We start from the raw sequence: 72,089 nt of genomic DNA on the forward strand, positions 1-72,089 counted from the left end.
ACCTTGCTGCTTCTGCTTCCATATCTGCTTTGCACCTTGCTGCCTCTGCTTCCATATCTGCTTTGTGCCTAGCTGCCTTTGCTTCTAGTGATGCTTTCTGCTTTATCATGTCTGCTTCTTATTCAGCATAAAAAAATTGTGCCTGGGCTGCTTGCGCTTTAGCACAGGCTCTGAGTCCTGCAGAACTGGCTGATGATCTGCTGGAGCGCATTGAATATTTAGAGCCAGAGGCATAGGATCTGGTCTCAAAAGTTTGCTGCGTCATATCAACACTCTTATCTTGGTTCATAGTGATCAGGTTAAAGTAGCACAATATTTTAAATGCAGTTCCTGTGCAAATTATTTTTACTGCCTTTCACTTTAAATTGCAGGTCTTGTATGTTTGCTTGTTATTTACTGCTTTTTACTTTAAAATGCAGCCTTTGTATCTTGCTTGTTATTGCTTCTCACTTTTCAATGCAGCTCCTATATCTTTCCCTGATATAGCATGCTTCTTACTTTACAATGCAGCTCTGTATCTTCCCCTGATATAGCCTGCCTTTTTACTTGAAAATGCAGCCCTTGTATCTTGCCTTGATATAGCCTGCCTTTTTACTGTACTGTCCTCATTAACTGATAACTAGACAGCTAGTTAACAAACCAGACAGAAATAGCTTTGTGTTTATTCCAAACTGATTTTACTTCTGAATAGTTATTTTTGTAAAACTGCAATACAATAAGAAAAGTTGAAATTACAATATGTAGTTACACGTGGTGCTTGCAATACATACAATAATACATGTTTCTAACACAGAGAGCTTACATTTAATCCTTACAGCAAATAGCAATGCAATTCAAATGTACAATGAACTCTTAGCAAACAATAACTTACAGGCATATGTATGTTTAGAGGCAAATGTTTAAGAGCTGATTTCCATGCTTCTTGAAGCTAAGATGGCTGCTGAGAAACTGAAAGTAACTTTTTATTAACAAACTTTATTAACACTTCCTGTTTTATTCTTGAGAGGAACCAAGCTGTAATTGCAAGATGAAACCACCAGATGTCATCACATGAACATAATAAGCATATAATAGACAGAACAATAGTTTTAAATATATGTATTTTACTTATATTTGCCATGAGTCAGGTCTATGTATATTTCCTTTTGCAGACTGTCAGTTTCAGTTTGGGAAGCATGTTTAGGAAGTTATTTGTCTTACCTGGGGTATAGTCCTTTTTTTTCAAATTGACTGTTTTTTCTTTCGCAGGCAAAATTAGGCTTGCGAGGGCGCAAAATTCTGTTATTTATTGCGTCATTATTGGTGCGAGAATTTTTTTGGCGTGAAGGTACGTCTTTGATGACGCAATTTCGTCATTTCTGGTGTCTTAGTTGACACCAGGTTTTCCTTGCATGAGGTTGTGTCTGTTATGACGATGTTGTTGGCGCCAAAAAAATTTAAACTTCCTTTTGCGTCATGCGTCATACTTGGCACCAAAAAAATTAATTTATTTTTCACCCCACTTCCTATGTGCCTCTTCTAAATACTCAGAGGGCCATGATGTTTGCATTTTTTCCCATTCCTGAAACTGCCATATAAGGAAATTGTAAATATTGCTTTAATGTTTTTTTCTTTTACATTTTGCAAGATGTCTCAATCTGATCCTGTCTCAGAAGTAACTGTTGGAAACCTGCTGCCTGATCACAGTTCTACCAAAGCTAAGTGTATCTGTTGTAAGTTAGCTGAGATTATATCTTTAGCTGTAGTATGCAACAGTTGCCATGATAAGCTTTTGTACGCAGAAAACATTTCCATCAGTACTAGTACAGTTTCTGTTGTTCCTTCAACATCTAATGTACATGATATCCCTGTTGATATGAAAAATGATATTGCTAATGCGATACAGAAGGCTTTGTCTGCTATTCCACCTTCTAATAAACGTAAAATATCTTTTAAAACTTCTCATAAATTTGATGAAATGTCTAATGACTGTCAACATACTGAACTATCCTCCTCTGATGAGGATCTCTCTGATTTAGAAGATCCTACCTCAGACATTGACACTGACAAATCTACTTATCGTTTTAAGATTGAGTATATTCGTTCCTTATTGAAAGAAGTGTTGGTTACTTTGGATATTGAGGAGTTTAGTTCTTTTGATATCAAAACTAGTAAACGTTTAAATTTTGTTTATAAACCGCCTGTGGTTACTCCTGAGGTTTTTCCAGTTCCTGACGTTATTTCTGATGTGATTGCTAAGGAATGGTTTAAGCCTGGTACCTCTTTCATTCCTTCTTCTAGGTTTAAAAAGTTGTACCCTTTGCCAGCGTCTAGATTAGAGTTTTAGGAAAAAATCCCCAAAGTTGATAGGGCTATTTCTCCAACATTGGTGTGTCCGGTCCACGGCGTCATCCTTACTTGTGGGAATATCTCTTCCCCAACAGGAAATGGCAAAGAGTCCCAGCAAAGCTGGCCATATAGTCCCTCCTAGGCTCCGCCCACCCCAGTCATTCTCTTTGCCGTTGCACAGGCAACATCTCCACAGAGATGGTTAAGAGTATGTGGTGTTTAGTTGTAGTTTTTTTATTCTACTATCAAGAGTTTGTTATTTTAAAATAGTGCTGGTATGTACTATTTACTCTGAAACAGAAAAAGATGAAGATTTCTGTTTGTGAGAGGAAGATGATTTTAGCTGACAGTAACTAAAATCGATTGCTGTTTCCACATAGGACTGTTGAGATGAAGTAACTTCAGTTGGGGAAAACAGTTAGCAGACTTTTCTGCTTAAGGTATGACTAAAATGATATAGAGAAATGTGGGAAGTCCTCTTCTAATATGCAATATATAAGTGCAAGTGCAAGGTGCATACAGGTGAATACTGTTGTGTCCGGGACTTACCCTTAAGGAGCCTAACCGCCCCCGGAATCTGTGTATGCCGTGCAGTACCTCAGACAGGAAATCAAGGATGCCGGGGGACCTCCGCGGTCAAACCGAAATCGATTCGGTGGGCTGTCTGCTCCAAACCAACCGGCGAAATGTGAGAATCTCCAGCAGCGCTTCAGGCTAAACACAGGTGCACTGCGATGTCTGTTTGTGACGTTGCAGGATCTCCGGTAGGGGGGGCGGTGCTCTTGCTTCACCCGGGTTTTACAACAGTATGCTTCGTATGTAAGGGCTTTGAGCTGATCCAAACTGGTGCGATAAAGGCAATCAAAGAAGTAGGATAGGATCCAGCTTTATGCAAATAAAATCCATCTTTATTGGCAAAGTTAAAACGCCAAGAGTGGCTCAGCGAACAGCATACATAGATAGTAAGCAAAAACCAGTGTGTGAGCGTGACACCACGGCTTACATGTTTCGGCGCTCAGCCGTAATCATAGCCATAGGTGTCATGCAGGTGAATGCAGGTTTAAAAAACTGTGTTACAATTGTGATTGGTTAAAAACAATAGATACAAACCACGCCCACACCAGGTAAAGAGTAATTTGATTAACCCTTAGTATCCAAGCTACGCTACAGCAAGAGTACACACACTACAGTATATATAAGATAAATCCTTAGAAATATGAACAAATTTCTAAAATAGAAAACTACTAAGACTAATATGAGAACATTGAGGAAAAATTACCCTAACTGTCACCAATTATTTCTGCGCTAAATATCATTATAGTTAGCAAGCACTAAAGCATCATGTATATATTTGCAGAATTCTCAAATGGCATAGTTGAAACTTGAGTTGAGTAATAATAATATCAGTTAACTAAAATAAGTTCTCTTACAGTATTATCTCTCTAAGGTATGTACCCCATTAAAGGATGTAGTTATGTGTTCGCATGTATAAATATAAATATAAATATACATACACTGGTACGTGCGATATACGCATATATGTTCACACAGCTTGCGGGGCAGACTGAAGTATAACCCTCAATACGTATGGAAGGATAGTTCAGAATAGATATTAAAAGTGCGAAACACATCTAAAATACATCTGAAAGTACCGAAAAAATGAGACAAAGGGATGGGATATAACAGAATAACAATACCCTTAGGTGAATAATATGCATATGGAGTAGTTTGAATATGAATGTTAATATTGATATTTTGAAGTTATTCCCAGAAATTGATCAAATCATATCTTGAGTTTAAACCCAATGGTAATCTGGTTTTTAGGGTATATATCCAATATACTTCCCTTTTGGCAAGTATGTTATCCAGATTGCCACCTCTCTTGGGCACTTTAGCTTGTTCTATTGCTGCCCATTTAAATGAGTTTAAGCTACTATGATGTTTTGTGGCAAAATGTTGCACAAGTGGTGTGCTAGATGTACCCTTTGTAATAGTCGAAAAGTGTTCTCTAATACGGGAATTTATATCCCTAGAGGTTAACCCTATGTATTGAATATTACATAGGGTACATGTAATGATATATATAACGTTAGTGCTTTGACAATTTAAGCAAGATTTAATGGGATATGTCTGTCCTGTTATTGCTGAAGTGAATTCTTTAATAACCCATGCAAAATCACATGGTTTGCATTTCTTATGGCCACACTTAAACATGCCCAGATGATGTAACCATGAGCTAGTATGACTTGGAGTCTGTTTTAGTTCTGTGGGAGACAAAATGGAAGCCAAGGTAGGGCTCTTCTTGTAAGAACACCTAACACCTTGTTTTACAGTTTCAACCAACTTCTCGTCAGCTGCTAATAGCGGGAAATGTTTCCTAACTATGTCGCAGATTTGGGAATATTGTGTGCTAAAAGTTGTTACAAAATGAACACCTGAAAAATCTCTGTGTGTATTAGCAGGTTTATCTACCAAAAGTTGGTCTCTGTCCAGTTGGTCAACAGCTAATCTAGCCTGTCTAATATGGCTACGGGTGTATTTCCTCTCTTTTAGTCTCTTCTCTAGACAAACTGCCTCCTGCACATAGTCCTCATTCTTGCTACAATTTCTTTTAAGCCGGGTAAACTGGCCTTTAGCAACAGCATATGAGGTATTTTTAGGGTGGCAACTAGAGGCGTGCAGGAGGGTGTTGCCTGAGATAGGTTTACGGTATACTTTTGATACAATGTTGCCACTTCTGTCACCTGTAAGGCACAAGTCTAGATAGTTGATGGAATGGCTGTCAGTGGTGTATGTAAAGCTCAAGTTTAAATTGTTTTTATTTATCATGTCAATGAAATTCTTAATGTCTGCAGGGGGACCTGACCATATAAGAAGTAGGTCGTCAATATAGCGTTTAAAGAAACAAATGTGGGACCTGAATGTGTTGCTGTGGTCAAAGATGTTTTCTAGCTCCCATTTGCCAAGAAATAAATTGGCATAAGAGGGGGCATATTTCGCCCCCATGGCTGTGCCACATTTTTGTACATAGTATTTGCCTTCAAAAGTAAAAAAGTTGTGAGTCAATAGGAACTCCAGAATTCTTAGAATATATTTTTGAAAATCTGATGTATATTCAGTATGTGTTGCCAAATAATATCTTACTGCTTCAATACCCTTATTGTGTGGGATCCTAGAATAAAGTGAGACTACATCAACTGAGAGCCAATGGTAGTTCATTTGCCATTTTATGTTAGTTAGAAGATTTAGTATGTGTTTTGAATCCCTCGTATATGAAGGTAGTAGGTGGACTAATGGCTGCAAAATAGCATCCAGCCACTGGGACAATCTTTCAAAGATAGAATCTATACCGCTGACTATAGGGCGGCCTTGTACGTTATGAAGGGATTTGTGAACCTTAGGGAACATATGGAAAACTGGGATTCTTGGGTATTTTACATAAAGGTAGTCAGCTGTGTTTTCATCTAAGAAACCATGTTCAATGCCATCATCTAGTATATCAAATAGGAGCTTCTTATACTCATTTGTTGGATTTCTGGGAAGAATCGAGTAGTCAGTAGGGATGTTGAGTTGTCTGTGTGCCTCTGATATGTAATCCTGCCTATCAAGTACCACAACGGTACCCCCCTTATCTGATGGGCGGATTACTAAGTCAGATCTTTGCTGTAAAGACCTGAGTGCTTCTGTCTGTTTTTTAGTAAGATTTTTAGTTGTTCGTTCAGTGGTCTCTTTTAGTTTATGCAAATCAGATTCTACTCGTGCATGGAATGTTTCAATTATAGGTCCTCTGTTTTGTATTGGATAAAAAGTAGATTTATTTCTAAATGAGTGTGCCCTATTGAGTGTTCCTGATATTGTATTGCTCTCAATTGCTAAATTTTGTAGGGATATGAGGTCACATGTTTCTGAAAAGGTATTTATGCCTGTGATAGGTGTGGTGCAGAAGCTATCTGGTTCCAAAATGAGTGTCTCTTGAGCAGTATCTGCAAAATATTTTTTTAATGTGATATTTCTGACGAATTTGTTGATATCTATGAGTGTCTGGAATATATCAAAGTTTGTAGTGGGTGCAAACCCTAAGCCTAAAGATAGTACATCTATTTGATCTTGAGTGAGTGTAGCTGAAGATAAATTAACTACACTGTTCATTTGTATTTGGTCAGTGTGCGGTTTCCCCTTACTGGATATCTCTCTTGGTTGTTGGCCTGCATCCCCCCTATACCCTCTGTCTGGGGGTCCATAGGAAAAACCTGATTCAATAATGACATTTCCTGTGTACCTGTATCTACTGCAAATGTACTAACTCGTTCATCTAGTCTATTGGTAGCAGTATATTTGGAGACAGTGTTTTTATCTTTGGGTTTCACTACTGTAGGTGCAGAATTAGTGCCTATAGTGTTAGGTACAACGGAAGTATTAGAAATATTAGAAATATTAGAAATGTTAGGGGCAATAGGAGGCTTTAGGATGCCTTGTTGTGAATTAGAGATAGTGTTGATCTGTGTCTCTATGTCCATTTCACCACCTGATGTGTATTCATCAGACGATCTGTCTGTATCACTGTCAGAAAAGCTGACCTGTTTTTGGTTACCCCTTCTATGTCTACGATTGCCCCTATGTTTGTTATGTTTGTTCTGTGGCAAGCTCCTTCTATAGTTGGAACGTTGTTTTTTGTTCCAAATATATACTGAATTTTTCTGATAATCGGTTTTATCCCGAATAAACTTGATATGTTTATTTTCCATTATGACTTGCTTGCCACGGGCCAAAGACTCTTGTAGTATTTTGTCAAATTTTGCAAAATTAGGGTCAACACTACGGTTATTTAACTCTATCTGAATAGTGTCTATCTCTTGCTTAATTAGATTAAGTTGCTGGGTTCTATATTGGATTAACAACAGCATTAATTGACATGAACATTCAGATAGTGCTGCATTCCATTTATCAACAAACTCAGTGTCCGTTGTATCAACATCAAAGGTAGGAAATTTAAAAATCCTTAGTCCTCTTGGGATCATTTGTGCTTTAAGATAGGATTGAAATGTCCAAATGTCCCATTGTGCTTTGGTCTCTTTAAATAACAAAGTCTCCACTGTATCAAATAAAGTGCTAAGTGAAAGTGTCCCCTTGTCCTCTGAAAATATTTTTTCACATTCTGTTGAAAAGTTACTTCGTGCTGTAGCGGGTCTCAGAGAAAAATATTGTGGTAGTGCTGTTTCTTCCATTGTTATAATGGTTAAATATTCGTTGCCAAAATGGATACTCAAAATAGAGATGAAAAAGCCCTTATAATAATAAATAACAGCGAAAAGTTTCCCAAGGTATCGCCAGTAATACCCAAATAATAAAATGATATAGAGAAATGTGGGAAGTCCTCTTCTAATATGCAATATATAAGTGCAAGTGCAAGGTGCATACAGGTGAATACTGTTGTGTCCGGGACTTACCCTTAAGGAGCCTAACCGCCCCCGGAATCTGTGTATGCCGTGCAGTACCTCAGACAGGAAATCAAGGATGCCGGGGGACCTCCGCGGTCAAACCGAAATCGATTCGGTGGGCTGTCTGCTCCAAACCAACCGGCGAAATGTGAGAATCTCCAGCAGCGCTTCAGGCTAAACACAGGTGCACTGCGATGTCTGTTTGTGACGTTGCAGGATCTCCGGTAGGGGGGGCGGTGCTATTGCTTCACCCGGGTTTTACAACAGTATGCTTCGTATGTAAGGGCTTTGAGCTGATCCAAACTGGTGCGATAAAGGCAATCAAAGAAGTAGGATAGGATCCAGCTTTATGCAAATAAAATCCATCTTTATTGGCAAAGTTAAAACGCCAAGAGTGGCTCAGCGAACAGCATACATAGATAGTAAGCAAAAACCAGTGTGTGAGCGTGACACCACGGCTTACATGTTTCGGCGCTCAGCCGTAATCATAGCCATAGGTGTCATGCAGGTGAATGCAGGTTTAAAAAACTGTGTTACAATTGTGATTGGTTAAAAACAATAGATACAAACCACGCCCACACCAGGTAAAGAGTAATTTGATTAACCCTTAGTATCCAAGCTACGCTACAGCAAGAGTACACACACTACAGTATATATAAGATAAATCCTTAGAAATATGAACAAATTTCTAAAATTTTGATATATTCCAGACACTCATAGATATCAACAAATTCGTCAGAAATATCACATTAAAAAAATATTTTGCAGATACTGCTCAAGAGACACTCATTTTGGAACCAGATAGCTTCTGCACCACACCTATCACAGGCATAAATACCTTTTCAGAAACATGTGACCTCATATCCCTACAAAATTTAGCAATTGAGAGCAATACAATATCAGGAACACTCAATAGGGCACACTCATTTAGAAATAAATCTACTTTTTATCCAATACAAAACAGAGGACCTATAATTGAAACATTCCATGCACGAGTAGAATCTGATTTGCATAAACTAAAAGAGACCACTGAACGAACAACTAAAAATCTTACTAAAAAACAGACAGAAGCACTCAGGTCTTTACAGCAAAGATCTGACTTAGTAATCCGCCCATCAGATAAGGGGGGTACCGTTGTGGTACTTGATAGGCAGGATTACATATCAGAGGCACACAGACAACTCAACATCCCTACTGACTACTCGATTCTTCCCAGAAATCCAACAAATGAGTATAAGAAGCTCCTATTTGATATACTAGATGATGGCATTGAACATGGTTTCTTAGATGAAAACACAGCTAACTACCTTTATGTAAAATACCCAAGAATCCCAGTTTTCCATATGTTCCCTAAGGTTCACAAATCCCTTCATAACGTACAAGGCCGCCCTATAGTCAGCGGTATAGATTCTATCTTTGAAAGATTGTCCCAGTGGCTGGATGCTATTTTGCAGCCATTAGTCCACCTACTACCTTCATATACGAGGGATTCAAAACACATACTAAATCTTCTAACTAACATAAAATGGCAAATGAACTACCATTGGCTCTCAGTTGATGTAGTCTCACTTTATTCTAGGATCCCACACAATAAGGGTATTGAAGCAGTAAGATATTATTTGGCAACACATACTGAATATACATCAGATTTTCAAAAATATATTCTAAGAATTCTGGAGTTCCTATTGACTCACAACTTTTTTACTTTTGAAGGCAAATACTATGTACAAAAATGTGGCACAGCCATGGGGGCGAAATATGCCCCCTCTTATGCCAATTTATTTCTTGGCAAATGGGAGCTAGAAAACATCTTTGACCACAGCAACACATTCAGGTCCCACATTTGTTTCTTTAAACGCTATATTGACGACCTACTTCTTATATGGTCAGGTCCCCCTGCAGACATTAAGAATTTCATTGACATGATAAATAAAAACAATTTAAACTTGAGCTTTACATACACCACTGACAGCCATTCCATCAACTATCTAGACTTGTGCCTTACAGGTGACAGAAGTGGCAACATTGTATCAAAAGTATACCGTAAACCTATCTCAGGCAACACCCTCCTGCACGCCTCTAGTTGCCACCCTAAAAATACCTCATATGCTGTTGCTAAAGGCCAGTTTACCCGGCTTAAAAGAAATTGTAGCAAGAATGAGGACTATGTGCAGGAGGCAGTTTGTCTAGAGAAGAGACTAAAAGAGAGGAAATACACCCGTAGCCATATTAGACAGGCTAGATTAGCTGTTGACCAACTGGACAGAGACCAACTTTTGGTAGATAAACCTGCTAATACACACAGAGATTTTTCAGGTGTTCATTTTGTAACAACTTTTAGCACACAATATTCCCAAATCTGCGACATAGTTAGGAAACATTTCCCGCTATTAGCAGCTGACGAGAAGTTGGTTGAAACTGTAAAACAAGGTGTTAGGTGTTCTTACAAGAAGAGCCCTACCTTGGCTTCCATTTTGTCTCCCACAGAACTAAAACAGACTCCAAGTCATACTAGCTCATGGTTACATCATCTGGGCATGTTTAAGTGTGGCCATAAGAAATGCAAACCATGTGATTTTGCATGGGTTATTAAAGAATTCACTTCAGCAATAACAGGACAGACATATCCCATTAAATCTTGCTTAAATTGTCAAAGCACTAACGTTATATATATCATTACATGTACCCTATGTAATATTCAATACATAGGGTTAACCTCTAGGGATATAAATTCCCGTATTAGAGAACACTTTTCGACTATTACAAAGGGTACATCTAGCACACCACTTGTGCAACATTTTGCCACAAAACATCATAGTAGCTTAAACTCATTTAAATGGGCAGCAATAGAACAAGCTAAAGTGCCCAAGAGAGGTGGCAATCTGGATAACATACTTGCCAAAAGGGAAGTATATTGGATATATACCCTAAAAACCAGATTACCATTGGGTTTAAACTCAAGATATGATTTGATCAATTTCTGGGAATAACTTCAAAATATCAATATTAACATTCATATTCAAACTACTCCATATGCATATTATTCACCTAAGGGTATTGTTATTCTGTTATATCCCATCCCTTTGTCTCATTTTTTCGGTACTTTCAGATGTATTTTAGATGTGTTTCGCACTTTTAATATCTATTCTGAACTATCCTTCCATACGTATTGAGGGTTATACTTCAGTCTGCCCCGCAAGCTGTGTGAACATATATGCGTATATCGCACGTACCAGTGTATGTATATTTATATTTATATTTATACATGCGAACACATAACTACATCCTTTAATGGGGTACATACCTTAGAGAGATAATACTGTAAGAGAACTTATTTTAGTTAACTGATATTATTATTACTCAACTCAAGTTTCAACTATGCCATTTGAGAATTCTGCAAATATATACATGATGCTTTAGTGCTTGCTAACTATAATGATATTTAGCGCAGAAATAATTGGTGACAGTTAGGGTAATTTTTCCTCAATGTTCTCATATTAGTCTTAGTAGTTTTCTATTTTAGAAATTTGTTCATATTTCTAAGGATTTATCTTATATATACTGTAGTGTGTGTACTCTTGCTGTAGCGTAGCTTGGATACTAAGGGTTAATCAAATTACTCTTTACCTGGTGTGGGCGTGGTTTGTATCTATTGTTTTTAACCAATCACAATTGTAACACAGTTTTTTAAACCTGCATTCACCTGCATGACACCTATGGCTATGATTACGGCTGAGCGCCGAAACATGTAAGCCGTGGTGTCACGCTCACACACTGGTTTTTGCTTACTATCTATGTATGCTGTTCGCTGAGCCACTCTTGGCGTTTTAACTTTGCCAATAAAGATGGATTTTATTTGCATAAAGCTGGATCCTATCCTACTTCTTTGATTGCCTTTAAGGTATGACTAGCCATATTTCTAACAAGACTGTGTAATGCTGGAAGGCTGTCATTTCCCCTCATGGGGACCGGTAAGCCATTTTCTTAGTCTCAAACAGAATAAAGGGCTTAATATGGGCTATAAAACTGGTAGACACTTTTATGGGCTAAATCGATTGCTTTATTTGGACATTTTATACATGTTTATGCTGATAATTCACACTTATAAACTTGGGGAACGTTTTTTAACGTCAGGCACCATGTTAGACACCTTTTCCAGTCAGGAAGGGCCTTCCCAGTTGTAGGCTGAGCCTCATTTCGCGCCATTACTGCGCAGTTGTTTAAAATGAGTGCAAGACATGCAGATGCATGTGTGAGGACCTGAAAGTAGTTGGAAAAGTTCCTAGAAGGCGTCATTTGGTATCGTATTCCCCTCTGGGCTTGGTAAAGTCACAGCAAAGGCTGTAGCTGGGACTGTATAGGGGTTAAATCTGTAACCTGCTTCGGTTTCGTTATTTTAAGGGTTAAAGCTCTGAAAATTGGTGTGCAATACTTTTAATGCTTTAAGACACTGTGGTGAAATTTTTGAACAATTCCTTCATATATTTTCACATATTCAGTAATAAAGTGTGCTCTGTTTAAAATTTAAAGAGACAGTAACGGTTGTGGTGAAATTTTGGTAAATTTTGAACAATTCCTTCATATATTTTCACATATTCAGTAATAAAGTGTGCTCTGTTTAAAATTTAAAGAGACAGTAACGGTTTTGTTTTAAAACGGTTTTTGTGCTTTATTGACAAGTTTAAGCCTGTTTAACATGTCTGTGCCTTCAGATAAGCTATGTTCTATATGTATGAAAGCCAATGTGTCTCCCCCTTCAAAATTGTGTGATAATTGTGCCATAGCGTCCAAACAAAGTAAGGACAGTACTGCCACAAATAATGAAATTGCCCAAGATGATTCCTCAGATGAAGGGAGTAGACATGGTTCTACATCATCTCCTTCTGTGTCTACGCCAGTTTTGCCCATGCAGGAGGCCCCTAGTACTTCTAGCGCGCCAATGCTTATTACCATGCAACAATTGACGACTGTAATGGATAACTCCATAGCAAATATTTTATCCAAAATGCCTGCATATCAGAGAAGGCGCGATTGCTCTGTTTTAAACACTGAAGAGCAGGAGGGTGCTGATGATAATTGTTCTGTCATACCCTCACACCAATCTGAAGGGGCCATGAGGGAGGTTTTGTCAGATGGGGAAATTTCAGATTCAGGAAAAATTTCTCAACAGGCTGAACCTGATGTTGTGACATTTAAATTTAAATTAGAACATCTCCGTGCACTGCTTAAGGAGGTGTTATCTACTCTGGATGATTGTGACAACTTGGTCATTCCAGAAAAATTATGCAAGATGGACAAGTTCCTAGAGGTTCCGGTGCACCCCGACGCTTTTCCTATACCCAAGCGGGTGGCGGACATAGTGAATAAGGAGTGGGAGAAGCCCGGCATACCTTTTGTTCCCCCTCCTATATTTAAGAAATTATTTCCTATGGTCGACCCCAGAAAGGACTTCTGGCAGACAGTCCCTAAGGTCGAGGGGCAGTTTCTACTCTAAACAAGCGCACTACTATTCCTATCGAAGATAGTTGTGCTTTCAAGATCCTATGGATAAAAAATTGGAAGGTTTGCTTAAAAAGATTTTTGTACAGCAAGGTTACCTTCTACAACCCATTTCGTGCATTGTTCCTGTCACTACAGCAGCGTGGTTCTGGTTCGAGGAACTAGAAAAGTCGCTCAGTAGAGAGACTCCATATGAGGAGGTTATGGACAGAGTTCACGCACTTAAGTTGGCTAACTCTTTTATTTTAGATGCCGCTTTGCAATTAGCTAGATTAGCGGCGAAAAATTCAGGGTTTGCAATTGTGGCGCGCAGAGCGCTTTGGCTAAAGTCTTGGTCAGCGGATGTATCTTCCAAGACAAAATTGCTTAACATCCCCTTCAAGGGTAAAACTCTCTTTGGACCAGAATTGAAAGAGATTATCTCAGACATCACTGGGGGAAAGGGCCACGCCCTCCCACAAGATAGGCCTTTCAAGGCCAAGAATAAGTCTAATTTTCGTTCCTTTCGTAATTTCAGGAACGGACCGGCCTCTAATTCTGCATCCTCTAAGCAAGAGGGTAATGCCTCACAGTCCAAACCAGCCTGGAAACCGATGCAAGGCTGGAACAAGGGTAAGCAGACCAAGAAGCCTGCTACCGCTCACAAAACAGCATGAAGGAGTAGCCCCCGATCCGGGACCGGATCTAGTGGGGGGCAGACTCTCTCTCTTTGCTCAGGCTTGGGCAAGAGATGTTCAGGATCCCTGGACGCTAGAAATAGTTTCTCAGGGTTATCTTCTGGAATTCAAGGAACTACCCCCAAGGGGAAGGTTCCACATGTCTCACTTATCCTCAAACCAAATAAAGAGACAGGCGTTCTTACATTGTGTAGAAGACCTGCTAAAGATGGGAGTGATACACCCAGTTCCAATGACGGAACAAGGAATGGGATTTTACTCAAATCTGTTCGTAGTTCCCAAAAAAGAGGGAACCTTCAGACCAATTCTGGATTTAAAGATCCTAAACAAATTTCTCAGGGTACCATCGTTCAAAATGGAAACCATTCGAATGATTCTACCCACTATCCAGGAAGGTCAATTTATGACTACCGTGGATCTAAAGGATGCGTACCTACATATTCCTATCCACAAAGAACATCATCAGTTCCTAAGGTTCGCCTTTCTGGACAAACATTACCAGTTTGTGGCCCTCCCATTCGGATTAGCCACTGCTCCAAGGATTTTCACAAAGGTACTCGGGTCCCTTCTAGCGGTTCTAAGACCGAGGGGCATTGCAGTAGTACCATACTTGGACGACATTCTAATACAAGCGTCGTCCCTTTCAAAAGCAAAGGCTCATACAGACATCGTTCTGGCCTTTCTCAGATCTCACGGATGGAAGGTGAACATAGAAAAAAGTTCTCTGTCTCCGTCAACAAGAGTTCCCTTCCTGGGAACAATAATAGATTCCTTAGAAATGAGGATCTTTCTGACAGATGTCAGAAAGTCAAAACTTCTAAGCGCTTGTCAAGTTCTTCATTCTGTTCCACGTCCTTCCATAGCTCAGTGCATGGAAGTAGTAGGGTTGATGGTTGCAGCAATGGACATAGTTCCTTTTGCGCGAATTCATCTAAGACCATTACAACTGTGCATGCTGAAACAGTGGAATGGGGATTATACAGACTTGTCTCCAGTGATTCAAGTAGATCAGAAGACCAGAGATTCACTCCGTTGGTGGATATCCCTGGACCACCTATCCCAGGGAATGAGCTTCCGCAGACCAGAGTGGGTCATTGTCACGACTGACGCCAGTCTAGTGGGCTGGGGTGCGGTCTGGGAATCCCTGAAAGCTCAGGGACTATGGTCTCGGGAAGAGTCTCTTCTCCCGATAAACATTCTGGAACTAAGAGCGATATTCAATGCTCTCAGGGCTTGGCCTCAACTTGCAAAGGCCAGATTTATAAGATTCCAATCAGACAACATGACGACTGTTGCGTATATCAATCATCAGGGGGGAACAAGGAGTTCCCTGGCGATGAAAGAAGTAACCAAAATAATACAATGGGCGGAGAATCACTCTTGCCATCTATCTGCGATCCACATCCCAGGTGTGGAAAACTGGGAAGCGAATTATCTGAGTCGTCAGACATTCCATCCGGGGGAGTGGGAACTCCACCCGGAGATTTTTGCCCAGTTGACTCAATTATGGGGCATTCCAGACATGGATCTGATGGCGTCTCGTCAGAACTTCAAGGTTCCTTGCTACGGGTCCAGATCCAGGGATCCCAAGGCGACTCTAGTGGATGCACTAGTAGCGCCTTGGACCTTCAACCTAGCTTATGTGTTCCCACCGTTTCCTCTCATTCCCAGGCTGGTAGCCAGGATCAAACAGGAGAGGGTCTCGGTGATCTTGATAGCTCCTGCGTGGCCACGCAGGACTTGGTATGCAGACCTGGTGAATATGTCATCGATTCCACCATGGAAGCTACCTTTGAGACAGGACCTTCTTGTTCAGGGTCCATTCGAACATCCAAATCTGGTCTCCCTCCAGCTGACGGCTTGGAGATTGAACGCTTGATTCTATCAAAGCGTGGGTTTTCAGATTCGGTGATTGATACTCTGGTTCAGGCCAGAACACCGGTAACTAGAAAGATTTACCATAAAATATTGAAAAAATATATCTGCTGGTGTGAATCCAAGGGATTCCCTTGGAATAAGGTAAAAATTCCTAAGATTCTTTCCTTTCTGCAAGAAGGTTTGGATAAAGGATTATCTGCGAGTTCTCTAAAGGGACAGATTTCTGCTTTATCTGTCTTACTACACAAACGACTGGCAGCTATGCCAGATGTTCAAGCATTTGTTCAGGCTCTGGTTAGGATCAAGCCTGTTTACAGACCTTTGACTCCTCCCTGGAGTTTAAATCTAGTTTTTTCAGTTCTTCAAGGGGTTCCGTTTGAACCTCTAGATTCCATAGATATTAAGTTGTTATCTTGGAAAGTTTTGTTTTTGGTTGCTATTTCTTCTGCTAGAAGAGTTTCAGAGTTATCTGCTCTGCAGTGTTCTCCGCCCTATCTGGTGTTCCATGCAGATAAGGTGGTTTTGCGTACTAAGCCTGGTTTTCTTCCAAAGGTTGTTTCTAACAAAAATATTAACCAGGAGATAGTTGTACCTTCTTTGTGTCCGAATCCAGTTTCAAAGAAGGAACGTTTGTTACACAATTTGGACGTAGTCCGTGCTCTAAAATTCTATTTAGAAGCTACAAAAGATTTCAGACAAACATCTTCTCTGTTTGTCGTCTATTCTGGTAAAAGGAGAGGTCAAAAAGCGACTTCTACCTCTCTTTCCTTTTGGCTTAAAAGCATCATCCGATTGGCTTACGAGACTGCCGGATGGCAGTCTCCTGAAAGAATCACAGCTCACTCCACTAGGGCTGTGGCTTCCACATGGGCCTTCAAGAACGAGGCTTCTGTTGATCAGATATGTAAGGCAGCGACTTGGTCTTCACTGCACACTTTTGCCAAATTTTACAAATTTGATACTTTTGCTTCTTCGGAGGCTATTTTTGGGAGAAAGGTTTTGCAAGCCGTGGTGCCTTCCGTTTAGGTAACCTGATTTGCTCCCTCCCTTCATCCGTGTCCTAAAGCTTTGGTATTGGTTCCCACAAGTAAGGATGACGCCGTGGACCGGACACACCAATGTTGGAGAAAACAGAATTTATGCTTACCTGATAAATTACTTTCTCCAACGGTGTGTCCGGTCCACGGCCCGCCCTGGTTTTTTAATCAGGTCTGATGAATTATTTTCTCCAACTACAGTCACCACGGTACCATATGTTTTCTCCTATATTTTTCCTCCTGTCCGTCGGTCGAATGACTGGGGTGGGCGGAGCCTAGGAGGGACTATATGGCCAGCTTTGCTGGGACTCTTTGCCATTTCCTGTTGGGGAAGAGATATTCCCACAAGTAAGGATGACGCCGTAGACCGGACACACCGTTGGAGAAAGTACTTTATCAGGTAAGCATAAATTCTGTTTTCAACTCTTGCCAAACGTACTACTATTCCTATGGAAGACAGTACTTCTTTTATAGATCCTTTAGATAGGAAACTTGAATCTTATCTAAGGAAAGCTTATTTATTTTCTGGCTATCTTCTCAGGCCTGCCATTGCTATGGCTGATGTTGCGGCTGCATCAACCTTTTGATTGGATAGCTTAGCGCAAGAGGAAATAGATCCTGATTTGTCTAGCATTGTTCGTTTGCTTCAACATGCTAATTATTTTCTCTGTGATGCTATTTTTGATATCATCGGCTAGATTTAGAGTTTTGTCGTTAACGACCCGCGTAGCTAACGCTGGCTTTTTTCTGGCCGCACCTTTAAAATAACTTTGGTATTGAGAGTCCACAGAATGGCTGCGTTAGGCTCCAAAAAAGGAGCGTACAGCATATTTAACGCCACTGCAACTCTCGATACCAGAGTTGCTTACGGAAGCGGCCAGCTTCAAAAACGTGCTCGTGCACGATTCCCCCATAGGAAACAATGGGGCTGTTTGAGCTGAAAAAAAACCTAACACCTGCAAAAAAGCCGCGTTCAGCTCCTAACGCAGCCCCATTGTTTGCTATGGGGAAACACTTCCTACGTCTGCACCTAACACTCTAACATGTACCCGAGTCTAAACACCCCTAACCTTACACTTATTAACCCCTATTCTGCCACCCCGCTATCGCTGACCCCTGTATATTATTTTTAACCCCTAATCTGCCGCTCCGTAAACCGCCGCTACTTACATTATCCCTATGTACCCCTAATCTGCTGCCCCTAACACCGCCGACCCTATATTATATTTATTAACCCTTAATCTGCCCCCCACAACATCGCCTCCACCTGCCTACACTTATTAACCCCTAATCTGCCGAGCGGACTGCACCGCTATTATTATAAAGTTATTAACCCCTAATCCGCCTCACTAACCCTATAATAAATAGTATTAACCCCTAATCTGCCCTCCCTAACATCGCCGACACCTAACTTCAATTATTAACCCCTAATCTGCCGACTGGTGCTCACCGCTATTCTAATAAAAGAGCTTTGAACTTTAGTAATTTAGAATAGAGTAGGGCATTTTTTGATTTTTGGGGGCTTTGTTATTTTATTAGGGGGCTTAGAGTAGGTGTAATTAGTTTAAAATTGTTGTAATATTTTTCTAATGTTTGTAAATATTTTTTTATTTTTTGTAACTTAGTTCTTTTTTATTTTTTGTACTTTAGTTAGTTTATTTCATTGTATTTATTTGTAGGAATTGTATTTAATTTATTTATTGATAGTGTAGTGTTAGGTTTAATTGTAGATAATTATAGGTATTTTATTTAATTTATTTATTGATAGTGTAGTGTTAGGTTTAATTGTAACTTAGGTTAGGATTTATTTTACAGGTAAATTTGTAATTATTTTAACTATTTTAGCTATTAAATAGTTCTTAACTATTTAATAGCTATTGTACCTGTTTAAAATAAATACAAAGTTACCTATAAAATAAATATAAATCCTAAAATAGCTATAATATAATTATAATTTATATTGTAGCTATATTAGGATTTATTTTACAGGTAAGTATTTAGCTTTAAATAGGAATAATTTATTTAAGAAGAGTTAATTAATTTCGTTAGATTAAAATTATATTTAATTTAGGGGGGTGTTAGTTTTAGGGTTAGACTTAGCTTTAGGGGTTAATACATTTATTAGAATAGCGGTGAGCTCCAGTCGGCAGATTAGGGGTTAATAATTGAAGTTAGGTGTCGGCGATGTTAGGGAGGGCAGATTAGGGGTTAATACTATTTATTATAGGGTTATTGAGGCGGATTAGGGGTTAATAACTTTATTATAGTAGTGGTGCGTTCCGCTCGGCAGATTAGGGGTTAATAAGTGTAGGCAGGTGGAGGCGACGTTGAGGGGGGCAGATTAGGGGTTAATAAATATAATATAGGGGTCGGCGGTGTTAGGGGCAGCAGATTAGGGGTACATAAGTATAACGTAGGTGGCGGTCGGCAGATTAGGGGTTAATTATTGTAGGTAGCTGGCGGCGACGTTGTGGGGGGCAGGTTAGGGGTTAATAAATATAATATAGGGGTCGGCGGTGTTAGGGGCAGCAGATTAGGGGTACATAAGTATAACGTAGGTGGCGGTCAGCAGATTAGGGGTTAAAAAAAATTAATCGAGTGGCGGCGATGTGGGGGGGGCTCGGTTTAGGGGTACATAGGTAGTTTATGGGTGTTAGTGTACTTTAGAGTACAGTAGTTAAGAGCTTTATGAACCGGCGTTAGCCCAGAAAGTTCTTAACTACTGACTTTTTTCTGCGGCTGGAGTTTTGTCGCTCACTTCAGCCACGACTCTAAATACTGGAATTAGAAAGATCCCATTGAAAAGATAGGATACGCAATTGACGTAAGGGGATCTGTGGTATGGAAAAGTCGCGGCTGAAAAGTGAGCGTTAGACCCTTTTTTGAATGACTCCAAATACCGGCGGTAGCCTAAAACCAGCGTTAGGTGCCTCTAACGCTGGTTTTCACGGCTAACGCCAAACTCCAAATCTAGGCCTTTGTCTTTAGCTATTTTAGCTAGAACAGCTTTATGGCTCAAATCTTGGAATGCTGACATGGTATCTAAGTCTAGATTACTATCTCTTTCTTTCCAAGGTAACAATTTATTTGGTTCTCAGTTGGATTCAATTATTTAAACTATCACTGGAGGGAAGGGAGTTTTTTTACCTCAGGATAAAAGATCTAAGGGTAAATCTAAAGCTTCTAATCGTTTTCGTTCTTTTCGACAGAACAAGGAACAGAAAATCAATCCTTCCCCTAAAGACTCTGGTTCCAATTGGAAACCTTCAAGTTGGAATAAATCCAAGCCTTTTATGAAACCAAAGCCAGCCCCCAAGTCTGCATGAAGGTGCGGCCCTCGATCCAGTTCTGCTGGTGGAGGGCAGATTGAAATTATTCCAATACATTTGGGCAGATTCTGTTCAAAATCAGTGGATTCAGAGTGTTGTCTCTCAAGGGTATCAAATACGATTCAGAGTAAGACCTCCTGTGAGAAGATTCTTTCTCTCTCACATTCTAGCAAATCTGGTGAAGGCTCAGGCTTTTCTGAATTGTGTTTCAGATCTAGAGCTTTCAGGGATAATAATACCAGTTCAGTTTCAGGAACAGGGTCTGGGGTTTTATTCAAATCTATTCATTGTTCCAAAGAAAGAAAATTAATTCAGGACAGTTCTGGATCTGAAGTTTTTGAATCGTTTTGTAAGAGTCCCAACTTTCAAGATGGTGACAATAAGGACTATTTTGCCTTTTGTTCAGCAAGGTCATTATATGTCCATGATAGACTTACAGCATGCATATCTTCACATTCCGATTCATCCAGACCATTATCGTTTTCTGAGATTCTCTTTTCTAGACAAGCAATACCAATCTGTCGCTCTTCCATTTGGCCTAGCAACAGCTCCAAGGATCTTTTTGAAGATTCTCGGTGCCCTTCTATCTGTAATCAGAGGACAGGGTATTGCAGTGTTTCCTTATTTGAACGATATCTTGGTTCCCGCTCAGTCTTTACATTTTGCCGAATCTCACACAAATCAACTAGTGTTGTTTCTTCAAAGACATGGTTGGAGGATCAATTTACCAAAGCGTTTCTTGATTCCTCAGACAAGGGTCACCTTTTTAGGTTTCCAGATAGAATCAGTGTCCATGACTGTGTCCTTAACAAACAAGAGACAAATTAAATTGGTTTCAGCTTGTCAAAACCTGCAGTCTCAATCATTCCCTTCAGTGGCTATGTGCATGGAAGTTTTGGGTCTCATGACTGCTGCATCAGACACAATCCCCTTTGCTCGTTTTCACATGAGACCTCTACAGCTTTGTATGCTGAATCAATGGTGCAGGGATTATACTCAGATATCACAATTGATATACTTAAATCCCAACATTTAACTCTCTCTGACTTGGTGGTTAGACCATCATCATTAATTCAGGGGGCCTCTTTTGTTTGTCCTACCTGGACTGTGATCACAACATATGCAAGTCTTTCAGGTTGGGGAGCTGTCTGGGGATCTCTGACAGCCAAGGGGTTTGGAAACCTCAAGAGGCAAGGTTACCAATCAATATTTTAGAACTCTGTGCTATTTTCAGGGCTCTTCAGCTTTGGCCTCTGTTAAAGAGAGAACCATTCATTTATTTTCAGACAGACAATATCACAACTGTGGCATATGTCAATCATCAGAGTGGGATTTGCAGTCCCCAAGCTATGAAAGAAGTATCTTGGATACTTTCTTGGGCAGAATCCAGTTCTTGTCTAATTTCTGCGGTGCATATCCCAGGTGTAGACAATTGGGAAGCGGATTATCTCAGCCATCAGACCTTACATCTGGGAGAGTTGTCTCTCTATCCAGATGTATTTTGTCAAATTGTACAGATGTGAGGTCTTCCAGAAATAGATCTGATGGCTTCCCATCTAAACAAGAAACTTTCCAGGTACCTTTCCAGGTCCAGGGATCCTCAGGCGGAGATGGTGGATGCTTTAGCAGTTCCTTGGTTTTACTAACCTGCTTATATCTTTCTGCCTCTAGTTCTTCTTCCAAAAGTGATCTCCAAAATCATTATGGAACAATCGAATGTGTTTCTGATAGCACCAGCGTGGTCTCACAGGTTTTGGTTTTCAGATCTTGTTCGGATGTCTAGTTGCCAGCCTTGGCCACTTCCTCTAAGACCAGACCTTCTGTCTCAAGGGTCATTTTTCCATCAGGATCTCAAATCGTTAAATTTGAAGGTATGGAAATTGAACACTTAGTGCTTAGTCATAAAGGTTTCTCTGACTCAGTGATTACTACTATGCTACAGGCTCGTAAGTCTGTTTCAAGAAAGATTTATTATCAAGTTTGGAAGACCTATATTTCATGGTGTTCTTCTCATAAATTCTCCTGGTATTCTTTTAGAATTCCTAGAATTTTACAGTTTCTTCAGGATGGTTTGGATAAAGGTTTGTCTGCAAGTACTTTGAAGGGACAAATCTCTGCTCTTTCTGTTTTATTTCATAGAAAGATTGCTAAGCTTCCTGATATTCACTGTTTTGTTCAGGCTTTGGTTCTAATCAAGCCTGTTATTAAATCAATCTCTCCTTTTGAGCCTATGCATGCTTTGGATATTAAACTACTGTCTTGGAAAGTGTTGTTTCTTCAGCTAGAAGAGTTTCCAAATTGTCTGCTCTCTCTTGTGAGTCTCCTTTTCTGATTTTCCATCAGGATAAGGCTGTTTTGCGGACTTTGTTTAAATTTCTTCCTAAGGTTGTTAATTCTAACAATATTAGTAGGGAAATTGTTGTCCCTTCCTTGTGTCCTAATCCCAAGAATGCTCTTGAAAGATCTTTGCATTCTTTGGATGTTGTAAGAGCTTTGAAATGTTTATGTTTTTTTGAAGCTTTTGATTCAGAAAGATTATTTGGAGGCAGGACAGTCCCCACCTCAGAGGATCACAGCTCATTCTACTAGATCAGTCTCCACTTCTTGGGCTTTTAAGAATGAAGCTTCAGTTGATCAGATTTGCAAAGCAGCAACTTGGTCTTCTTTGCATACATTTACTAAATTTTACCATTTTGATGTATTTGCTTCTTCTGAAGCAGTCTTTGGTAGAAACGTTCTTCAGGCAGGTGTTTCAGTTTGATTCTTCTGCTAATGTTTTAAGTTTTTTTCTTTCTATTTATGAGAAAAACGTATTTTTTGTGAATTTATTTTTTTCAGCGGAAAAAGGCTGTTTTTATTTTATCCCTCCGTTTCTAGTGACTTCTTCCACATCTTGGGTATTTCTTACCCATACATCACTAGCTAATGGACTCTTGCCAATTACATAAAAGAAAACATAATTTATGTAAGAACTTACCTGATAAATTAATTTCTTTCATATTGGCAAGAGTCCATGAGACCCACCCTTTTTCTGGTGGTTATGATTTTTAGTATAAAAGCACAATTATATTTACAGTTCCTCTTTTTTGTATGCTTTTTTACTCCTTATTTTATCACCCCACTACTTGGCTATTCATTGAACTGAATTGTGGGTGTGGTGAGGGGTGTATTTATAGGCATTTTGAGGTTTGGGAAACTTTGCCCCTCTTGGTAGGATTGTATATCCCATACGTCACTAGCGCATGGACTCTTGCCAATATGAAAGAAATTAATTTATCAGATAAGTTCTTACATAAATTATGTTTTATATATATATATATATATATATATATACATAGATATAATCATGTAAATATATAGGTATAGATATATAGATAGAAATATGTATTTATAAAAGAATAGAAAATAATCTGCTAAGAACATTGGAATGTGAAATATTTATATTTAATGTCAGGTTAGTTCACTTGAGAAAACACTATTGGGTTTGCACGCAAGTAGGGTGTTTTCTCCCCCACCCACACTTTTCATGTCTATGGGGGAATACGTTAACACGCTTGCGTTATTCGAAGTTCAACATTTTGAGTGTGTTAGGTTAGTCCTTGTACCAATGCACAGGTGCGCGTGAACCCTCTGACAACCCCCCCCCCCCACAAAAAAAAACTTTTTGGCTGAAAATATATAATTTTTCCAATAGCCCCCTATTGGAAAAAATATATATTTATTCAGGCCAGCCAAAAAGGTTCCAGTCCAGTTATGTAAAAAAATAAATAAAAATTGCTGTTTTACTTCTATCTATCACACTGCACGTGAGATAGATAGAAGTATAGGCTTCAAGCCCTTTGCACTGATTTCTACCTGCCTGCAGCGCCACCTCCAACCCAGCCCATAACTTTCTTAATGGCACAGATTTTGCTGTGCGGGTGAGAGCCACGTGAGAGTATGTGACGTGCGGGAGGAGAAGCCTGGTCGGAGCGAGTTGGAGTCTGGTCGGCGCGAGTTGGAGCAAGTGACTTCTGTGTCTGTTAGACTCTCATCTCCTTTGGCTACTTTGCCCCCACTCGAGCAGGCTGGACAGAAACTGCACTGTGTCAGGTACTATAATAAAACATCAGGATTAGAAACCATGCACTTTGTTTTGACAGCTCACGGTAATGGTATAAAACAAATGCTCCTGTTAAGGAGGTCATTTTTGCGTCTTGAAGCTCTCTTTGTATAGATCATATCGAGCTGATTAAGTAGTAATCTGTTGCTTAGACAATACAAACTTTCAGTTTAGAAAAACACCAACAACAAAAAACACAAAGCTTTAAGCAACAACTTTAAGAAGTTGTTGCTTTGTGCTTTTGTTGTTGTTTTTTTAAATTATTCATTGACAACATTAAAGGGATATGAAACCCAATTTTTTTTTTTTCAGACAGAGCATTCAATTTTTAACATCTTTCCACTAATTTGATTTGTTCTCTTGATATTCTTGGATGAAAAAGCATATATAGGAAGGCTCTGGAGGTTAAGCACAGCTGAGGCATGTATTGTGAACCCCCATTTGAATAACCCACTAGCCGCCACTGCCTATAACCCCTCCCCCACCCACACTGACTCTACCTTTGGAACAACCGCAACTCTGTTGGTTACTGGAACTTTCACTAAATGAGACCCCTGGCTAATCCCACATTCAGTGACTGTTCCTCCATACAAAAAGCACCCCATCATTAAAAAGACATACAGACAATTCATTGTAAATACTAAAAACCTTCACCTAGATTACGAGTTTTGTGCTAAACAGGGTGTGAAACGAACGCAACAAAAGTTGCGTTATCTCACCCTCCATAGTGCTGCCATTACGAGTTACTGAAAAGCCTCCTTTTGCATGTGATATGGTGGCGTTAAGCTCCATAAGGCACAACATTTAAGGGCTGCTTTGACGTGCTCGTGCACACTTTTCCCAATAGACGCCAATAGAGAGAGAGTGTTAGAAAAAAAAACTAACACCTGAAGCGTGGAATGAAAAATCTCCATAACGCAACCCCATTGATGTCTATGGGAAAAAAAGTTACATTTAAACCTAACACCCTAACATAAACCCCAAGTCTAAACACCCCTAGTCTGCTGCCCCCAACATCGCCGACACCTAAATAAAGTTATTAACCCCTAATCTGCCGCTCCCGACATTGCTGCCACTAATAAAAGTTGTTAACCCGTATTCTGCTGCTCCCCGACATCGGCATCACTATAATAAAGATATTAACCCCTAAACCTTGGGCCTCCCACATCTCTGCCACTAAATAAACCTATTAACCCCTAAACCGCCGACCCCCGCATCGCAAAAACATAAATTATGCTTACCAGATAATTTCCTTTCCTTCTGTATGAGGAGAGTCCACGGCTTCATTCATTACTTGTGGGAATACAAAACCTGGCCACCAGGAGGAGGCAAAGACACCCCAGCCAAAGGCTTAAATACCTCCCCCACTATCCTCACCCCCCAGTCATTCTGCTGAGGGAACAAGGAACAGTAAGAGAAATATCAGGGTATAAAAGGTGCCAGAAGAATAACAAAAATTTTGGTCGGCCCAATGGAGAAAAGGAGCGGGTGCTGTGGACTCTCCTCATACAGAAGGAAAGGACATTATCTGGTAAGCATAATTTATGTTTTCCTTCTTAATATGAGGAGAGTCTATGGCTTCATTCATTACTTGTGGGAAACCCACAATATACCCAAGCTCTAGAGGACACTGAATGAAAACGGGAGGGTAAAGAGAGGCGGACCCTATTCTGAGGGCACCACAGCCTGTAAAACCTTTATCCCAAAAGCTGCTTCAGCCGAAGCAAAAACATCAAATTTGTAGAATTTTAAAAAGGTATGTAAGGAGGACAAGGTAGCCGCCCTACAAATCTGCTCCATAGAGGCCTTATTCTTGAAGGGCCAAGATGAAGCCACAGCTCTAGTTGAATGAGCTTTAATCCTCTGAGGAGGCTTATGGCCGAAGCAATAACCAGTAGAAAAAGAACCTTCCAAGACAGTAATTTAATGTCAACCAAATGCATAGGCTCAAACGAAGCCCTCTGCAAAACTTTAAGAACTAGATTTAAGCTCCAAGGAGGAGCGGTAGGTCTAAACACAGGCCTGATTCTAGATAGAGCCTGAACAAAAGACTGTACATCAGGAAGGTCAGCGAGCCTCTTGTGTAATAACACAGAGCCGAAATCTGTCCCTTTAAGGCAGCGGTTGCCAACCAGTGGTCCGTGGACCACTGGTGGTCCACGAGAAGATGTTGGTGGTCCTTGACACCATCAAGCAGGAATTAATCTCCTCTGATGATGTCATGCCGCAACTCCCTACAGTGCCTGGCTGGACATCAGTGAAAACCGAGAGAGGAGTTAAATTACAATCTCCCTACGCATGTTGCGTAGTACTGCGCAACTTACGTAGCTAGATTGTATTTTTAACTCCTCCCGCCGGCACACTGCTCAGAGGAAGATGCTTCCATTCGAAAGCCAGTAGAGGTTGGTATAGTCTTGGCTTGAAATAGTGGAATTAAAGTATATCAAAAAATAAAATCTTAAAAAAAAAATTCTCTCTTATATTTCATTTATTTTCTTCTCTTTACCTGTCTCTTTGTAGTAGTTTTCCTAATTCTTTCAGATGGACTTACATCACTGTTTGTCTTCCTCCTCTCCATCTTCCTTTTTTTAAATTAAATATTAATTATTTTTCAAACTAATTTTCCTGTGCACAAAGCCATTCCACCTGAATTCCAGTAATTGCCATCCAGCAGATCAGCCATATCCCACCAGTACCAGTAACATCAGTCTTGGTTAGCTCACATCCATATTGAGGGTTTTCTAATATAAACTTAATTTATTACTTCAATGTCTGTCCATGATCATAAGTAGTTTTGAATAATTCCTAATTGGGGAGGTAACTTGGAAGTCTTGTGGTCCTTTTAACATAATTCTTTTTTTCCCACTTTCTGTCATTTTGGAAGTATTATCTCAGTTCTGTCATTCAGTTAGTTAATTCCAAAAAATAATTCTTAAAAATGTGTAAATATATACATAATTTAAACTTAGCTATGGTTATACTAGTTACAGTATGTGTATATATATTGTGACAGAAAGCAAGGCCTGGTTATAAATGGAAGATATTTAAGACCAAGCATTGTACATGCTATTTCTCCTTTCAGTTAAAACCCCAGGGAGAAAGAGTGTGTATTTGATTATCCCAGACAGCTGTGAAGCTGTCCAGCAGCTAATCACAGGTGTGGCTAATTAGAAGTTGTGAGGGTTTAAATAGCAGCCTCACTTAGGCCTTGAGAGAGAGTTACACAGCTACAGAGGCTGGTGTGTGTGTTTGTTACACTGTGTAAAAGACTTTTGTTCCTGTGAACTGTAAAAGGACATTATTTTTACAAAGCACTTGTGGAATGCTGTGAAGTGCTGGGACACATTTAAAAGTACTTAACTTTGCTGCAGAGGAAGGATTTCCCTCTTATGAAAATGAACTGCCTGTTTGTTATTGCTGTGAAAAATAAAGCCTTTTAAACTACAGTGGATTGTCCTGTGCTGCATTTGTGCCCTAGAAGACCGTGGTTAAAAATGTTCCTGTCACACTTGGTGGAGAATGCGGGCAACCACGTTGTAAGTCTGTGGGCATAATAATCTGCAAGCAACATGGAGGAAGTCATTAAAGCTTTGATCCATTCTAATGCTATACAGCAGGAGACTAACAGAAAAGCTGCTGAAAATAGTGCAGCACTGCAACAGTTGGTCTTGGCCCAGTCAGAGAGTGCTATGCTGCTGGCTAAATCACAGAAGGAGAACACTGAATTGTTGATACAACAGATGGCTGCTGTGCAAGCTGAGACATTCAGGAAGACCCGGGAAGAGCAACAAAGTGCTACACAGACTCTGCAACGAGAGGTTCAAGCCATATCAGAAAGACTGAACTCTGAATATGTTGGTGGCAGCCAAGGTTCCAGAGTAATAAGGGCTAGTCATTATCTTCAAAAAAATGACAGCAGCTGATGATGTTGAGGCGTATCTTTTGGCATTTGAACGCACAGCAGAAAGAGAAAAATGGCCGACAGTTGAGTGGGCGAGTATACTTGCGCCATTTCTTAGTGGTGAACCTCAGAAGACCTACATTGATTTAGAGCCAGCACAAGCCGGTGACTATGAGAAATTGAAAGCAGAAATCCTTGCACGCCTGGGGGTGACTTCGGCAGTCCGTGCACAAAGATTCCATTCCTGGATGTTTTCATCTCATAATGCTGCAAGATCCCAGATGTTCGACCTTATACACCTTGCCAGGAAGTGGCTGCAACCAGAGGTTAATTCGGCTACCAAAATAGTGGAACTACTGGTGATGGACCGGTTTCAGCGTGGATTACCTGCTTCCCTGCGGCGGTGGGTTAATCAAGGTAATCCTCAAACAGCGGATCAGTTGATTGTATTGGTCGAAAGATTTATAGCTTCAGGAGAAGCTTTGCAACAATCTTCAATGGATCAGCCCCACAATCCCAAGTCCCAGAGCTCTACAAGAACTGGTAAGACTGTTCAGGGGATAAAGGGGATAAGAGAGCAGCAGGTGTATAGGCAAAACACCAGAGACATTTCCCCAGGAATTAAGGAAACATTTAAATATAACCAACCTGTAAGATGTTTTAAATGTAATGAGGTTGGGCATATTGCTAGAGACTGTGATAAAGATGAATTTATGGACTGTAATGTTGCACATTCACTATTGTCTAATAGCAACAGCTCTGTTAATAATGATTCCCATTGGTGTACTGTGACGGTTAATGGTAAAGTGTCTAGGGCTTTGCTTGATTCAGGAAGTATGGTCACACTAGTGGCTAAATCTTTAGTATCAGATGCAGTATTAGATTATGGGGAAAAAATGGGAATTATCTGTGTTCATGGAGATAAACGGGAATATCCTACAGCTGAGGTGGAGATTGAGACTCAGTGTGGTAAATTAAAATATTGTGTTGGTGTAGTACCAAATTTAGCCCATGAGGTGGTGATAGGGAGAGATTTTCCAAAATTTCTGGAGTTATGGGAATCTCCAGAAATATGTCAAACTTCTGATATTTATGTATTTCCTTTCTCTGAAACTGATTTTGAAGGGGGTTCCATTGAAAAGGAGAAAAATAAGATTTATTGCCCTATGCCTGTATTAGTAGGTGATCAACCTTCTCAGAGTAATGAAGTACCAAGTACTAGCTCGGAAAATATTGATGATTTGATAGATCTGGTTGGTGGCCCTGGTAATTTTAAAAAAGCCCAATGGGAGGATCCAACATTGGTAGAGGCAAGAAATAATATCAGGGTTATAAATGATGTTGTGACACAGCCAGGAAATGTATTACCCTATCCTTATTTTGAAACAGTTAATGATTTGGTATATCGTGTAGAGAAGAAAGGAACAAACATTGTTAAACAACTTTTGGTGCCCCAGACTTTTAGGAACACTGTATTAAATCTTGCACATAACCACATTCTAGGGGGGCATTTGGGAGTTGAGAAAACCAAAGAGAGAGTTCTTAGAAGGTTTTATTGGCCAGGGATATTTGTAGCCATCAAGGATTATTGTGCTTCATGCCCTAAGTGTCAACTTACAGTTCCTGCTAAAGATTTTCGTAACCCTTTAGTGCCCTTGCCTATAATTGATGTGCCTTTTGAAAGAATTGCTATGGACTTGGTGGGTCCGCTGGTTAAATCTGCTAGAGGACATCAGTATATACTGGTAATCCTTGATTATGCTACACGCTATCCTGAGGCAGTTCCCCTTCGTAACAGCTCTGCAAAGTCCATAGCAAAAGAACTCATGCTAATGTTTAGCAGGGTCGGGATACCTAAGGAAATTTTGACAGACCAAGGAACTCCATTTATGTCCAGGGTTACAAAAGAATTGTGTAAGTTGTTTGGCATAAAACAACTAAGGACCTCAGTATATCACCCTCAGACTGATGGTTTAGTAGAAAGGTTTAACAAAACTCTCAAAAGTATGCTAAGAAAGGTAATTGACACAGATGGGAGAAATTGGGACCTTCTGTTACCCTATTTAATGTTCTCTATCAGGGAGGTTCCCCAGGCTTCTACAGGTTTTTCCCGATTTGAACTGTTATATGGGCGGCATCCCAGGGGATTACTAGATATAGTTAAAGAGACTTGGGAGCAAGAGACAACACCTTATCGAAGTATTATTGAACATATTTCCCAAATGCAGGATCGTATGGAAGCTGTCATGCCCATTGTAAGGGAACATATGGGAAAAGCACAGGAAGCACAAAAGTACAGCTACAACCGTAATGCTAGAGCCAGGGTGTTTCAACCTAGGGATAGGGTGTTAGTTCTGGTCCCTACAGTTGAAAATAAATTCTTGGCTACTTGGCAGGGCCCATATGAGATAATTGAGAAAGTGGGTGATGTTAATTACAAAGTAAGTCAGCCAGGGAGAAGGAAACCTGAGCAAATATATAATATAAATCTGTTAAAACCTTGGAAAGATAGGGAAGTTTTAGTTGCCTTAAAACCTACAGAACTCCCTGTCACTGAACCAGAGGTAAATATATTGGAAACCCTATCTGTACATCAGAAGCGAGAGGTCAAGGATTTTATTAGAATAAACAAAGAGGTATTTTCTGTGGTACCGGGAAAAACTAATGTTATTAAGCATGACATAATAACAGAACCAGGGAAGAAGGTCTGCCTTAAACCCTATAGGGTCCCTGAGGCTCGTAGAAAGGCTATTAAACTGGAGGTAGAAAAAATGTTAAAGCTTGGGGTAATTGAGGAATCACAAAGTGAGTGGAACAGTCCAATCGTGCTTGTTCCAAAGCCGGATGGTTCATTAAGGTTCTGTAATGACTTTCGTAAGCTTAATTGTGTTTCCAAATTTGACACCTACCCAATGCCTAGAGTAGATGAGTTAATAGAAAGGCTAGGAAAAGCACGTTATCTCACTACAATTGATTTAACGAAAGGGTATTGGCAGGTGCCTCTCACTAGTCAAGCAAAGGAAAAGACAGCTTTTTCAACCCCAGAGGGCTTATTTCAGTATACGGTGTTGCCATTTGGTTTACATGGGGCCCCGGCAACATTCCAGAGGATGATGGATAGAATTCTGAAACCCCATGTTCGTTATGCGGCAGCATATTTGGATGATGTTATAATTTATAGTACAGATTGGGAATCCCATCTTCCAAAAGTTCAAGCAGTACTTGATGCAATACGGTCCGCTGGGTTAACTGCTAATCCTGCAAAATGTACTGTTGGTTTACAGGAAGCTAAGTACTTGGGTTATACTATTGATAGAGGATTAGTTAAACCTCAGACAACAAAAGTAGAGGCCATACAGAACTGGCCACAGCCTCTAACTAAAAAACAAGTAAGAGCATTTATTGGGATAACTAGTTATTATTGAAGGTTTATCCCAAATTTCGCTACAATTGCGGCACCCTTGACAGATCTCACAAAAGCAAGGGCCCCAATTATGATAAAATGGTCCCCAGAAGCAGAACAAGCTTTTAAACATTTGAAAGATGCCCTTTGTGCCCATCCAGTTTTGGTAACCCCCAATTTTGCTAAAGATTTTATTGTACAGACAGATGCCTCTGATGTTGGTTTAGGAGCAGTTCTCTTGCAGGAGTGTCAGGGAGAAGAGCATCCTGTCCTTTTCCTAAGCAGAACACTTATTTCACAGGAAAAGAACTATTCTATAGTGTAGAAAGAATGCCTTGCCATTAAGTGGGCTTTAGAGACCCTTAGGTACTATCTGTTGGGAAGAAAATTTAAATTAATAACAGATCATGCTCCTCTCACATGGATGAGTCAGAATAAGGAAACAAATTCAAGGGTTACTAGGTGGTTTCTTAGCTTGCAACCCTTCAATTTTACTGTTGAGCACAGGGCCGGTCTTTTGCAGGGCAATGCTGATGGTTTGTCTCGGGTACATTCATTGATGTCCATGGTCACTCAACCCACTGGGTGTGAGCTGGGGGGAGGATATGTGACAGAAAGCAAGGCCTGGTTATAAATGGAAGATATTTAAGACCAAGCATTGTACATGCTATTTCTCCTTTCAGTTAAAACCCCAGGGAGAAAGAGTGTGTATTTGATTATCCCAGACAGCTGTGAAGCTGTCCAGCAGCTAATCACAGGTGTGGCTAATTAGAAGTTGTGAGGGTTTAAATAGCAGCCTCACTTAGGCCTTGAGAGAGAGTTACACAGCTACAGAGGCTGGTGTGTGTGTTTGTTACACTGTGTAAAAGACTTTTGTTCCTGTGAACTGTAAAAGGACATTATTTTTACAAAGCACTTGTGGAATGCTGTGAAGTGCTGGGACACATTTAAAAGTACTTAACTTTGCTGCAGAGGAAGGATTTCCCTCTTATGAAAATGAACTGCCTGTTTGTTATTGCTGTGAAAAATAAAGCCTTTTAAACTACAGTGGATTGTCCTGTGCTGCATTTGTGCCCTAGAAGACCATGGTTAAAAGTGTTCCTGTCACAATATATATATATATATATATATATATATATATATATACTGTATGTATGTATGTATGTATATATGTATACACATATTATAGAGGTTTGTACCTTTTTAAAAAAAAATTTAGTCGTCCACGATATTCAAAATTGTGAGTTTAGTGGTCCCTGAGGTTCAAAAGGTTGGCGACCCCTGCTTTAAGGAACTAGCGGCAAGTCCCTTCTCCAAACCATCTTGGAGAAAGGAAAGAATCCGGGATACCTTGACCTTATGCCAGGGGAATTCACGCTCTTTACACCAGAATAAGTAGGTCCTCTACACCTTATGATAGATGCGACGGGTGACCGGCTTTCTTGCTTGAATGAGAGTATCAGTCACTCTTTCAGAAAAACCTCTCTTGGCTAGGACTAAACGTTCAATCCCCACGCAGTCAGCCTCAGAGAATTTAGATTCTGATGAACAAAAGGACCCTGTTCCAGCAGATCTCTGTGACAAGGTAACCTCCATGGAGATGAGGACATCCCCACCAGGTCCTTTGCGGCCATGAATGAGCAATTAGAAAAGCCGAAGCTTGCTGTTGTTTGATGCGGGACACTTCACGAGGGAGAAGTGGTAACGGTGGAAAAATGTAAACTAGGTTGAACCTCCAAGGCACTGCTAATGCATCTATCAGCTCTGTCTGGGGATCCCTGGACCGCAACCCGTATCTGGGTAGCTTGGTATTAAGTCGGGACGCCATGAGATCTATCTCTGGCATCCCCCATCTGTTGCAAATCTCTGCAAACACCTCGGGATGGAGAGACCATTCCCCTGGATGAAACGATTGTCTGCTTCCCAGTTGTCCACACCTGTAATGTGGATCGATGACAGCGAGCAGTTGTTGGCCTCCACACATTCCAGAATCCGAAATACTTTCCTCATTGCTAGGGAGCTCCTCGTTCCCCCTGATGGTTAATGTAAGCCACCAAGGTTATGTTGTCTGGTTGAAATCTGATAAATTGGGACAAACCCAGAAGAGGCCAAGCCTTCAGAGCATTGAAGATCGCTCGAAGTTTCAAAATGTTGATCGGGAGGAGAGATTCCTCTCGAGTCCACAGGCTCGGTGCCTTCCTGGCACCCCAAACAGCTCCCCATCCTGATAGATATGTGTCCATAGTCACAATCTCCCAGGATGGTCTCAAAAAGGATGTCCCTTGGGATAGGTGATCTGGACAGAGCCACCAAGAGAGCAATTCTCTCGACTGGTTGTCCAGAGAAATCTGTTGTGACAGATCCAAGTGGTCGCCGTTCCATTGTCTCAGCATGCACAGCTAAAGAGGTCTGAGATGGAACCTGGCGAATGGGATGTTATCTATGCTGGACACAATGAGCCCAATTACCTCCATACACCGGGCCACAGAGGGCTTTAAGGAGAACTGGAGGGCAAGACAATTGGAAGTAATTTTGCAACGTCTCTGGTCTGTAAGAAATATCCTCATGGATATGGAATCTATTATCGTACCCAGGAATTCCACCCTGGTACTGGGAACCAGAGAACTCTTTTCTAAGTTTATCTTCCATCCATGAGATCGAAGAAGTAGAAGAACTATTGAATGGCCTTCTGCCAGTCGACAGGACGGAGCCTGGACCAGGATGTCGTCCAAGTATGGCACTACTGCAATACCTCCTGGATCTCACCACCGTGAGCAGAGCCCCCAGAACCTTTGTAAAGACTCTTGGAGCAGTAGCTAGACCAAATATAAGAGCAACAAACTGGAAGTGCTGGTCTAGAAAAGCGAATCTTAAGAACTTGAAGTGATCCTTGTGTATTGGCACATGAAGGTAAGCATCCTTCAAGTCTATCATAGTCATGGACTGTCCCTCTTGAACTTAGGGCAGAATGGACCTTATCGTCTCCATCTTGAACGATGGGACCGACAGGAACTTGTTTAAGCACTTTAGGTCCAGAATTGGGCGAAACTTACCCTCCTTCTTTGGGACCACAAAACAGTTTGAGTAGTACCCCAGACCTCTCTCTGCTAGAGGTACCAGCACAATTACTCTCAGGGAGGAGAGATCCCTCATGCACCCTAGAAAAGCTTCTAATTTTTCTGGTCTTGAAGGTTTGATAAGAGTAATCTGCCCCTGGGTGGATGATATTTGAAACCTATCCTGTAACCCTGAGCGATGACCTCACGTCTGTCAGGGTTTTTCCCTGTTGTGTTTGCCATGTGCTGCTGGCAGCCATTTTACTCACCTCTCTTCCTGACTATGGTGCATTGTGGGGGATGCTGCTCAATTCCTGCACTTCCTTTTATTGCCAAACTGGTGTGCATCATCTATGTGAGACAGGATGCAGTCTCAGAATTGTGATGTCATCACTTCTTATTTAAAGGGCCTCTGTTCAGTATGCTTTGCCTTTGCGTTGTCTCAGAACAGTTTGTGAGAGTTCCTGTGTATTACCTGGCTGCCTGACATCCTTCCTGGTTCCTGATCCCTGGCTTGTTCCTGACTTTGCTGTTTTTCCTTGTTCCTGATTCCGGCTCGTCTGACTATTCGCTTTGGCTCCTGACTCGGCTCGTCTACCAGCTCTGGTTTTCAATCCTGGCTTGTTATTTGACTTGTGGACTTTTTATTTTTTTTTGCTATTAATAAAGGTGTGATTATTTTTGCACTTCTCATCTCATTCTGATTCCTGGCACCCTGACATTACGCAAAGGCCATGAATCCTGATGGTGCTAACAATCCACCTTTTCCTGCCATCATTTCCAGGATGGATGTACAGGATCACCGCTTGGATCAATTTGCACTAGCCCTGCAAACCCTGCTGACTCGCACTGCACATTTGGACCAAAGTGTCCCGCAAGTTATGGCTGCTCCTGTTTCCGCTGCTGCACCTATGCCTACCACGAGCATGTCCGGTTCTGCACCTCTACCTCAGCGATATGGAGGTGATCCTATTCAGTGCAGAGGGTTTTTGAACCAGGTGGGCATTTACTTTGAGATGTTACCTCAGGCGTTTCCCTCTGACAGAGCTAAGGTGGGATTTCTCATTTCGTTACTCTCTGACACAGCTCTTGCCTGGGCTAATCCCTTGTGGGAGACTAATAAACCTGTGATTTCAAATTACCCTGAATTTGTGGCCTCCTTTTGAAGGGTATTTGATGTTCTGGCTCGCTCCTCCTCTGCTGCTAAACGACTCATGTCCATTCAGCAAGGTACAAGATCTGTTGCTCAGTATGCTATTGAGTTCCATACCCTTGCCGCAGAGGTAGGTTGGAACAATGAAGCCCTTGTTGCCGCCTTCTTTCATGGGCTCTCTGATGCGATTAAAGACGAAGTTGCTGCCAGAGATTTACCAGAGGATCTCGAGGTATTGGTGTCTTTTTTGATCCTAATTGACATCAGACTCAGAGAGAGGCCCTCTTTCAAGAAGCGCTTGCGGAAGCCTCCTGTTTCGTTGTCTCCTACGTGTTCATTCCCACCCGTGCCTCCCTCTCCTCCCATGCCTCCTGGTCCTGAGTCACCAGGTACTGCAGAGCCGATGCAGCTGGGATTCAATCGCCTCTCCGCGGTGGAGAGGGCCTTTAGGAGGAGGGAGGGGCTCTGCCTCTATTGTGGGTTACAGGGCCACCTTTTGAAGTCTTGTCCTACACGGCCGGGAAACGCTCACACCTAAGGTCCTGTCGGGGGCAGACCTTGGGTGGTTTATCCTCGTCCCCGGAACCGCTTAAGGAGAAACCTTTGGTCACGGTTGTCTTTTCCTGAGTGGACTCCTCCATAGTCACCCAGGCTCTTGTTGACTCCGGTGCTGCGGGCTATTTCATTGACAGTGCTTTTGTATCAAAGCACTCCATTCCTGTTTTGCCTCGGTCCATTCCGCTTGCTATTGAGGCCATTGATGGTAGGCCCCTTCAGCCCGCACTCGTTACTCACAAAACTGCTCAGTTGTCCATGGCTGTTGGGGCTCTCCATTTTGAAACCCTCCAGTTCCAGGTGATAAACTCTCCGCATTTTCCGGGTTATCCCTGGCTCCAAAAGCACAATCCCATTCTCGACTGGCGCAGGTCTGAAATTTTGTCGTGGTCCCCGCAATGTATTTCCACTTGTCTTCGGAAACCAGTTGAAGTCTTGTGCTCTTCTTTGGTATCTCAATTGCCAGAGGAGTACCGAGAGTTCCTAGACGTGTTCGACAAGGTGCGTGCCAGTACGTTGCCTCCTCACCGGTCTTACGATTGTGCCATAGACCTGCAACTCGGAGCCATTCCTCCTCGGGGCCGGATGTACCCTCTGTCAGTTGCAGAGAATTGTGCTATGGAGGAGTATGTTGCTGATGCTCTGTCGCGGGGCTGGCTTCTTCTTTGTGAAGAAAAAGGGTGGCGAGTTAAGACCATGTATCGATTATAGGGGTCTTAATCATCTTACCATTAAGAATGCTTACCCTATTCCGCTTATTACAGAACTCTTTGACCGCCTCAAGGGAGCTACGGTCTTTACTAAACTTGATTTGAGAGGAGCGTACAATCTCGTTAGGACTAAGGAGGGCCACGAATGGAAAACAGCATTTAACACCAGAATCGGGCATTATGAGTATCTTGTAATGCCCTTTGGCCTATGTAATGCTCCTGCTGTTTTTCAGGAATTTATTAATGATGTCCTATGAGATATGTTGCAACAGTGTGTTGTGGTGTACTTAGATGACATCCTCATACACTCACCCACACTTGAGGCTCATCGTTCTGATGTTACACGGGTTCTTCAGAGACTATGTGAGAACGGCCTGTTTTGTAAACTCGAGAAATGTGAGTTCTATCAGACTCAAGTAACCTTCCTAGGTTATGTTATCTCCGTTGCAGGGTTCTCCATGGATCCTGACAAGTTATCTGCAGTTCTGCAGTGGCCTCGCCCAGTTGGTCTTCGTCTATTCAATGTTTTTTGGGGTTCGCCAATTACTATAGGAAGTTTATTAAAAACCTTTCTTCCTTGGTCAAACCTATCACAGACATAACCCGTAAAGAGAATGATCCACTCCATTGGTCACCTACTGCCATTAAGGCCTTTGATAGTCTAAAGACTGCCTTTGCTGCTGCTCCATTTCTGGCTCATCCTAACCCTGTCCTGCCTTTCATTCTTGAGGTCGATGCATCTGAGACTGGAGTAGGTGCCCTCTTGTCTCAACGTCCTACGCCTCATGGACGGAGTGCAATTATGAAATTGGTGACAGGGAATTACTGGCCATAATTTTGGCACTTAAGGAATGGAGGCATCTTCTCGAGGGTACTAGCATGCCAGTGCTCATTCTTACTGACCACAAGAATTTAACTTATCTATCTGAAACAAAACGTTTGTCACCCCGACAGGCCAGATGGGCGCTATTTTTGTCTCGGTTTAATTATGTGGTCTCCTACCTGCCTGGTAGTAAGAATGTTAGGGCTGATGCCCTCTCTCGACAATTTTCGCCTCTGTCCAAGGAGGAGTCTGTACCTACTCCTGTTATACCTCCTGACCATATTTTGGCTACCATACGTACTAATTTGACTTCTCCCTTGGGGGAGGAGATCCTGGCCACACAAACCAATGCACCTCCTGAGAAACCTAGTGGTAAGTGTTTTGTTCCTGAGAATAATCAAACTAAACTTTTGCACACTTACCACTATCCTAAAGCCACAGGTCACCCAGGCAAAAACCAAATTATTTGGTCTGTCACTCGACAATTCTGGTGGCCAGGTCTTCGTTCTGATGTTGCTGCGTATGTTGCCTTCTGCTCAGTTTGTGCACAGAATAAGACTCCTCGATGTCTTCCTGTGGGTCTTCTTCAACCTATTGCTAATGGTGAGTGTCCTTGGACACATCTTTCCATGGACTTCATTGTCGAGCTCCCTGTTTCCAATGGCAATACTGTTATCCTTATGGTGGTTGACCATTTTTCTAAAATGTTACATTGCATTCCCTTGATGAAGCTGCCTACCGCTCAGGAGCTTGCTTCAATTTTTGCCCGGGAGGTCTTCCGTTTACATGGGTTACCCAAGGAGATAGTGTCGGACCGGGGTAGCCAGGTTGTCTCCATATTTTGGCGTTCCTTTTCTGCTCAAATGGGGATCCAGCTTTCCTTCTCCTCGGCATATCACCCTCAATCCAATGGGGCTGCGGAATGGTCTAATCAAGCTCTGGAACAGTTCCTCCGTTGCTATGTCTCAGATCACCACAATAATTGGTCTGAACTGTTACCTCGGGCAGAGTTTGCTCGTAATAGTGCTATTAATGCTTCCTCCAAGATATCCCCGTTCATGGCGAATTATGGGTTTCAACCATCCTTGTTGCCCGATTCATTGTCTCAGGGTATTCCGGCTTTGGAGGAGCATCTCTGGCAACTCCGTTCCACGTGGGTGCAGATTCAGGATTGCCTTCATCGTTCTATGCAGCGCCAAAAGTTCCAGGTTGATCGTAGGCATCTGCCCGCATCTTCCTACCAGGTTGGTGATAGAGCTTGGCTGTCCTCCCGCAACTTGAACCTTCGTGTGCCTTCCAATAAATTGGCTCCCCATTATGTTGGTCCTTTTCGAATACTCCGACGGGTTAATCCTGTGGCCTACGCTCTTGACCTTCCTCCTGCTATGCGCATCTCCAATGTTTTTCATGTCTCCCTCTTGAAACCATTGGTTTGTAATCGGTTTACCACTGTGTTGCCTCGTCCTCATCCTATCTTTGTTGACAACCATGAGGAGTATGAGGTCAGCAGCATTATTGACTCTCGTATGTCCAGGGGCTGTGTACAGTATTTGGTTCACTGGAGAGGCTACGGTCCGGAGGAGCGTTCTTGAGTTCCCTCCTCTGATGTTCATGCTCCTGCCCTCCTCCGTGCCTATTATGCCCGTTTCCCCAATAAGCCTTTTGTCCTCCCGCGGGGAGGGGTCATTGAGGGGAGGGTACTGTCAGGGTTTTTTCCCTGTTGTGTTTGCCATGTGCTGCTGGCAGCCTTTTTATTAACCTCTCTTCCTGACTATGGTGCATTGTGGGGGATGCTGCTCAATTCCTGCACTTCCTTTTATTGCCAAACTGGTGTACATCATCCATGTGAGACAGGATGCAGTCTCAGAATTGTGATGTCATCACTTCTTATTTAAAGGGCCTCTGTTCAGTATGCTTTGCCTTTGCGTTGTCTCAGAACAGTTTGTGAGAGTTCCTGTGTATTACCTGGCTGCCTGACATCCTTCCTGGTTCCTGATCCCTGGCTTGTTCCTGACTCTGCTGTTTTTCCTTGTTCCTGATTCCGGCTCGTCTGACTATTCGCTTTGGCTCCTGACTTGGCTCGTCTGACTACCTGCTCTGGTTTTGACTCCTGGCTTGTTATTTGACTTGTGGACTTTTTATTTTTTTTTGCTATTAATAAAGGTGTGATTATTTTTGCACTTCTCGTCTGATTCCTGGCACCCTGACAACGTCCCCAAGCCAAGCCTCCACAAAGAGAGAAAGTCTGCCCCAACACGATCCAGCGATGGATCGGGGGTCTCCCCTTCATGCCGATTTTGTTTCGGCAGGCTTCCTTTTCTGCTTGGATTTATTCCAAGATTGAGATGGTTTCCAAGTTCCCTTGGGCTGTTCAGGCTTCGTGGTGGGCTGTTGGTGTTGGGATTTATCTGAACGAAAGGGACGAAATTTAGGACCCTGTCCTTTTAGGTTTATTCTTCTTATCCTGCGGTAGAAAGGCACCTTTGCCCCCAGTGACTGTGGATATGATTGAGTCCAGGCCTGGTCTGAAAATAATCTTCCCCTTAAATGGAAGGGAAAGTAATCTAGATTTTGAAGTCATGACCACAGACCAAGACTTCAGCCAGAGTGCCCTACAGGCTAGAACAGAAAAACCTGATGTATTGGCATTCAGGCGAATAATCTGCATATTTGCATCACAGATAAAAGTATTAGCTACCCTCAAGGCCTTAATTCTTTTCTGGATCTCATCGAGGGGAGTTTCCACCTCGATCATCTCCGATAGAGAGTCGCACCAATAGGTAGCGGATCAAGCCACCGCAGCAACTGCCGCTGCAGGTTGAAACAAATACCCTGTGTGCTGAAATATCTTTCTTAACAGAGTTTCTAACTTCCTATCCATGGGCTCCTTAAACAACGAACTATCCTCAAGCGGGATAGTAGTGTGCTTAGCAAGTGTGGAGATAGCTCCATTCACCTTAGGGACAGAACCCCACAACTCTAATTGAAAGTCCAGAACCGGGAACAATTTCTTAAAGGAAGATGAAGGGAAAAAAGAAGATCCAAGTCTCTCCCATTCATTCTTAATGATATCTGCCATCTTTACAGGAACCGGAAAAGTCTGTGGCACCACCCTGCCCTCATAAACCTTATCAAGCTTAGGAATAGAAGGTTCCTCTGGTAATTTAGGTTCTGGGACCTCTAACGTAGCCAACACTTCCCTTAACAGAAAGCGTAAGTGCTTGATCCTAAATCTAAAGTCTGGTTCCTCCGCAGCCGGAGGTTTAGAGGCAGCAGATTCCGACCCAGAAAGAGCATCCTCTGAATTATCAGAGGCATCCTCATCAATTGATAATCTTGTATCAGATAAATCCAACAAGTTGGTAGATGACCCCTGGGAAGGATAGCAATATTTGACCTTTCGCTTGCGCTTACGTGGTGTGCCATGCAGGACCGCCCATGCTCCTGGAAGAAGCGTGCCAATCCTAACAGGCTGCGCAGATATCCAAGACGAAAGTAAAACCTGAATGTTCCAACATGTGCCTGAGCCTCATCTCACACATGTTGCATCATAAAACATAATAAAGCAAATTATGCGTAAATCCCCCCTGTTCAATAATCCCCTTCCAGAGATATTAATCTTTGATTCCATACAGATAAAAGGAATCACACTGTGACCCTGTCTTATTGTGTTATCATATGAGTAGAAAATGAAATGATCTTACAGGAATCTCTGTCGTGGACCAGACACACAGCCTCTCAAGTTTGACAGTCTTGTAGCATCACACCTGACATGGACTTGAGGATAGAAGCAGGCAGTGAAACTCGTCAACACTGATTGCTTAGGAGCTGTTAATACGAGTCTGGATGGTTTCGCGGAAAGACTCTCCCTGCATCTACCGACCCTAACATTTGTCAGTGTTCTCATTGAGAGGCTAACAAGACTACTTAAAACTCCAGTCCCATTCCGAAGGGTAATACCCTCCCTAAGAGACTACTCCGAATCTTCTGGCACTTCTCTGCCATCCTCCTGTGACGAAAGGCAAATAATGACTGGGGAATGAGGGGAGTGGGGGAGTTATTTAAGCCTTTGGCTGGGGTGTCTTTGCCTCCTCCTGGTGGCCAGGTTCTTTATTCCCACATGTAATGAATGAAGCCGTGGACTCTCCTCATATTAAGAAGGAAACACTAAATTAAACTATTAACCCCTAAACCTAACACCCCCTAAATTAAAATTACAATATAACTCTATTTAAATAAATAAAAACTTACCTGTGAAATAAATATAAACCTAACATTAAACTATAAATTAACCTAACCTTACTATTCTAATAAAATAAAAAATACTACCAATTAAAAAAATCTAAATTACAAATTTAAAAAAACTTAACACTACGAAAAAAATTTAAAAATCTAAATTACTGCTAAAAAAACTCAAAATCCTACGAAAATTTTTAAAAAAATCTAAGTTTATCAAAAATAATTAACACTAAAATCCCGAAAAATAAAAAACACTAATATTACAAAAAAAATAAACGAAATGATCAAAAATAAAAACAATTACACCTAATCTAATAGCCCTATAAAAATAACCCCCCCCCCCCCAATAAAAATACCCGCTAGGCTACAATAAAAGTCCCCCCAACAGTAAAACCCACCACCCAACCAACCCCCCAAAATAAAAAACCTAACTCTAAAAAACCTAAGCTACCCATTGCCCCTAAAGGGGCATTTGTATGGACATTCCCTTAAAAGGGCATTTAGCTCGTTTGCATTGCCCTTAAAAGGGCATTTAGCTCTTTTTCAAAGCCCAAATCCCTAATTAAAAAAAAAAAACACCCAAAAAAACCTAACACTAACCCCAGAAGATCTACTCACGGTTCCTGAAGTCCGGACATCCATCTCCATCCAGGCGGCGAGGTCTTCATTCAGGTGGCGAGGTCTTCATCCATCCCGGGGACATCTTCTATCTTCATCCTGGCAGAGCAGAGCCATCCTGGAAGCCGAAGACATCCTGCGCGGAGCATCCTCTTCATACGGTCGCCACTGTACACTGCAGTTGAATGGAAGGTAGCCGTTTTAAAATGGCGTACCTTGCATTCCTATTGGCTGATTTGATTCTTCAAATTCAAATCAGCCAATAGGATGAGAGCTTCTAAAATCCTATTGCAATAGAATGAGAGCTACTGAAATCCTATTGGCTGATTTGGGGGTTTAGGGGCTAAAAGGTTTATTTAGTGGCGGAGATGAGGGAGGCCTGGAGGTTTAGGGGTTAATAACTTTATTTAGTGACGGCGATGTCGGGGAGCGGCGGAATAGGGGTTAATAACTTTATTATACTGGCGGCGGGGTGCGGGGAATAGGGGTTAATATATTTAAATAGTGTTGACGATGTGGGTGGACGGCAGATTAGGTGTAAATAACTTTATTGAATAGTCACGATTTGGGTGGGCGGCAGATTGGGGTTAATAAGTTTAATATAGTGTTTGCGATGCAGGAGGGCAGCGGTTTAGGGGTTAATAGGTAGTTTATGGGTGTTAGTGAACTTTGTATCAGTTTAGTTATGAGTTTTGTGAAACATTTTTGTTACATTAAATCCATAACTATTGGTCTCAGATGGTGGTATGGATTGTGTTGGTATAGGCTGTAACGCAAGCCTTTTAGCATCACCGCATAACCTGTAATATCGGCGCTATGGAAATCCCACACAATAATGTCATTTTTTTAAGTGCGGGATTGATATTGCGTTACAGGCTAAAATTTTTGCAGTATAGCTATACTGACAAGACTCCCAATAGTGCGTTACTGCTTTTACGCTGAAATTTCCATTTTTTTAGCGTTAAAAGCTGCAACGCAAAACTCGTAATCTAGGTACTTGTTAATAAACTGCTCAGTTTCTGCACACAGCTCCAGTAACCATATTTAGACAAATGTTATATTCAGCAGTATCTTAAATATGTTACAACATGCCAGGGAATGCAGAGTATTTCTGAACTATGTTTAACTAAGTACATATCAAAATATGGTGAGTGTTTTCATCTGCTGGAAGCTCTCAGCAGAATCAAATCTTACAGCGTAATACATTATAATATGATTACACAATAACTAATATAGGAAAAAAACTATCACCTAGATTACGAGTTTTGCGTTAGATGCTGTGCGGTGCTAACAAGCAGTTTATGCTCACCGCTCACTTACAGACAGCGCTGGTATTACGAGTTTTTACAAAACAGACAAGTAGTGAGCGTTGAGCAAAATTTTGCTCATTACCGCACTCCAATACCAGCGCTTCTTACGTTAGCGGTGAGCTGGTGTAATGTGCTCGTGCACGATTTCCCCATAGGAATCAACGGAGAGAGCCGGCTGAAAAAAAGTCTAACACCTGCAAAAAAGCAGCGTAAAGCTCCTTAAGGCAGCCCCATTGATTCCTATGGGGAAATAACATTTATGTTTACACCTAACACCCTAACATGAACCCCCGAGTCTAAACACCCCTAATCTTACACTTATTAACCCCTAATCTGCCACCCCCGACATTGCCGACACCTACATTATAATTATTAACCCCTAATCTGCCGCTCTGGACACTGCCGCCACCTACATTATACTTATGAACCCCTAATCTGCTGCCCCCAACATCGCTGAACCCTACATTATATTTATTAACCCCTACTCTGCTGCCCCCAATGTCGCCGGCACCTACCTACAATTATTAACCCCTAATCTGCCGCCCCCAACGTCGCTGTCACTATAATAAACATATTAACCCCTAAACTGCCGTACTCCCGCCTCACAAACATTAGTTAAATATTATTAACCCCTAATCTGCCGGCCCTAACATTGCCGCCACCTACCTACATTTATTAACCCCTAATCTGCCGCCCCCAACGTCGCCGCCACTATACTAAATGTATTAACCCCTAAACCTAAGTCTAGCCCTAACACCCCCTAACTTAAATATAATTAAAATAAATCTAAATAAAAATTCCTATCATTAAATAATTCCTATTTAAAACTAAATACTTACCTATAAAATAAACCCTAAGCTAGCTACAATATAACTAATAGTTACATTGTAGCTAGTTTAGGATTTATTTGTATTTTACAGGCAATTTTGTGTTTATTTTAACTAGGTAGAATAGTTATTAAATAGTTATTAACTATTTAATAACTACCTAGCTAAAATAAATACAAAGTTACCTGTAAAATAAAACCTAACCTAAGTTACAATTACATCTAACACTACACTATAATTAAATTATTTCCCTAAATTAAATACAATTAAATACAATTAAATACAATTATCTAAAGTACAAAAAAACACACTAAATTACAGAAAATAATAAACAAATTACAAGATTTTAAAACTAATTACACCTAATCTAATCCCCCTAACAAAATAAAAAAGCCCCCCCAAATAAAAAAAGCCCTACCCTACACTAAATTACAAATAGCCCTTAAAAGGGCCTTTTGTGGGGCATTGCCCCAAAGTAATCAGCCCTTTTACCTGTAGAAAAAAATTACAAATCCCCCCAACATTAAAACCCACCACCCACACAACCAACCCTACTCTAAAACCCACCCAATACCCCCTTAAAAAAACCTAACACTAACCCCTTGAAGATCACCTTACCGGGAGAAGTCTTCATCCAAGCCGAGCGAAGTGGTCCTCCAGACGAGCAGAAGTCTTCATCCAGATGGCATCTTCTATCTTCATCCATCCGGCACGGAGCGGGTCCATCTTCAAGCAATCCGACGCGGAGCATCCTCTTCATCCGACGGCTAAGACTAAATGACGGTTCCTTTAAGTGATGTCATCCAAGATGGCGTCCCTTCAATTCCGATTGGCTGATAGAATTCTATCAGCCAATCGGAATTAAGGTAGAAACAATCCTATTGGCTGATGCAATCAGCCAATAGGATTGAGCTGGCATTCTATTGGCTGTTCCAATCAGCCAATAGAATGCCAGCTCAATCCTATTGGCTGATTGCATCAGCCAATAGGATTGAGCTGGCATTCTATTGGCTGTTCCAATCAGCCAATAGAATGTCAGCTCAATCCTATTGGCTGATTGCATCAGTCAATAGGATTTTTCTACCTTAATTCCGATTGGCTGATAGAATTCTATCAGCCAATCGGAATTGAAGGGACACCATCTTGTATGACGTCATTTAAAGGAACCTTCATTCAGTCTTAGCCGTCAGATGAAGAGGATGCTCTGCGTCGGATGTCTTGAAGATGGACCCGCTCCGCGCCGGATGGATGAAGATAGAAGATGCCGTCTGGATGAAGACTTCTGCCCGTCTGGAGGACCACTTTGCCCAGCTTGGATGAAGACTTCTCCCGGCTTCGTTGAGGACTTCGGCCCGGTTAGGTGATCTTCAAGGGGTTAGTGTTAGGTTTTTTTAAGGGGGTATTGGGTGGGTTTTAGAGTAGGGTTGGTTGTGTGGGTGGTGGGTTTGAATGTTGGGGGGGATTTGTAATTTTTTTTACAGGTAAAAGAGCTGATTACTTTGGGGCAATGCCCCGTAAAAGACCCTTTTAAGGGCTATTTGTAATTTAGTGTAGGGTAGGGCTTTTTTTATTTTGGGGTGGCTTTTTTATTTTTTAGGGGGATTAGATTAGGTGTAATTAGTTTAAAAATCTTGTAATTTGTTTATTATTTTCTGTAATTTAGTGTTTGTTTTTTTCTACTTTTTTTTATTTAACCCTTTGGCTGCTAAGCCATTTCCCACCTGGGTCCTAATATTTTTTTTTTTATTATAATTTTTGCAATTTTTGAAAACTTTTTTTTTTAACTTTTAATTTTTTTACAGACCTTTGTATGCATTATCTATCTAGTGATCACACTGCTAGATAATGCATACGATCCTTGCTAAACGTCTTATGCTGGGTGTCAGTCCTTAGTGATTTACATTCAGGAGGAGAGGTCATGAAAAGAAGAAGTCTTTTGAACTAATGATATGCAGCATGCAGTCCGTGGGAGCTTCCTCCTCCCTATCTCCCTCCCTCCCAGAGCAGTCAAAAGTTTTACAATAATAACACAGGAACCGGCTCTGGTAAGTGCTTACTGGGCATAAAACTTTACGGACAGAGTTTGAGGAGAGAAAAAAACCTGTGTGTGTGGGGGGAGTTAAAAACATAAACACAGTAGTTATAAGTATTTTATTTAAATTTCTGCATAACATGTTTTATATACATTAACAGGGAAATGAAATATATTTATACCCTCACTGAGAAATAACTTTTCAGACACTGCAGCTCACAGGCTGCAGGGAGAGAGAGATGTGATTCCTTCCTCTAAGTATACTGTGTATGCATAGATAATATGGTGTGTGTATCGTGACTACTGAGCCCTGTAACGCACGCTACAATATGGCAGCTTACATAGGAAATCAAGCACTGCCTCAACACTGTATTTTAAAACAATCTCCTTCAAAAGTTTGGGCTAAGAGGAACAGATAAAATAGGCAGCAGTGATTACTTTATTTTGTTTAATAAGAAAAAGTAGGTTTTTGGGGTTATTAGAAGTCAGGTGTTAAGGGTCCCTTTAAATAGGAATTAATTAGTTAATGATAGGAATTTTTATTTAGATTTATTTTAATTATATTTAAGTTAGGGGGTGTTAGGGTTATACTTAGATTTAGGGGTTAATAACTTTAGTATACTGGCAGCGACGTTTGGGGCAGCACATTAGGGGTTAATAAATGTAGGTAGGTGTCTGCGATGTTAGGGACGGCAGATTAGGGGTTAATAATATTTAACTAATAATAAAAAATCATAAATCCCAGCCACTGAGTCTTAGAATCAAGAAGTTTTTATTCTTCAACAAAAGATATGATCAAATTGATCTTTCACACTATGCAATCATAACAACCATCAAGGAAACATCTGATGTAGGTTCACTCAGATCCACACATACCCCATCCACCAAACACATCCGTGTCTAACCCTCAGCACAAATTTTTAAAGAAAAAAACATCGAAAAAACATCAGAAAAACAAATAGAAAACTATATTATCACTCCCAGGGCGTCCCCAGGGAGTGAAATTCGACACCACCCACTAAGGACTTTGTAAGATTTAGAACCATTAAGAGTGTCCGCTAGATCCGTAACTCTGTAATATTATGTGAACCAAGAGTGTCTCGTACTGTTGCGGATACTCCTAAAACAAGAGTGTCTCGTGCGTTACAAAACTTCCAACTGTAACAATGTGTAATTATTTGAAAACCATCAGCAACTATCTTATTGCCACTGTATGAAGGTGGTCACAGGAAACATAACATGTTACAGTATTTGTAATCCATCACAGTGAATGCTGGTAACGACTTTAATGGCAAGTCTTGTAGTTGTAAGAGTATTACGGTTCAAATGTCCCTTTAACCTGACATGCTTCTGGCCATATAATGTGTTGCGAGGAGCTGCAAGCGTACTTTCGGCCCAAACACACACCCTCTTCACACTTCACTCACGGTATCGTGCACTACATCATCCTTGTAATGCCTTTATTGTAGAGGATACAGTACATTCCACATTTCACTTTTACCAAAACTGCGAGTATCTTATACCCTCATGGCAGTTAGTGGCCTTTAATGTGTTGTAAATAAAGAAGATGCTTAAACGGCAGTGTTACCTCCTTCAGCATATGTGTGCATATCTCGGTAATAACGTGAGGCTCTCTGTCTTCAGTGTGGTTCTATGGGCCCCCCAGTGTAAAATTCTGGTCTCACCTCGCAATTTCTGTGGCTCAGATAGCACGATATCCAGGTGTCTGTGGTGGCGTCTCCTCGTTCCGACGCGCGTTTCGGGACTCCGCCCCTTTCTCAAGGAATTTACAGGTAATGGGGTGGAGGTGTGATTTAAATAGAATCAAATGTAATCCTATTGGCTAATCGCATACACACCCCCACTCGAACGTCACACTATACACACGCATTTATGTTATCATTGCTTAGTTAGAAAACTAATGAATCTAAGACTCACGAATGGCTAGTGATTATTGCCGAGTAAGCATTGAACAATCTCCACACTATTAATATCATAATAACACGCCAATATACGACACGTTCAAAACAAAACCGCTGCACGATAAATGTTAAGGGAGTTTTATATATACAGGCGTTCTCAACAGTTTTCGATTACAGCTCTGTACCTGCTATCATCAATCGCAACTTGGTCGATACGCTCCCTGTCATTAGTATTCCACACACTGCATGTTAGTCAGAGTTGGCTGATATTTGATATTAGATGGGATTGTTCAACATCGGGGGTCCCTATACAGGATACCCTATTTTAATAATAAATTCAAAAAAATCAAAAGAATACTAAAAAAATTCAGTTTAGAAAGATTGAAACTAGAATTAAGCTGAGATACACAATCGACGCAAACAAAACATATCCTAAGAGTCTCAAAAGACTTCTTTCTTACCTTGTTTAATGTTAGTTCTCACAATCATATTTTATTTGACAAATGAGTCATACAGAAGAAACTCCCCCTATGTGATCAATCCTACTTTAACGTATTTTCAGGATAGATAGTGGGTTCTATACATAGGAAACTGGATATCATATATCGTATTTAATTATCGCAAGACCATCGCGCACCTATCCTACGTCTCGGCATGAATCAGAAACATGTTCATTATTAGGTCTTAGTGTCCAAAATCGCAATTATTTAATCCTTTCCTACTTCTCTTCAATTATTCATCTCTTAAAGAAGAACACATTCTTGAGAAAGCAATTCACCACTTAGGAACTGTGAATAGCTCAGATAAAATTTCCCCAGGAGATGTCTCTATTAAGACCTTTGGGGACCATGGTATCTAATTGTTTGATCCATAGTGCTTCCTTGCGGAATAGTATATTTTGTCTGTCACCTCCTCTACGTAAGGGGGAGACCCCATCAATGACTTGAAACCGTAATTGGCTCTTGTTGTGTGCCAATCGAGTGAAATGATGGGCCAAAGGTGCATCTTCGTCATCCTTGCCTATGGCTGCTTTATGCTGACGTATCCTATCACGGTCTCTCCTACATATGTCAGGCCACATGGGCACTTGATGACATATATGACATATTTAGAATTGCAGGAGAACCTACCATTGATTGGAATCCTTTTGCCTGATAGGGGATGGGTAATGTGATCCCCTTGTAACATGGAATGACAAAGAGCACAATTCATACAGGGAAAAGAGCCTTTCTTGTTGATTGTAATAGGTTTTCTCATGGTACCCCAATCAGCCCGTATAAGTTCATCTTTCAGGTTTTTATTTCTCCGAAAGGAGAATAGTGGAGTCTCATTGAAGATCTTACCCACATGTATATCCTCTCCACCGAGTTTAGAACAGATGATTAAGCAAAAAATTGTATACGAGTTACATTCAGTTACCCTAGCGGAGTATTTCAGACAAAAGCGTATTCCAAGGGGTCTCAGAAGTCATCTTCATCCCACACTAGGGAAAATTCAGAGTACTGTGACAAATTTGAGGGCATTTTAAATAAATGCTCCTATGATATCCTGATTTTGACAATAGAGTATATACAGAAGGAACTACCTAAAATGCAGCAGGAGATAGATAAAGTGGAACTATCTCTCAAAGAGTTAAAGTCTGAAACAGACTTCAGCAATTTTAAATCCAAGTTGGACAGTGACCTCTCTATCTTTAAAAAAAGTTTAGAGAGTAAGAAATATAAGAAATTTCAGAGAGATCTCACTGATTATCAAAATAACAAAGTCTATAGATGGCGGAACCCAGACTTTACACCTTTTAGAAGATTCAGAAGAGGGACACAAGTATACAATTTCCCGGGAGAGTCCTCATCTGATAGTGATTTCAGTGACTCTTCAATCCCTTTTCCCTTAAGAGGACGTGGCACAAGAAATCGAAGAAGAGGAAGAGGAGGGGGGGGAGGAAACACCGGAGACACAACATACCAGATCTCAACCCGACAGAATCGGAGGGAGCAGAGAGTTTAGTAGTTAATATATCAGGGATTGAGATCAGTGAGGCAATCTTAGGGGTATTACAAAAGGGATTATACTTCGTCCCTACTACTACCCCAGACTTTTTTGAACTAGAATGTGACCTCCATCGTTTCTTTAGGAATCTTAGATTAAAGAGCTTTTTTGTGAATAAAGAAGAAATCAACATAACTGAGTCTACCAGTCCATTTCAATTTCATGTGTGAAATATTAAACCTAAGAGCACCTTCAATCCTCCTCATACGAATGCTTCAGTCGAAGCATATATTACTTTAATCAAAAAGGATTTTGAAAAATTCAAAAGAAATTTCCGTACAAAAATTAAGTCCAACATTTCTAAACAAGAGAAGTTAGCACTTGAATCTATTCAGAAAAATGAGGATTTGATCCTGAAGCCAGCTGACAAGGGCGGTGCCCTGGTTATTATGCATAAGAACAAATATAAGGAGGAGGTCCTCCGCCAATTACAAGACACAGAGAATTATGCTAAATTGACGGCTGACCCCACATCGAGGGTAAAAAGCAAAATCAGCAAGATAATTGAGGAATCTTTAGCCTCCGATATCATTACAAAGAAACAGGCGAAATTCCTGATTAAAGAACATCCGATTATACCGGTATTTTATGTATTACCCAAGATACATAAAAGACTCCTTGACCCTCCGGGTCGACCCATTGTCGCAGGCACGGATTCAATGTTCCAACCGATAGCAGTATTCTTGGATCAACTCATCAGACCTTTATTAGGTTATTTAAGTTCGTACCTACAGGATACGACTGATTTTTTGTGCAAGATATCTTCATTGGTGGTTCCTATGAACAGCCAACTTGTAACAATGGATATAGCCAGTCTTTATACTTCGATCCCTCATGAGTTAGGAATCGAGGGAATATTCTATTTTTTAGACAAGGACAACTTATATTCCCCGAGTGAAAGAAGGCTCATCAAAGACCTCTTTAAGATCATTCTGTATGAAAACTTTTTCCTATTTGAGGATACGTTCTATGTCCAAAAACAAGGAACGGCTATGGGCTCAAACGTAGCACCTACTTATGCGAACTTATTTGTAGGGAAGTTCGAGGAGGATGTGGTCTACAAGGATGAAGGTTATAAGAAGTCCATTTTGGGCTGGTATCGTTACATAGATGACATCTTCTTTATTTGGACTGGCAGTGATGATGGTCTGACACAATTTGTATCAAAACTCAATTCGGCACATGAATCCCTTAAGTTTACCATGGAAGCAAGTAAGTCTAAAGTAAGCTTTTTAGACACCATGATATCGATTGCAGATCACAAACTCAGAAGTGATTTATTTTCTAAAGAAACGGATAGGAATAATACTTTATGGTATGAAAGTTTCCATCCCCCCTCTCTGATTAAAAACCTTCCATTAGGCCAGCTTCTGCGGACCAAAAGGATTGTGGATGATCCAGTAATTTGGCTACAGAGATTGGATGAAATGTCTAAAAAAATTTTAGACAGAGGGTATCCAGTGCAAATTCTGGAAGAGAATATGAATAAAGTATTGAATATTGACAGGGCTAGCCTATTGAGTAAGACTACTCGTGAAGCCAAAAAATTTTCGGTGCCCTTTGTGAGCCATTTTGGGTCACATATTAAGGTCTTCAAAAGGATAATCTTACAACACTGGCACTTACTAAGAGAGGATATACATGTGGGTAAGATCTTCAATGAGACTCCACTATTCTCCTTTCGGAGAAATAAAAACCTGAAAGATGAACTTATACGGGCTGATTGGGGTACCATGAGAAAACCTATTACAATCAACAAGAAAGGCTCTTTTCCCTGTATGAATTGTGCTCTTTGTCATTCCATGTTACAAGGGGATCACATTACCCATCCCCTATCAGGCAAAAGGATTCCAATCAATGGTAGGTTCTCCTGCAATTCTAAATATGTCATATATGTCATCAAGTGCCCATGTGGCCTGGCATATGTAGGAGAGACCACGCAGACTGTCCGTGATAGGATACGTCAGCATAAAGCAGCCACAGGCAAGGATGACGAAGATGCACCTGTGGCCCATCATTTCACTCGATTGGCACACAACAAGAGCCAATTACGGTTTCAAGTCATTGATGGGGTCTCCCCCTTACATAGAGGAGGTGACAGACAAAAAATACTATTCCGCAAGGAAGCACTATGGATCAAACAATTAGATACCATGGTCCCCAAAGGTCTTAATAGAGACATCTCCTGGGGAAATTTTATCTGAGCTATTCACAGTTCCTAAGTGGTGAATTGCTTTCTCAAGAATGTGTTCTTCTTTAAGAGATGAATAATTGAAGAGAAGTAGGAAAGGATTAAATAATTGCGATTTTGGACACTAAGACCTAATAATGAACATGTTTCTGATTCATGCCGAGACGTAGGATAGGTGCGCGATGGTCTTGCGATAATTAAATACGATATATGATATCCAGTTTCCTATGTATAGAACCCACTATCTATCCTGAAAATACGTTAAAGTAGGATTGATCACATAGGGGGAGTTTCTTCTGTATGACTCATTTGTCAAATAAAATATGATTGTGAGAACTAACATTAAACAAGGTAAGAAAGAAGTCTTTTGAGACCCTTAGGATATGTTTTGTTTGCGTCGATTGTATATCTCAGCTTAATTCTAGTTTCAATCTTTCTAAACTGAATTTTTTTAGTATTCTTTTGATTTTTTTGAATTTATTATTAAAATAGGGTATCCTGTATAGGGACCCCCGATGTTGAACAATCCCATCTAATATCAAATATCAGCCAACTCTGACTAACATGCAGTGTGTGGAATACTAATGACAGGGAGCATATCGACCAAGTTGCGATTGATGATAGCAGGTACAGAGCTGTAATCGAAAACTGTTGAGAACGCCTGTATATATAAAACTCCCTTAACATTTATCGTGCAGCGGTTTTGTTTTGAACGTGTCGTATATTGGCGTGTTATTATGATATTAATAGTGTGGAGATTGTTCAATGCTTACTCGGCAATAATCACTAGCCATTCGTGAGTCTTAGATTCATTCGTTTTCTAACTAAGCAATGATAACATAAATGCGTGTGTATAGTGTGACGTTCGAGTGGGGGTGTGTATGCGATTAGCCAATAGGATTACATTTGATTCTATTTAAATCACACCTCCACCCCATTACCTGTAAATTCCTTGAGAAAGGGGCGGAGTCCCGAAACGCGCATCGGAACGAGGAGACGCCACCACAGACACCTGGATATCGTGCTATCTGAGCCACAGAAATTGCGAGGTGAGACCAGAATTTTACACTGGGGGGCCCATAGAAACACACTGAAGACAGAGAGCCTCACGGTATTACCGAGATATGCACACATATGCTGAAGGAGGTAACACTGCCGTTTAAGCATCTTCTTTATTTACAACACATTAAAGGCCACTAACTGCCATGAGGGTATAAGATACTCGCAGTTTTGGTAAAAGTGAAATGTGGAATGTACTGTATCCTCTACAATAAAGGCATTACAAGGATGATGTAGTGCACGATACCGTGAGTGAAGTGTGAAGAGGGTGTGTGTTTGGGCCGAAAGTACGCTTGCAGCTCCTCGCAACACATTATATGGCCAGAAGCATGTCAGGTTAAAGGGACATTTGAACCGTAATACTCTTACAACTACAAGACTTGCCATTAAAGTCGTTACCAGCATTCACTGTGATGGATTACAAATACTGTAACATGTTATGTTTCCTGTGACCGCCTTCATACAGTGGCAATAAGATAGTTGCTGATGGTTTTCAAATAATTACACATTGTTACAGTTGGAAGTTTTGTAACGCACGAGACACTCTTGTTTTAGGAGTATCCGCAACAGTACGAGACACTCTTGGTTCACATAATATTACAGAGTTACGGATCTAGCGGACACTCTTAATGGTTCTAAATCTTACAAAGTCCTTAGTGGGTGGTGTCGAATTTCACTCCCTGGGGACGCCCTGGGAGTGATAATATAGTTTTCTATTTGTTTTTCTGATGTTTTTTTGATGTTTTTTTCTTTAAAAATTTGTGCTGAGGGTTAGACACGGATGTGTTTGGTGGATGGGGTATGTGTGGATCTGAGTGAACCTACATCAGATGTTTCCTTGATGGTTGTTTTGATTGCATAGTGTGAAAGATCAATTTGATCATATCTTTTGTTGAAGAATAAAAACTTCTTGATTCTAAGACTCAGTGGCTGGGATTTATGATTTTTTATTATTATTATACAGTCTGTGACCGGACTTTATCCCGTGCCTGAGCATATTGTCTAGAAAGGGTGGTGCGGTCACACTTTATCTCATATAATATTTAACTAATGTTTGTGAGGCGGGAGTGCAGCGTTTTAGGGGTTAATATGTTTATTATAGTGGCGGCGATGTCCGGTTTGGCAGATTAGGGGCTAATAATTTTATTATAGTGTTTGCGATGCGGGAGGGCCTCGGTTTAGGGATTAATAGGTAGTTTATGGGTGTTAGTTTACTTTTTAGCACTTAGGTTAAGAGTTTTATGCTACGGCGTTGTAGTGTAAAACTCTTAACTACTGACTTTAAAATGCGGTACCAGTCTTGACAGGAGAGGGTCTACCGCTCACTTTTTGGCAGACTCGTAATACCGGCGCTATGCAAGTCCCATTGAAAAAAGAGGATACGCAATTAACGTAAGTGGATTTGTGGTATTTCCAAGTCTGGCCAAAAAAGTGAGCGGTACACCTGTACCTGCAAGACTCGTAATACCAGCGAACATTAAAAAGCAGCGTTAGGACCTCTTAACGCTGCTTTTTAAACCTAACGCAAAACTCGTAATCTAGCCGTATGTATATGTATTTTTATATATAAACACACATTTACATACATCTTTAATTGTATGTGATACATTGTTTACAAATATATTTTCATATAACCCATTTGTATTAGTGCTAAAAATGTCACAGTCTTGACACACAGCATAAATGATTTACTGCTTATGTATATATATATATATATGACGTAACAAGAAGGAGGCTGGTCTGGTATAATGCTTAAAAAAATCAATAAATAACAATAATCACCTGGAATGGGACGCAGCTAAATAACAATAATCAACTGGAATGGGACTCAGCTAAATAACAATAATCACCTGGAATGGAACGCAGCTAAATAACAATAATCACAGGGAATGGGACGCAGCTAAATAACAATCACCTGGAAAGAGACGCAGCTAAATAACAATAATCACCTGGAATGGGACGCAGCTAAATAACAATAATCACCTGGAAAGAGACCCAGCTAAATAACAATAATCACCTGGAATGGGACACAGCTAAATAACAATCACCTGGAATGGGACGCAGCTAAATAACAATAATCACCTGGAATGGGATGCAGCTAAATAAAAATAATCACCTGGAATGGGACGCAGCTAAATAACAATAATCACCTGGAATGGGACGCAGCTAAATAACAATAATCAACTGGAATGGAATCAGCTAAATAACAATAATCACCTGGAATGGGACGCAGCTAAATAACAATAATCACCTGGAATGGGACGCAGCTAAATAACAATAATCACCTGGAATGGGCCGCAGCTAAATAACAATAATCACCTGGAATGGGACACAGCTAAATAACAATAATCACCTGGAATGGGACGCAGCTAAATAACAATAATAACCTGGAATGAGACGCAGATAAATAACAATCACCTGGAATGAGACGCAGCTAAATAACAATACTCAACTGGAATGGGATGCAGCTAAATAACAATAATCACCTGAAATGGGACGCAGCTAAATAACAATAATCACCTGGAATGGAATCAGTTTAATAACAATAATCACCTGGAATGGGACGCAGCTAAATAACAATAATCACCTGGAATGGGACGCAGCTAAATAACAATAATCACCTGGAATGGGACGCAGCTAAATAACAATAATCACCTGGAATGGGCCGCAACTAAATAACAATAATCACCTGGAATGGGACGCAGCTAAATAACAATAATCACCTGGAATGGGACGCAGCTAAATAACAATAATCACCTGGAATGGGCCGCAACTAAATAACAATAATCACCTGGAATGGGACGCAGCTAAATAACAATAATCACCTGGAATGGGACGCAGCTAAATAACAATAATCACCTGGAATGAGACGCAGATAAATAACAATCACCTGGAATGAGACGCAGCTAAATAACAATAATCAACTGGAATGGGATGCAGCTAAATAACAATAATCACCTGAAATGGGACGCAGCTAAATAACAATAATCACCTGGAATGGGACGCAGCTAAATAACAATAATCACCTGAAATGGGACGCAGCTAAATAACAATAATCACCTGGAATGGGACGCAGCTAAATAACAATAATCACCTGGAATGGAACGCAGCTAAATAACAATAATCACCTGGAATGAGACGCAGCTAAATAACAATAATCACCTGGAATGGGACGCAGCAAAATAACAATAATCACCTGGAATGGGACGCAGCTAAATAACAATAATCACCTGGAATGGGACGCAGCAAAATAACAATAATCACCTGGAATGGGACGCAGCTAAATAACAATAATCACCTGGAATGGGACACAGCTAAATAACAATAATCACCTGGAATGGGACGCAGCTAAATAACAATAATCACCTGGAATGGGACGCAGCTAAACCTGCCAGATGTAGAATGGATCAAGTAGAGCTACAGCTACAGACAATGGGGGTAGATTTACCAAGCAGTGGACTGCTATCTACCCCGTGCTTTCAGACTCGCCAGAATTGTAAGTTAAGAAGCAGGGGTCATTAGATCACTGCTCCTTAACTCGTCCTCCACATCTGAGGCTGCGGAGAGCAATCAGCCCAATCGGATACGATTAACACCCCCTGTTAGCGGCCGATTCGCTGCAAATCTGCAGGGGGTGGCATTGCACAAGCATTTCACTAGAACTGCTTGTGCAATGATAAATGCAGACAGCGTATGACGTCGGCATTTAGCAATGTGCGACAGACATGATCACTACAGTGCATTGTTAAATCTACCCCATGGTCTAACAGAAAAACAGCAGCACAAAACATTAAAGAGAAATAAAACCCCAAAATTTTCTTTTGTAATTCAGAAGGAGTTTTCAGTTTACTTCAATTATCAACTTTGCTTTGTTCTCATTGTATTCTTTGCTGAAGAGATAGATTCCGAGTTTTACGTTACGGCTATTTCCACTGAAGAATTGGCCATTACGCTGGAATGGCCAGGAACGCATATTACGAGTCGTGTCGGTATAGCTATACCACAAGCATTTTAGCCTGTAACGCAATGTCCATTCCGCACTTAAAAAAATTACGTTGCTGGTTTTACAGGTTGTGCGGTCTGGCTAAAAAGCTTGCGTTACAGCCTATTCCGACACGATCCGTACTGCCATCTGAGAGCAGTAGTTATAGATTTTGCAAAACAAAAATGTTTCACAAAACTCATAACTAAAATGTTACAAAGTACACTGTAACGGTACCAACCGGATACCAAGGGTTAACACCAGGGAACAATGTCCTGCATAGGGAATCAGCAATTCACAACCCAGCCAGTTTTCAGGTTTTAAACAGAATGAATTTTATTAAGGCTCATATGCCCAGTATTTATGCAGGTCTGACCCCCCCCAGAAGGGGGGTTGAAAGAATGTTGTACATTAGATGGAGGGAACACGCCCTTTTACATGATACAATAGAATACCTTGCTCAAGCTGATAACAATTTAAACACAGACACACACTTGGCTTTCCTTATCATCTAGGGTCTGCTCTCTGAGGTTGATTAAACAATGGACTGTGTATCAATAACATTAATGACAGTGCACCATAGCTGAGGCTAAAGCTGAACACAGTTAACTCTTTCAGTGCTGACAGAAGGGTCTGTCACATCTACATAGCACAATATACAGCCTATAGACAACCTTTCTCACGTTATAGTCCAGAAGTGGCTAGGTTTGCCACAATGCTCCCCCAGAACCAAGCCAGCATACACAGTCTGATCCCAACGGATCGGCTTGGGGATGTCCGGGGCAACAACTTTCGGCTCAAGTAAGCTACGGGGTGTTCTCCGCCATCTGCTCCAACTTGGCTCAGTACTGCCCCCACCCCAAACATGGAAGCGTCTCTTCCTGGAGGGACTGGGCTTGGGTAGTCACAGGGTTAACATCAGCGGGATCCATGGGAGCATAGGCAGAAACAAGGGGGGCCAAGTCATTTCCAAGGAGAACATCAGCAGGTAAGTCCTTCTTGACCCCCACATTCACAAGTCTAGCGCCCACTCCCCAATCCAAATGTACCCTGGCAACAGGTAGGCGGAACACAGTGCCCCCTGCTACCCTCACAGCCACAGTGTCTCCAGTGTGCTGTTTCTCAGGCACCAAGTTCTCTTGAAGCAAGGTCATGGTAGCACCAGTATCCCGTAGACAACTGACCTCCTTCCCATTCACTTTAACCCGTTGCCGGTTATTCCGGTGGGCAGCTTGCACGGGGTCTGCTTCATGTAGGCTGCCCCAGCATTCTGGCGCCTCTACGTAGCGGGCCACAGGCTGAGGATTATGTGGGATTCCGCCAGCGGGTCTTCTCCAGGACTGTGCTTGATTCGCTGCGTTTAGGGGACACTCTGGTCTTTTGTGCCCTAGTTGCTTACATCCAAAGCACCGAATAGGTTGTGAGTAGCCCCGCGAATTGAACCGGGCTCTCTGAGGGTAGTTCGTGGCCGGAGGCCGTGTGGTATAGCGGTGCGCCGGGGGTTGGTAACTGGCAGCTGCTGGGGTGACTGGGGGTCTGTACTCCACTCTAGCAGTGGGCAATCGGTATACTGCTCCCCCTGCCCCTCGTACTGCCACGGATCCGCCAGTGGATGCTGTATCCGGCACCAAATGGGGAGCTATCAGGGTTAAAGTAGCTCCCGAATCCCGAAGTCCCTGGACCGACATCACCTCATGCAGAATTCCCAGGGGTTCCTCGGCTTGGGTGCTCAACACCTCATGAGCGGCTGGCTCCGTTTGGTAATGGTGAGCAGCCGCCCTTGGGGCCAGGTTCTGTCTGACCTGGTTCCAAGCTTGTCTGCTCCGATTTTGGGTGCACTCACGTGCCATATGTCCCCACTGCTTGCAGGTGTGGCATTGTATATTAGCCCGTCCGTTGTTAGGCTGTAGTCCATGGCGCCTCCTGGCATCAAAATGCTGGTCTGCTAATCTGGCTGCTTCGGTTAAGGTGAGGGGTTTTCGATCTCTCACCCATTCTTGGGCTTCTGGGGACAAGCCGTTAAAGAATTGCTCCAACAGCATCAGTTGTCGCAATTCTTCCATGGTGGTAGCTTGGCTGGCCTGTATCCACCCCTGAGATGCTTGATCCAGCTTGTGGGCCCACTCTGCATGGGAATCTCTTTCTGGCTTGCGCAGGCCTCTAAACTTGCGCCGGTATGCCTCTGAGGTAATGGCATATCTTTCCAAGATCGCTCTCTTCACTTTAGCGTAATCCTTGCTGTCCTCCCTGGGTACAGCGCGATACGCTTCCGCTGCCCTACCGGCTAGCTTGCCTGCTAGCACCGGCACCCATACGGACTGCTCCAAATCATGTAACTCGCACAGTCTCTCAAAATCCTGTAAATACCCATCAATCTCATCCTTCTCCTCACAAAACATTTTAAATGCATGGTATGGGATTTTGGGTCTTACTGGGTTGCTGAGTGCGTCCAAAATGGATTCTGCTCGGGAGGATGCATTCCGCGGACTGTGTGCCATCACGTACTCCTGCACATCTGCCATTACCACGGATAGCATATCCCGTGGTACAGGTTGGGGTAAAAATTCCAGCCTGGTCCTCATTTCCCTCTGGTATAGGGTCTCCTCCATGGCTGCTGGAGGCGTAGCGCTGCGAGCTCTGTCTCCCTCCATCAGCTCAGCAATTAATATAGCCTTGGGTTTGCTGCTGCCTATCTTTCCCCTGGCTTCTAGCAGTTCCTTTTACGTTTGTCTCTTTAGCTTAGAATAATCCATCTCCATTCACTTCGGTCCCTGGTACTCCTTCCATCTTAGTCAGTATTGTAGTAATCCCCCTCTTCCTGAGGTTACTGGCTTGTGTAGTTGCTCTTCTGGGCGATAAGGTTCATTCCGTCGCTTGCCACCAATTGTAACGGTACCAACCGGATACCAAGGGTTAACACCAGGGAACAATGTCATGCATAGGGAATCAGCAATTCACAACCCAGCCAGTTTTCAGGTTTTAAACAGAATGAATTTTATTAAGGCTCATATGCCCAGTATTTATGCAGGTCTGACCCCCCCCAGAAGGGGGGTTGAAAGAATGTTGTACATTAGATGGAGGGAACACGCCCTTTTACATGATACAATAGAATACCTTGCTCAAGCTGATAACAATTTAAACACAGACACACACTTGGCTTTCCTTATCATCTAGGGTCTGCTCTCTGAGGTTGATTAAACAATGGACTGTGTATCAATAACATTAATGACAGTGCACCATAGCTGAGGCTAAAGCTGAACACAGTTAACTCTTTCAGTGCTGACAGAAGGGTCTGTCACATCTACATAGCACAATATACAGCCTATAGACAACCTTTCTCACGTTATAGTCCAGAAGTGGCTAGGTTTGCCACATACACTAACACCCATAAACTACCTATTAACCCCTAAACCACCACCCGCCACCCTCCTATTTTAGTAACTTCTCTCTGGATAGAATATCCACTTCCTTACGTGCTTTCTCTAAAATGCTAGGGTTATAACTAATACTAATACTGCGAAACATTTTGCAGATGCTGAGAGGGAACAAGATAAAGTGACGACGATTCAAAAAGATCAAGGGAAGGATTATTTAACTTTCTCTGAACAATGTACCATAACTGATTTAGAGGGTCTACTAAGTGAAAACACAGGGGATCTACGTCAGGGACGTGCACTCATAAGAGGCAGGGGAGGCAGTGCCTACCCTGCCATATGTGGCCAAAGCTTAATTAAGTTTTAATTAAAACAAAAAAAAAAAAGTAAAAAAAAATATTTTCCCCCCATGTAATGCTTGCTATGAAGAGGCAGGTACAGGAACGCTTCTCTCCATTGCAGTACATGGGTCAATGGAAAAGCTGTGTTCTGTCAATATATTAGCAGCAAAAATTGGGACCAATAAGAGGCAACCCTCTTGATGCCTCCTAGCAAGTGAAGGCTATATAGATTATGCAAAACAGAATGAGAAGCAGTCTGCCAGGAACGAACAGCAGCATCAATAGCTTGTTCTATGGCCCGGTTGCCACCTGGTAGTACCTTCTTTCTGCCCAATTGTGCTTTTCACAGAGGAAAACTTTCCTGTAGTATATCAGTCTGATCCCGCCGACATGGTCAGTCCAGCCCCGAAATACCAGGCAATTCTCCTCTGAACAAGGAACATGACAACCCCAGACGATCGTTTCGGCCTCCTTTGGGCCTCGTCAGTGAGGTGCAGCCATATCCCTCTAAGCACATTGGGCAAGGAGTCCACGTCTGGTTTCCCCCATCACCCTTATGGAGACTATCCCCAGGGTCATATTTACATATGCAAAACAGAATGAGAAGCAGTCTGCCAGGAACGAACAGCAGCATCAATAGCTTGTTCTATGGCCCGGTTGCCACCTGGTAGTACCTTCTTTCTGCCCAATTGTGCTTTTCACAGAGGAAAACTTTCCTGTAGTATATCAGTCTGATCCCTCCGACATGGTCAGTCCAGCCCCGAAATACCAGGCAATTCTCCTCTGAACAAGGAACATGACAACCCCAGACGATCGTTTCGGCCTCCTTTGGGCCTCGTCAGTGAGGTGCAGCCATATCCCTCTAAGCACATTGGGCAAGGAGTCCACGTCTGGTTTCCCCCATCACCCTTATGGAGACTATCCCCAGGGTCATATTTACATATGCAAAACAGAATGAGAAGCAGTCTTCCAGGAACGAACAGCAGCATCAATAGCTTGTTCTATGGCCCGGTTGCCACCTGGTAGTACCTTCTTTCTGCCCAATTGTACTTTTCACAGAGGAAAACTTTCCTGTAGTATATCAGTCTGATCCCGCCGACATGGTCAGTCCAGCCCCGAAATACCAGGCAATTCTCCTCTGAACAAGGAACACGACAACCCCAGACGATCGTTTCGGCCTCCTTTGGGCCTCGTCAGTGAGGTGCAGCCATATCCCTCTAAGCACATTGGGCAAGGAGTCCACGTCTGGTTTCCCCCATCACCCTTATGGAGACTATCCCCAGGGTCATATTTACATATGCAAAACAGAATGAGAAGCAGTCTGCCAGGAACGAACAGCAGCATCAATAGCTTGTTCTATGGCCCGGTTGCCACCTGGTAGTACCTTCTTTCTGCCCAATTGTGCTTTTCACAGAGGAAAACTTTCCTGTAGTATATCAGTCTGATCCCGCCGACATGGTCAGTCCAGCCCTGAAATACCAGGCAATTCTCCTCTGAACAAGGAACATGACAACCCCAGACGATCGTTTCGGCCTCCTTTGGGCCTCGTCAGTGAGGTGCAGCCATATCCCTCTAAGCACATTGGGCAAGGAGTCCACGTCTGGTTTCCCCCATCACCCTTATGGAGACTATCCCCAGGGTCATATTTACATATGCAAAACAGAATGAGAAGCAGTCTGCCAGGAATGAACAGCAGCACCTGGTAGTACCTTCTTTCTGCCCAATTGTGCTTTTCACAGAGGAAAACTTTCCTGTAGTATATCAGTCTGATCCCGCCGACATGGTCAGTCCAGCCCCGAAATACCAGGCAATTCTCCTCTGAACAAGGAACATGACAACCCCAGACGATCGTTTCGGCCTCCTTTGGGCCTCGTCAGTGAGGTGCAGCCATATCCCTCTAAGCACATTGGGCAAGGAGTCCACGTCTGGTTTCCTCCATCACCCTTATGGAGACTATCCCCAGGGTCATATTTACATATGCAAAACAGAATGAGAAGCAGTCTTCCAGGAACGAACAGCAGCATCAATAGCTTGTTCTATGGCCCGGTTGCCACCTGGTAGTACCTTCTTTCTGCCCAATTGTGCTTTTCACAGAGGAAAACTTTCCTGTAGTATATCAGTCTGATCCCGCCGACATGGTCAGTCCAGCCCCGAAATACCAGGCAATTCTCCTCTGAACAAGGAACATGACAACCCCAGACAATCGTTTCGGCCTCCTTTGGGCCTCGTCAGTGAAGTGCAGCCATATCCCTCTAAGCACATTGGGCAAGGAGTCCACGTCTGGTATCCCCCATCACCCTTATGGAGACTATCCCCAGGGTCATATTTACATATGCAAAACAGAATGAGAAGCAGTCTGCCAGGAACGAACAGCAGCATCAATAGCTTGTTCTATGGCCCGGTTGCCACCTGGTAGTACCTTCTTTCTGCCCAATTGTGCTTTTCACAGAGGAAAACTTTCCTGTAGTATATCAGTCTGATCCCGCCGACATGGTCAGTCCAGCCCCGAAATACCAGGCAATTCTCCTCTGAACAAGGAACATGACAACCCCAAGCTACTACCAGGTGGTAACCGGGCCATAGAACAAGCTATTGATGCTGCTGTTCGTTCCTGGCAGACTGCTTCTCATTCTGTTTTGCATATGTAAATATGACCCTGGGGATAGTCTCCCTAAGGGTGATGGGGGAAACCAGACGTGGACTCCTTGCCCAATGTGCTTAGAGGGATATGGCTGCACCTCACTGACGAGGCCCAAAGGAGGCCGAAACGATCGTCTGGGGTTGTCATGTTCCTTGTTCAGAGGAGAATTGCCTGGTATTTCGGGGCTGGACTGACCATGTCGGCGGGATCAGACTGATATACTACAGGAAAGTTTTCCTCTGTGAAAAGCACAATTGGGCAGAAAGAAGCTACTACCAGGTGGTAACCGGGCCATAGAACAAGCTATTGATGCTGCTGTTCGTTCCTGGCAGACTGCTTCTCATTCTGTTTTGCATATGTAAATATGACCCTGGGGATTGTCTCCCTAAGGGTGATGGGGGAAACCAGACGTGGACTCCTTGCCCAATGTGCTTAGAGGGATATGGCTGCACCTCACTGACGAGGCCCAAAGGAGGCCGAAACGATCGTCTGGGGTTGTCATGTTCCTTGTTCAGAGGAGAATTGCCTGGTATTTCGGGGCTGGACTGACCATGTCGGCAGGATCAGACTGATATACTACAGGAAAGTTTTCCTCTGTGAAAAGCACAATTGGGCAGAAAGAAGCTACTACCAGGTGGTAACCGGGCCATAGAACAAGCTATTGATGCTGCTGTTCGTTCCTGGCAGACTGCTTCTCATTCCGTTTTGCATATGTAAATATGACCCTGGGGATAGTCTCCCTAAGGGTGATGGGGGAAACCAGACGTGGACTCCTTGCCCAATGTGCTTAGAGGGATATGGCTGCACCTCACTGACGAGGCCCAAAGGAGGCCGAAACGATCGTCTGGGGTTGTCATGTTCCTTGTTCAGAGGAGAATTGCCTGGTATTTCGGGGCTGGACTGACCATGTCGGCGGGATCAGACTGATATACTACAGGAAAGTTTTCCTCTGTGAAATGCACAATTGGGCAGAAAGAAGCTACTACCAGGTGGTAACCGGGCCATAGAACAAGCTATTGATGCTGCTGTTCGTTCCTGGCAGACTGCTTCTCATTCTGTTTTGCATATGTAAATATGACCCTGGGGATAGTCTCCCTAAGGGTGATGGGGGAAACCAGACGTGGACTCCTTGCCCAATGTGCTTAGAGGGATATGGCTGCACCTCACTGACGAGGCCCAAAGGAGGCCGAAACGATCGTCTGGGGTTGTCATGTTCCTTGTTCAGAGGAGAATTGCCTGGTATTTCGGGGCTGGACTGACCATGTCGGCGGGATCAGACTGATATACTACAGGAAAGTTTTCCTCTGTGAAAAGCACAATTGGGCAGAAAGAAGCTACTACCAGGTGGTAACCGGGCCATAGAACAAGCTATTGATGCTGCTGTTCGTTCCTGGCAGACTGCTTCTCATTCTGTTTTGCATATGTAAATATGACCCTGGGGATAGTCTCCCTAAGGGTGATGGGGGAAACCAGACGTGGACTCCTTGCCCAATGTGCTTAGAGGGATATGGCTGCACCTCACTGACGAGGCCCAAAGGAGGCCGAAACGATCGTCTGGGGTTGTCATGTTCCTTGTTCAGAGGAGAATTGCCTGGTATTTCGGGGCTGGACTGACCATGTCGGCGGGATCAGACTGATATACTACAGGAAATTTTCCTCTGTGAAAAGCACAATTGGGCAGAAAGAAGCTACTACCAGGTGGTAACCGGGCCATAGAACAAGCTATTGATGCTGCTGTTCGTTCCTGGCAGACTGCTTCTCATTCTGTTTTGCATATGTAAATATGACCCTGGGGATAGTCTCCCTAAGGGTGATGGGGGAAACCAGACGTGGACTCCTTGCCCAATGTGCTTAGAGGGATATGGCTGCACCTCACTGACGAGGCCCAAAGGAGGCCGAAACGATCATCTGGGGTTGTCATGTTCCTTGTTCAGAGGAGAATTGCCTGGTATTTCGGGGCTGGACTGACCATGTCGGCGGGATCAGACTGATATACTACAGGAAAGTTTTCCTCTGTGAAAAGCACAATTGGGCAGAAAGAAGCTACTACCAGGTGGTAACCGGGCCATAGAACAAGCTATTGATGCTGCTGTTCGTTCCTGGCAGACTGCTTCTCATTCTGTTTTGCGGCTATATAGATTAATCAGAAGGAGGATGCAGTGAGCCGGGTCATGTGACACAACTGGAAGCTGAGGTAACCTAACAACAGATGACACCAAGCAGAAGAGTAAAGTAGTATTCTACATCTCTTGTGATTCACAAATTGTATTCAGATACAGCTCATTAACAGGGGGGGGGGGGCAGTAAGTGAGTGTAACCCAATACTGACAGGAAGTCAAAGGGTCCATTCAAATTTAAATCCATAATTTAAAACCCAGAGTTTGAAGTTAAGTGTGCAGTGTCCACAATATTTAAATTCAAGTTTTTGACATTGAATATTGCTAAGCCTCCCTTTTTCATTTTATTAGTTAAATCAGTTATTTGATTTAATTAGGTTCAAACTCCATATATGTTATGTCTGTTCAGTCAGAGGATGCAGTATCTATTTTTATTTTTCTCTGTGTCTCCATTTATTTAAAGACTGCTGTTAACTTGTAATTCACAAATCAATTGAAAGCTGTTGCATTGTGTTTTTAATATGTTCTGCTTTTATACAAGTCTATATTAATAAAAAGGAGATAATGAGTATGTAATTATTGCAGTTAAATGTTTTTAGAAATAATGCCACTGTAAAGTAATTGGTTAAACACATAGTCAAAGGGAGACATTTAAAATTAAACTTTCATGATTGAGGTAGAGCATGCTATTTTAATAGACTTTTCTAGTTATTTATATTTTGAGAATTAGCATTACTGGCCCCATGTCAGCAAATCAAATTAGTTTTTTTTGAAAGTCATAATTACATTTCCATCATTCAGATAGAAATTGCACAGCAAAATAAATAAATAAACTTTATATTTTACTTTTATTATTATGTACTTCATTCTTTTGGTATCCTTTGGTGTCCTTTGTTGAAGAGCATACCTAAGTGGGATGTGCATGTTCGTTTCTTGAACACCATATTGCAGCAGCAGCAGCAGCTGTGTTGGCAGTATTGATAATTTGTCCTTTGTGTAAAATTTGTATGGTAAATTATTTCTATTTTTACAATACAGTAGTGAGTAGAGAAGAGATTGTGGATCATTCTAATTGCTTAGTAACTGGCACTGTGTCACAGATTTGTGTGAGTGTGTATGTGAGCAGAGTGTGTGTGGGTGTCAGTGAGCATAGTATGTGTGCTTTATTCTCCAGGTAATCAATAAATTTCCGATGAGCTGGTGCTTTAGTGCAGTGTTTTTCAACAATGGTTCTCAAGTACCCCCAACAGACCAGGTTTTCATTATAGTTGAATCAGTGCACAGGTGAAGTAATCAGCTGATCAGTAACTCAGCGGTTACCCACCCATCACCTGATTATGTCACCTGTGCACTCGTTCAGCTATCATTTAAACCTGCCCTGTTGGGGGTACTTGCGGCCCTCTGTACATGTGTTTCTCCGTCGTATCATATCTAGTGCCTCACCAACCTCTGACCTCACTGCACGTCACTGATCTACGTGATCTAGTGACAGAGAAGGATATTGCTTTAACTAGGTTCAGGAAAAAGAGCATTTTCCTGAAGGTAATAAAAGAAAAACTAAGGGACTTGGATAAAAAAGGTAAAAAACAGAAATATAACTTGTCCCTTAAAGAAAAGGAAGCTTTGAATAAAATATCTGGTGACAACAGAATTGTAGAGAGAGCATCAGACAAAGGGGGCTGAACAGGGAATCTTACATTACAGTAGCTAGAGGACAAATACGTTTATATGAAATTAAAGGAAAATCCCACATTTGCATTAAGTTAAAAGTATTGAATCCAACTGGATTGATCATGTACGATTAAAGGGATAGTAAACACCAAACATGTCATTGTTTAAAAAATAGATAATCCCTTTACTTACCATTCCCCAGTTTTGCATAACCAACACTGTTATAGAAATATACTTTTTACCTCTGTGAGTACCTTGTATCTAAGCTTCTGCAGACTGCCCCTTATCTCAGTTATATTAATACACTTTTTACCTCTGTGATTACCTTGTATCTAAGCCTCTGCAGACTGCTCCCTTATCTCAGTTATATTAATATACTTTTTACCTCTGTGATTACCCGGTAACTAAGCCTCTGCAGACTGCCCCTTATTTCAGTTATATTAATATACTTTTTACCTCTGTGATTACCTTGTATCTAAGCCTCTGCAGACTGCTCCTTTATCTCAGTTATATTAATATACTTTTTACCTCTGCGATTACCCGGTAACTAAGCCTCTGCAGACTGCCCCTTATCTCAGTTATATTAATATACTTTTTACCTCTGTGATTACCCTTTATCTAAGTCTCTGCAGACTGCCCCTTATCTCAGGTATATTAATATACTTTTTACCTCTGTGATTACCTTGTATCTAAGCTTCTGCAGACTGCCCCTTATCTCAGTTATATTAATACACTTTTTACCTCTGTGCTTACCTTGTATCTAAGCCTGTGCAGACTGCCCCTTATCTCAGTTATATTATTATACTTTTTACCTCTGTGATTACCTTGTATCTAAGCCTCCGCAGACTGCTCCCTTATCTCAGTTATATTAATATACTTTTTACCTCTGTGATTACCCGGTATCTAAGCCTCTGCAGACTGCCCCTTATCTCAGTTATATTAATATACTTTCTTTCATGTAATTGGCAAGAGTCCATGAGCTAGTGACGTATGGGATATAAAATCCTACCAGGAGGGGCAAAGTTTCCCAAACCTCAAAATGCCTATAAATACACCCCTCACCACACCCACAATTCAGTTTTACAAACTTTGCCTCCTATGGAGGTGGTGAAGTAAGTTTGTGCTAGATTCTACGTTGATATGCGCTTCTCAACATTTTGAAGCCCGGTTCCTCTCAGAGTACAGTGAATGTCAGAGGGATGTGAAGGGAGTATCACCTATTGAATGCAATGGTTTTCCTCACGGGAGATCTATTTCATAGGTTCTCTGTTATCGGTCGTAGAGATTCATCTCCTACCTCCCTTTTCAGATCGACGATATACTCTCATATACCATTACCTCTACTGATAACTGTTTCAGTAATGGTTTGGCTATCTGCTGTATGTGGATGGGTGTCTTTGGGTAAGTATGTTTTTATTACTTAAGACACCTCAGCTATGGTTTGGCACTTTATGAATTAATACAGGTATACCTCACTTTACAGCGCTTCACTTTAAAGCGATTAGCTAATACAGTGCTTTGTGGAGCTGAAGTTCAACCTCCAAGGATTTTGAAACAGTGCTGTAATCATCGTGAGATTGCGAGATAAGTGAATGGCACTATTTTGTGATGCTTAGTTCACTCTGTTAACCGCATTGCAGTGCAATCTTTGTCTCAGTGCTATAGTCTGGCAAATTTTACTACAGTAATTGTCACTATTTTACAGGTACAGTATTTATTGAATACCAATTGAATACTTGCTGTGCCAGGGATCCAACAACAAAACAGGAATTCAGGAAACAGAACAGAGGCAAAAACAAAGGAAATCAATCACAATGACAAGGCACCAAATGATTAGTGAAGCAGCCCTTTATAGCAGAGCTGATTAGAAAACTACCTGCAGCTGGCAAGCAGGTGGAGCCAGAGAGTAACCCACTGCAGGCAACAGGTCTCCAAAATGCTGCACACATAAACAGATACCTCTGGTGGCACAGGAAAAAAAAACAGGCTGGGAACCAGGGGTCCTAGGTTCAAATCCAGGCACGGCCGTGACAGTTCCCCCTTCCCAAGGATACTCTCTGAGCAGCCTTGGCTTTTTCATATCTTAGAATGTTCACTTTACTGACCAAAGTCCCATCAGAGGCAAGGATACATTCAGGAGGTATAATGTTGGTCCACTGGCCTGTCTGAAGAAAGTCCTGGCAAAGAGTTGCAACAGTGGTTCCTTGAGATTTAGATTTTATTCTGGAGCATTTAGGCAGATGAACCGTGTTCCTTCCCCGGACTGCAGTTTGGGGCTCTGACTCCTCCGAGTCTGAATATACATAAATTGTAGAAAAAACATTTGAATTATCTTCCTCAGTGCCAGATGATACTGTGGGTGGTAAGGTTTCAGCTAGAACTGGTGATACCTGAGTCACAGGGTTTTGGAAGGTTAAGGAAACAGATGAACCAGACTCCTGCTGGTGACTGGATGTAATGGAACCCTTTTGAAAAGAGGAAACAGAAACTTCCAGAGAAGAAGTCAGATTTTATGTGAGAAGTACCAGATTCATCTGGGAGTTGCTGCACCAGGATATTATGTAACCGGTCCTCTGCCATCTTTGTTGTTGGGTTTGAGGTACTCTTCCCAGCTTTCACCACAGCAGAAGAAGCAGAACTAGTAGCTGAGGAGTCTTGGGTAGATCTCTTAGGAGGTCTCACTGGACAGTAGGAGATGACATGGCTAGAGCCCCCACAATAAAAATAGAGCCCTTGAGTTCTCCTTCTTGTAATCTCCGTAGGCGAAAGGGGTGCTGTAGCAGCTTTGATGTTACCCTCTGCAGTAGTTTTAGAAGACTTTCCTTTAAATGTCACTGAGGCAGCTCTGGGAGGTACAGAGGAAGTCAGAACTGTGGAAGATGTCTCTGGAGTAATTTGGCTAAAAACATTTCGAAAAAAATCTCTCTGAATGTCAAATAAAGTCTGAATGTCTGTGGCATAGGACTGTGTTATACATTGCACCTTATCAGGAAGGTCTTGAAACAACTGTTGCATTAGCTGTGCCATGTTTGCCACTTGTTCTAGTAGGGCTTTCAAAACTGGTACCACCTCTGCAAGCTCCAATGTGTGGCCTTGACATTCTGTCATGCTCGGCTGAGTAGGTTCAGGGGTCTGGAGCATGTGCAAGGTGATGGCTGAGTTAAGCTGAGAGGATGCGAAGAGGTGAGTAGGACTCAGCATACCAGAATGGAAACACAGAACAAAGAAGGTATTTTCTGAAAGAAACTTTACTAAGGCAATGCAAGGAAAACAAGAGGTAAAGCACATCGAGGTTATATTCCAAACTGATAATAAACAAACTAAAGTCTTTGTAAAGGAACAGTTCAAGCCGAAGTACTTCAACAGACACAGATGACCCTTATGAGTACTTGATATTAGGATCAAAGTGGGCATACACGGGTATAAGAGCCAGGGTACTTGGTATCATACTGCACAATCCAAGAAATTTTCTAGCCACCAAAAAATTGATTAAAAGACCTTTATTGTCTTAAGCAGGGTCCATAATACAAACAACATTTCAAACCAGCAATTGGTTTTTAGTCATGTTCAGCTACCTATGTACAGGTGTGACTTTTTATACCTATTTGACAATCAACAGGTTAAGTAACACTGCCACCTAGTGGACTATTCACAACACACATGTCTCCTAACACTAAATTACAAGTATTAATAAAAATTCTTCCTATACAATCTGTGTTTATTACATGTGTATTGTTCAATATATATTCATTTTAAAATTGAATTAAAAACAAACCTATACATAATATAAAAACTCTATTTCAGAATCATGCAACATAAATATTTAA

The sequence above is a fragment of the Bombina bombina genome, chromosome 7 (genome assembly GCF_027579735.1).
Source record: "Bombina bombina isolate aBomBom1 chromosome 7, aBomBom1.pri, whole genome shotgun sequence".
Lineage (NCBI taxonomy): Eukaryota > Metazoa > Chordata > Amphibia > Anura > Bombinatoridae > Bombina > Bombina bombina.